Source organism: Aythya ferina (genome assembly GCF_964211825.1).
Source record: "Aythya ferina genome assembly, chromosome: 4".
NCBI classification, from domain to species: domain Eukaryota; kingdom Metazoa; phylum Chordata; class Aves; order Anseriformes; family Anatidae; genus Aythya; species Aythya ferina.
In genome coordinates, this window is record NC_140300.1 from 45,811,036 (window position 1) to 45,874,748 (window position 63,713).

General features: G+C 36.5%; 1 protein-coding gene across 3 annotated transcripts; it reads left to right on the top strand.

Moving 5' to 3' along the window:
- Nucleotides 1-3,315: 3,315 nt before the first annotated feature.
- On the top strand, nt 3,316-59,210 carry LOC311436275 (uncharacterized protein). 3 transcript variants are annotated; one of them, XM_084518298.1, is made up of 20 exons: nt 3,318-3,510; nt 3,621-3,721; nt 4,010-4,079; nt 4,835-4,965; nt 6,087-6,175; nt 8,861-8,960; nt 10,237-10,280; nt 11,449-11,526; nt 20,214-20,410; nt 23,369-23,433; nt 25,078-25,184; nt 27,200-27,311; nt 31,551-31,653; nt 43,207-43,246; nt 43,484-43,535; nt 46,539-46,650; nt 51,148-51,231; nt 52,748-52,871; nt 57,610-57,700; nt 58,851-59,210. In XM_084518298.1, the coding sequence occupies exons 1-20, from the start codon at nt 3,348-3,350 to the stop codon at nt 58,923-58,925; spliced, it is 1,938 nt and encodes a 645-aa protein (XP_084374424.1). In that variant the 5' UTR covers nt 3,318-3,347; the 3' UTR covers nt 58,926-59,210. The 3 variants fall into 3 exon arrangements, with proteins under 3 accessions (XP_084374426.1, XP_084374424.1, XP_084374425.1); XM_084518299.1 differs by having other exon boundaries at nt 3,319-3,510; nt 31,554-31,653; XM_084518300.1 differs by lacking the exons at nt 57,610-57,700; nt 58,851-59,210 and adding an exon at nt 51,841-51,881 and having other exon boundaries at nt 3,316-3,510.
- Nucleotides 59,211-63,713: the final 4,503 nt, after the last annotated feature.

The following is a 63,713-nucleotide window of genomic DNA, read 5'->3' on the forward strand; positions in this document are numbered from 1 at the left end:
AAACAGAAATTCTTATTGCACCCCAGTGTGTACCTGGTTCACTGGTGCCTTGAAAACTGTGCTAGTGGTTGTCCCTACAGAAAAATTATATATATATATATTGTTACACACATATATTTTAAATATACATATATATATGTATATTTACATATAAATACATATTCATATATATATACTGATGAAGGCTCAATGAAGGGCAGTGAGGATGGCCACAGGTGTTCAGCATGGGGAACAGTGAGTTAGCTCTGATTTAGATGAGCTAAGACTGGGGTCCCCAGAATGATAAGTGGCACAGGGTGATTTTTCAGACTGTTTTATCTTGAGAGAAACAGAGGGTAGTGAAATAAACTAGTAGGAGTCAATTTCAAAATAAAACCAAGAGGTTCTGTTGCAACAAATGGCAGACCAGTAGAACTTAAGCTTGTTCTTCGGGATACAAATTGTTTGCAGGAGCACAATTGAGGATTAATAAACAGATAAACAACAGCCCAGCTGAAACTAGAGAGTGCCAGTTACTCCGTAGAATCATCAGCTGCCCACAGTCACCTGCAGTAAACCTCAAGAAAATGCAGTTTTGTTCATCTGTGTTAAATATACAGAAGAAGAGAGTCTCCAGGACTATGCATGCCACCACAGCTGGATACAACTGTGTTCCCAATGTGAGGAACATGCCACCATATAACTGCTTCTGGATGACAAAACTAAGACACCCCATGTGATGGTAACATGGGATGAAGTAGTTTCATACTACCCTACATAACATGCACCCGCATGGACTTTATCTTGATTTTAAGAAAACCATCTGTCTAATCAAATGAAGAGAATCCAGGGAGTGTATAAATTACTCTCATCAAGAAAATGGTTGATTTTGTTGGAGCCTTAAGAACTCTTTTAAACAGCTAGTGAGTCTAAGCTGAGTAAAAAAAAATCTTTAACTGGGGAAAGGAACAGAACAGGGGCCTTTGTTCTTTCATCTCTCCAGTGAGCCATTTCAAATAATGGAAACAATCCTAAATCTTTTCCTCATATTTTTGACAGATCAATTGACAGGTGGGTTTTAGTATCTTATATATGCTGTATATTAATTCTCTCAAGCACATGTGCAAGTATTCATATGTAAATTTGATGAAATGGTAATCTTCTTGTATTCATTTGCGAGGGCGTTAAAATGTTTTTTGGCAAAGCACAATCCAGCCCATCACTGAGCCAGTTGCTGTCAAAATCCATGACAGAAAAAATATCTGAAACAAAATTGAAAGAATAGATACCAAGAGTGTTATACCAATGTATATACGTGTATGTGCGTGTGGATATTTATTTGTTAACACAGGTAAAATGTGCGAACAAAAAAAACAGTGTGAACAGAGGTTTATCTGGGAAGAAATGCTCCCCTTTGCCTCCCAGCACGGGTGATGCTGGCTGGACAGGACAGCTCTCACTGAGGCCTCGGGGCAGGGACCGGCTCTGCTTGCGGGCAGACACGGCCATCTACTGGCCGCAGGGCGCTCGGTGCCTTTCGGTCAGTAGGGTCAGCCTGTCCCCGTCCAGAAATCCGATTCTGTAGCATGAAAGCTTGGCCCAACCGATTTTGGCATGAGTTTTACTGACATTCTTGGGCTATAAATTATTATGTTTGTCAGTGACTGGCATTCCTTTTTGCATATCTTTAAGGACAGAAGTGAATTAGGACTGCAGCACGTTCACTCCTGGTTGATTATGGAGTCTCAACCAAGGTAAATTTCATTTAAATTTCACTGCAGGGTCTGAGACTGTTGCAACCTAGGGTGACCTTACCAAGGTTTTTGCCTCACTCCTTGCTACATTAAAATTGTGTGGGAATTTTACTGAATGTATTCCGTACTGAAATGCACATGGATGACACTTTAAAATTTAGCTACAGGGAGTGCTCGGCTTTATGGCTGTACTGATGACTGTGAATTTTGTGCCAGGGTGGTCTTTCTGGTTCTTGCTGCAAAGCTGGTGTTTTTATTTATTTATTTAGAGCTACAATAAATATACATTGGCATATTGATGTCAACTGTGTGAAAATATTTGTCACCTATATTAAGGATTCTTGAAATATTTAGGAGAAAGCTCTATGGAGTTAGCTATGTATACATAACAAGGGATTACTTTTTTTCCTGTTGTGATTACTTGGATATTTACTAGTTCAAGTTTTCAATGTAATAGTTAAATACTTTAATAATTTAATACTCAAGAACTGGTTCCTCTCTATGTGTAGTTCATCTCTGTGTGTCTCTCTGTGGCCTCTCCTTGTTTCTGTCTGTTTAATAATTGTTCACTTTTTTTTTTTTTTTTTTTTTAGGCACTGAGAAAATTGAAAATTAGAAGGTGGTGCTTCCTAATAACTAAGGTAATGAATTACAAAAATGAAGGAGTCTTTGGAGATCTAGACTAACTCCTCGCCCCTGTACTGTACTCCAGTTGGTTTGTTTTTCAACATCTTGTCTTTTTTTAAAATGTATCTGTGTAGATTTGTGCTACATAGTATGTGGCTTTTCTGCCTTTTTGCAACGGGAAAACACAGCACCTCCCTAAATAAAGAACAAAATCCTAAGATCACAGCATGATTATTTTCTATCTCAATTGTATCATCTCTCATTGCAATTAGAAATTAGCCTAACTGAATGCTTTATGGACAGTTTTCAAAAGTACTTATTTAAATACTTTTAACGTGGCTTTTTCCATCGGCAAAATCTACCTCCTCAGTCATTATATACTTGGAATCGTTAATGTCTCACCGCATGACACATTTTTTGGTGTTCCTCCAAAGACCCCAGATTTTCTTAGTGTTTCATTTGCGGGAGATGACTCACCACCACCCCGAACCAAAGCGTTATGTGTCAGGGCAGGCCTAGCAGTTATTACACCGGATTTGCACGCAAAAGTGCTGGATTTGGGCACAGTCCTTGCTGTATTGGAGAAATGATGTGGGCTCTCCCCGAGCAGGGAGCCTCTGAGGGTCCTGTGCCTTGAGATTTACCCACAGCCACCGGCTAGAAACTCAGCCCAAGGAACCTTTCCTATCAGGACTCACACAGAAAGCCTTATTTTTTAACCAACAGATGGGAACTAGGAAGTTTGAGGCCGTGACAGCCCTAATGTGTGTGGGGAGAGGGCTCCATAATCCCCCTGCAGGGGCCGCCTGGCGCTCCCACAACCCTGTCCCTGCTCTCCCCAGGGCTGCCCCCCACGGCCGCCCGGTCCCGCCCGGTGCCGGCTTCTCTCAGCCCGGCCCCTCGGGCCGGGGCGGGCCTCGGGGCGGGCCGGGGCCTGGCGGCCGGGCGGTGCCCGGAGCCCTCCCCGGAGCCGCCGCCGCCACCACCATGAGCTGCGCCGCGCTGCTGGCGCTCCGCGGGCCGCGGCTGCTGCGGGCCGCCCGGCCGCCACGATGGAGCAGGCGGCGCAGCGGCGGCTGCGAGCCCCCGGCGGGGGCCGCGGTGCGCATCGGCTGCGCCTCGGGCTTCTGGGGGGACACGGCGGCCGCAGGTAGGCGGCAGGGGGAGCCGGGGGGAACCGGGGGGAAGGAGCCGGGGCAAAGGAGCCGGGCCGGGGGGCTCCGCGCGGAGCTAACGGCGCCTTCCTCCCTGCCCCGGCAGTGCCGCAGCTGCTGTACGGCGGCAAGCTGGATTTCCTCGTCTTCGATTACCTCTCCGAGATCACCATGTCGCTGCTGACGGCCGCCAGAGCACGGTCCCCGGTGAGTAGCCGCCCTGAGTTGTTTGCCCAGCCTAAAACACTGCAATCCGCTGCTGGAAACAGACCAGGCGCCCGCTTCCCTGCTCCCCGTGCCTGCGAGCTGCTGTTGCTGCCCGGGGGACGCGTGTTGTCAGTGTCCTGCAGCATAAAAGGCTTTTAGGGCTCCCTTCCTGTAGCATTGACTAAATGCTTTGAAAGCTTGTTCTTCCCTGTTTTGTCCCTTGACCAATAAAAGGGGTTCGGGTTTGACTCACTTGTGACAAACAGCTACGGCTTTTAACTCTTTCAGGATTTGGGTTACACTCCGGATTTCGTCTCCACTGCCATAGCTCCGTATATAAAAGATATTCACAGGAAAGGTACGCTGCCCTTCACCTGAGTGTGTGTGTTAATGACCTTCAGCTCTTTGGATAGGTGTTTTTCACCCCGGTGTTTTGCTGTCTTCTGTGTGTAATGTTTGAAATGTTAGCAAAAATCCCAAATTTTAGGTCACGACTTCAATTTAAATGTTTGCCTGTAATTATATACATACATCATCTATATGTCTCTGCATAATTCTTAATGTATCTTTGATTTGTGAATGGAAGATCACTTCACAAATCTTGGTTTAAAAAAAAATAAATCTAAATCTCACTTTTAATGCAATATAAAAATTTGCATTCCTAAACAGCTTTGCAGTCTTGTTTATTTTCCTAAAACTTGCATTGTTTCTGTTTACATGTGTATATGTTCACAAGTTGCTGAGCTTGAGAGGAAGATGGGAATTACTTCTATGAAGCACCCAATACCTTGCTAACAGTCTGGAATTTATAGAGATAAATGAATATTTCTGATAAAACGGAGTTGTTTGGAAAGCACAGGTGCCTGGAGTGATTGGTCTCAAATGGCCTATCTATAGGAACTGTTGTAATGCTGTCAGTTTCTGTTACGTTTATGGTCAATTTCTCTCCCCTTACTTGAAGGGGAGAATATAGATGAGATGTATCCATATCAATTATTTTTCCATAGGCAATCCTTCCTTGGCGTAGCCTGATCCTCTCATTTCACAGACTTGATAGGGTTCGTAGTTTAATGTAATTCTAGTATTTTGGTTGATTACATCTCTTTTGTTTAGGTGTTCGTATCATCAGTAATGCTGGTGGAGTTAATCCCCTCGCTTGTGCAGCTGCCCTTCAGGAGGTGGCGAAGAAAGCGGATGTTGATATGAAAATAGCTGTTGTTGCTGGAGATGACCTAATGAGTGAGGTATTTTACTTTGTTAATCTATATGGAGTGAAAACTGTCCTATAGGTGCTTACTTCTTGCACATGTATACAGTATCTTTATACTGTTAAAAGCATTTAAAACTATTTCTTCACTTTGTTTATTTTTTAATGCATGAAAACAATTCTTGATACTTTTCAAATGTTTCATATGTGAAGGGGGTGAATTGTATAAGACTGCGGATCTGCTGTTATTTAGCTTCTTTAAGCAAACTAAATATGATTTAAGGTCTGCTCTCCCTTCAGGAAAAGATGGGATGTGCTAAGTTAAGTTATTGCTAAGTTAAATAACCCTGAATGCTAAATCTCTTGCATCCTAATGAAGTGTGGTTACACCTCGAATGTTTATTCCTTTTAGCTTTTTTTAGTAGTTCACAGACATTTCAAGTTGTTACTCTATTTACAGGTAGTTGTTCTTACCTTCATGGTCTGTAAGGTATCTTTAACTAGGAGGATGGAAGATTGATTTTTTTGTTGGTGAGATCTAGGATGAACCATGTCTTTTCTGGTCTGTCTTTATGCATTACAAGAAAGCTTTTTATTTATTTATTTATTTATTAAAAAAAAAAAAAGTCTGTTTCTGAAAAAAAAAAAAAAGTGTCAAACATGCAAAGATACTGTGAAAACAGTTTATATGTTGGTGATAGTTAAAAGGGGTTAGGTTTGTATTATAATTTAATCTATACCTGCAATGTGAAATTTATTAATTTGTGCAGGCCTTGCATGCTACTGAATGATGAAGGTTGAGTAAATTTATTTGCAAATTATACCCATACCTCCTTGGTAACTTGACATACTGAGTTTAATCACCTTGAGCTGTAGGATTAACCTTGTTTTTTGGCTGTGCCACCATTGCTGTTATGGCAGACGTTTCTGTTGGCAGGGTTTCACTTGCTCAGTCCTACAGGAATTAAAGATGATTTGAAAGCCTAAACTACCAATTCATTGTAGTTAATCATCTGTGAATGGAACAGCATTGAAGACCGACTTATTTTTCTGTGTGCTGGAAAAGGAAGATTATGAAATAGATCTATTTTCTGATATCAATAAAAGGTTTACAGTAGGTACTCTAAAATGTTTGTTTGTTTGTGTGTTTTCTAACAGAAAGAAAACCTGAAAGGAGCTGGTATCACAGATCTAGAGAGTGGCAAACAATTTCCAGAGAGCATTCATAGCATGAATGCGTATCTTGGGTGAGTTGTTTTTAACAAGTTGTTTTTAGTATGGAACAAGTTTCATGTAGTCAACATGTTAAAATTCTGTTTTGATTTGCAAGTAGTACTTAGGTACTTAAGGTTCACTGTTGTAGGATTCAAGCAATAAGGAAAACAAAAAATGCCTCTGTTGTAACCTGTAAATACATCTTTATTTTAAAAATTTGCCAGTTGTAACTAGCATTACATCACTTGTGAATTCTCAGGTTTTGATTCAAGCCAAAATAGTTTAATTATGACAATTTTTAAAATCCTTTTTTGAAAGTGGAGTCTGTAAATATTTTAATAGTACCAGTGCGTGGAGCTGTTGTTAACAATTGTCATCACTAGAGTAGTGTAGAGAGGTATTAAGGTGTTGTGATGACATGCTTTAAACGCTGTGGGAGGTCTGATTAGGCTGTGTTGAACTACATGTCTGAGTTCATACCACTGAAATTTCAAAAGCTGGCTTTCTGGGACATATTACCGTTCTGAAAGATCTCCTTGCTTCTTTTATGAAACTAAGTGCGTCTTAATGAATCTCTAAACACAGTTGTTGTAGCTCCCTATTTGAAAGCAGTTACATTTTCATTGTCACCATCAAATTCCTCAGGGAAACCAAGTATTTACAAAAGCCAAGCATATCTTCCAATTAATGATCCTGTGATCATGGTTTTGCTTGTCCATCTTCTGTGTTGTATATATTATTTGCCTGTATATTTCTGAAATCTGTGTGCACAGCCCTCCTATTTTACATTAAACATCATCAAAACAATGCTGTGTTCTTTCTAGTAGCATTACACTTCCAAAAAATGCATCAGTGCAAAACAGCAGGGTATGGCTGTACTTAACATTTTTTCTCTGTAAAATGAATTTTTTTTTTAATAGATGTATCATTAAATTTATATTTAGTGTTTTCTGTTGTAGTTGTTTCTAAATTTTCTTTTAAACTCTCTCTTAACCTTTGATTTGCAAGATTTGTAGATCATGAGTAATTAACTGTACATTAAGACTAAGAAATAATGGTTAAGATTTATAATTACAAGAGGGTGTTTCATGATTTATTCACAATAAAAAGTTACACTTTTAAGGAAGTGTAACTCGAAGCAGAGGGAATGAAAGCAGACTAATATGAGAAGGGTGCCTTTTAAAAATGTTTTATGTCTAGCTGTGCTTCACTGCTGGAAGCTGGAACAGCAGAGTTTTGAGCTTGCTTTTCTAATAAAAGTGATATTTCTGCATGGGCTCATTAGTCTTGGATGCCTTCAAATGTAAAGCTACTAACCAGCCTCTTAAAATGCAAGTTATGAAACTGTTAATTTTCTGTTGATGGCATCTGCAGTGGATGCTTTGTCACAAACCGAGTGAGAAATTTACGGAAATCTGTAAAAGGAGTCAACATCATGGTGCATTGGGTAAAATCACAAAGTTCTTTAGATAGTTGATTTTTTTTTTTCTTTAATTCCATAAATCTAGTGATTTATGGAATTACAGTTTTATCAAATTGCAGTTTGATTCTAGGTTCAGTGCATAATCTGCCTCTGAAAGCTTAACACTGAAGTATAGACCCTGAAGTATTTCTTTTGTCCCTTCTGAATTGAGATGAGTTCTGTGGATTGAATTTATTGTAAGAAGATGCAAACTGCTTAACTTCCTGCTTTTTAAAGGTAGCTACACAGCTCTAACAGCATCCTATGTATTTCTAAGCAGAAACCCCATTTGTGCTTCTTAGGTGTAACTTTTAGTTAACAGTATGCCCACAGGTGTGCATTCTTTCTGCATGCTCTGTATATGATTCTTTCTCTAGCTAGCATCCTTTAATTTATGTAGTATTGAGATATATGTGCTATATATATATGCTGTATATATTAACTGATATGTAATTTCTTTAAATTGTTAAGAACCTCTGTGCACTTTTTTTCTTGGCAAAAGCAGGACTAAGTTTATTGAAACTATAGAAAAATGCTGTTCTTAGTTTTGTTTTTAAAGGCATACAGTTTATGCAGTTTGAGTTTTGAAGCTGTCTAATTCGCAAAAAAATAGAGGAATTATTTGACCAGAGTGTGTGGATCCTTTTGCTTGAAGCTAGCCTGGTTAATTTTGTCTGGGCCAACTTCTACCTGGCCAGTCTGGAAAACCTGTTGCCTGAGTTTCTTCAGAAATAATGATTGCACAATGTTTTACTTGAAGTAAACTGATTTTGGCTGATACTGCAAATATAAACACTTAATAGAGGTTGACATGAAAGGTTTAAGTTTGGAGGGCAGAGTCACCAACCTTTGTTTGTGAATAACACATAATCACAGAATGGTTTAGGTTGTAAAGGACCTCGTAGAGCAGGTGGCCCTGCTATTGGTCATTATATACTCATCCACAAATGAAATACGATTATTTATTTCTCTGTAAAACACTTGGTATTTTCAATTTTTGATAATAAGTGACCCTCTATTGCACTACATTCAAGACATTTTCTATGAACATCAAGACAAGTCTTTCAATAATGTAATGAATTTGATTGGGTATTCTGATGCTTGCTTTTCAAAATTCTCATTTATGCAACGACTGAATAGTTAAAGTCGATTTCATTGATTTTTAAAGTGATTTTTATACTGTTTATGGCAGGGAACTGACTTTTAAATGATACATTAAAAAGTTAGAATAGTTATTGTTTTGTTTTCTTTTTAGAGCAAGACCAATAAGCAGGGCTCTTGACCTTGGAGCTGATATTGTTGTTACTGGCAGATGCGTTGACAGTGGGATTGTGTTAGGACCACTCATTCATTCTGTAAGTACAGGTTAAATATTCACTCGTGTTCATCATATTATAATTAGGTATCACTGTGAGCCTTTTTTTTAGTGTTTCAGAAATTGTCAATACTAAGCTAAAAAAGATGAACTCTTTAATTTTTGTTTCTTTTTTTTGTCTATATGAATGAACTTTGCCACCTTTCACTTCTATTAAATTTGTAGCAGCGATATTTATGACCTTAAGTGTCATTTAAATATAATGAAAATGGAAATAATTTCAGTCAATGAGGTTAAGGGAATTTTGCCATGTTTCATCACTATTTCACTTTTTTTTTCCTTCCCAACTTTAAAATTTGGTGCAAGGTTAAGAAACAAGTACTGTCTTTTCATTGCCACAAGGTGGCGGTAGTAGATCTTGCTTTGTGCTGTGTTGGTGGTTGGGTGGTCTAATGTGCTTGTCTTTTTCAATGGGCAAGCAATTTTATTTTAAGAAGTTGAGTTTCAGTGCAACATGTTTCAAATTCCAGGAGTTTCAACAAATAATATAAGCAGGATATGTGGTTTGAATAGGTTGTACATTTTGTGAATGACCACACACTGTGGAACATGAAAGCTATTTTTGGTGCATATTTCAAAAATACGTGAGAGTATGCATTACTGTCTAGTTAAAAATGTGCTTTCTAAAACTTAACACTCTTCTGACTTCATGTCTATAAAATATTCTGGTGTGTAATTAAACTAAATGAATTAAATGCTGTTATGTTATTTAGCATGTGTTCTTTACACCAGAGATTCCTCGTCAAATCTATTTAAAAGTTTAAGGCAGGTTTCTCTTACAGGCATTATTTATTTATTTATTGCTATATGTTGAACTTGGTAAAAATAACCTGTAGTTAAACAGAAAACAACACAAGGATGACTGGTAATAGTCCAGGAACTGATAATCCCCAAAAGTTGGAAAATCACAGTGCTTTGTTTACATGATTAAATAATAGCACGACTTTTAAACCTCCAGCATATGGAAGTTTTGAGTCAGACGTATATTACACTTTGAAACTTTTTTGAAGGGGGTGTGACTGTGAGAATTTATGTTTGTTTGCGTGTATTTAAAAAGAAGGAAAGTTGAAACATGTCAGAACTATTTTACTTATACACCGTTTAGCAGCTCAAATCCACCTACAGCTTTTGGTGATTAATTAGATTGTTCTTTAGATTTCTGCAGTTAAGTATGACCAATGTATTGTTACTCAAAGCAGTCTTCTGTTCTGTGTAAGACTTTTATATAAGTAATATATTTGTATTTTTTCTTCTAGTTTGGCTGGAATAGGGATGAATTTGATTTGCTAGCAGCAGGAAGGTAAATAATAGAAGAAATGGGTAAATAAATATTTCATCTCGTATAATGACAGGATGATAACTTTTTAATAATTTAGGGATTTGCATATTGTTACTGAACTAATTTATTTGGAAGTTATTTCACTAGAGCTTTTGGGTGCTGTTTTTGATGCTCACTTAATATTCTCTTCTTTGGAACTGAAAGAAAGTTCATTTTGGAATCAACCTAAAACGAGAGGAGACAGTGAATTATTTAACACTTTCTTTTTCTGTCCATTTTGTGTCAAGAAGTGAAATCTTAAGGTACAGACCAGTGATACCCAGCTTTTTTTGTTTGGCCATCAACGTGGATAGTTGAGCAACTCCTGTCTTCAAAGATGTACAGAAGGAGATTGGGTCATATGTCAGCATTCTTGTCTGGTTTTGCAGAAGCTGAGTATGAATAGCCCCATTTGCAAGCCCTAGTTGAAAATCAAAAGGTTGAAAAGTTGTTACTGAAAGCACTAGGTTAAATTTTGGCACCTAATTTAATTTTCTGCATCATATTACTGCACTGAAGTCCATAAAAATGAGTGACTACTTAAGTAAGCCAAGTACACTTAGTAGTAGTGTTTTTGGACCTTGTAATGCTTGAGGGGAAAAAATGTGGAAAGAAACTTGGGCTCCACTGAGCTGCACTAGAAATGTGTAACCAATTTAGAGGGATCGGGATTTTGCCCATAATTCTATTGCACATTTATGGAATATTTCAATAAAAGACTTGAAAATCATAATACCTTCTGTTCAATGATGTCCTTCGCATTGGAAGGAAGACACAACTCTTGATTGAAAACGGGCTTTGCATATTTAGTTAGATACAATGCAGACGGTACTGTGTTGAATTTAGATCAAAACTTCTTGAAATGACTAATGAAACTTGATTTTTGATGTTATGTACCAAACTCGTAGTTTTTTCATGTAAAAGTCCACTCCTTCAAATTCTTACTCATTTCAGAATCCCTACTTACATTTAATTCAAAGGGTTTTTTTTTTTTTTTTTTTTTACTCCATAGACATCTGTTTATAAATTAGAAAGTTCTTTTATTTAGCTTTATTTCCATTGTACTATTACTTTTACTGTTTTTAGGCTGGGTTTGTTATACTTGGTTTTACAGAATATTTGGTTGTTTGAATGCCTGCTGTTTTTCCAGCCTTGCAGGTCATCTTATTGAATGTGGTGCTCAATGTACTGGCGGAATATTCACTGACTGGCACACGGTACCAGACTGGTGGGTATCTGTGACATCAGCATGTATGTTTGTAATAGATCAAGTATAAGGTTTCCTACTGTTTTTGCATTTGTAAAATGGGTTTCTACTTTGTTCTTTATGGGGAGGCAATATGTACCCATTGTTGTTCTTCAAGTTTTATTCTCCCTATTTCAGTTTTCCTTTCTGGTCAGCTGGGGACTTCCTGTGTTACTTAAGCAGCTGATGATTTGAAACAATTTTTATCCCTTCGATATTTCTTTTATGTATTTTTTTTCTGTTTCCTTCTTTATCTTCTGCTTTTGTTTTTTTTTCTTTTGAAAGACTTGTTACTGTTCTAACATACGATTGCGTATAAGACAATACAGATATTTTAGGTCATGTTTTCTCAGATCAGAGTTGACTACTGCTGAGTTAAAAACTTTACACAGCTTGCTTTGGCAGGGATAATTGTATTATATAATCCTCTCTTTCTGTATGACCCTGTCTTCATAAACGTGTTGAGCTGTCAGTGTCTGCATATACATTACTGTCATTTCAAAAAGTGTTGCATATGTCTCATTCAGACATACTGAATTAGACCTTCATGTAGGTGGGTCTTTCTGCCTGCTGAGAATTGCCATGAGAAAGGACTAACGTAGTCTGCTTTGGACCAGATTGTTTTTTAACAGTAGTTTAATAGTAGTCACTGAGCCTGTTCGGCACATCATGACCGAGTCTGGTACCAATTTATTCTCATTTTCCGTGGGATAAGAGGGAAAAATCTTGACCTGTGCTTTGTCAGAGAAAGGCAATACTTGCTTGATTTGATCCAGAAAAAAGCTGAAGAACGGTAGGAGAGATGGAGGAGTGAAGGGTGTCTTTCATTTGTCCCTGTTCCTGCTCCCAAGTTCTCCGTAAGAAGGAGGCAACGTGTAGTCTAGGTGCATGAAGTAGCCACCACTCTATTGGGTCAGTTCCCTAGGGCTGCCAAGCTTTTTCTCCTCCTTCTATTGTCAGTTTCTGATTCAGATTGTGATACTGGAAGAGGCATTCTTAGTTCCTCAGTGCCACTGAAATGCAGGGAAGGCACATGCCTGTGGAAGGAAACGGGTTCAGGCACTTCTCAGGCCACTGCCCCTGAACAAATTGCACTCACTCTTCACTAGGGAGTTCAACAGGAAATCAAATGAGAGGGTCTGTAATGATGAGGTGTTGTGTTCAGTTTGGAAAGTAAGTGCTAACTTTATTCTTATTCTGATATATCCATTAATGGTTTTATTATGCAGTATCATTAAACTTCTTAGTCTCCTGCAACTGTGACTCCAACTTGCTGTATAAAAGAATGAAAGAAAAATAACTTTTCTCATATTAAAATACTTGGTAGCTCTGTGTTTTTAAGATTTTTTTTCCATGAAAAATGTCACTGGTTAAAAAAAGAGGATGTTTGAGTGTATTAAGCTATAAGCAACTAGAGTGGGAGTAGTTAATTTTACAGGCAAATATGCATATGCTGTATATGGATAGCTAGTGTACACCCCCCCATATATATGTGTATATATATGTACACACATATGCCAAAAAAAAAAAAAGAAAGCTGCATCTAAATAGTAATCATGTAGCTTAGAGATGTAGAACTGACTAGTGCTAACTTGAATTGCTGCTAGCAAATATACGAGGGTAGCACCTAATGCTGCACTGTCACCTTATCCCCATCTATGCATACTTGTAAATCATGCATAATTGTGTCTGTGGTAGTATAACAATTTCTTTGCCTTTGGTTTAAGTCTACTGAAGCATTAATTACAGCACCTTAAAACTAGTGACTGTTTTGGTCTGCAGCTTCAAAAGGTCTTAGGAATTTAATCGATGAAATTCTTAAAATACCAGCAGAGATGTAACATGTTCTTTATGATAAAACAGAAACTAGTTAAAAATAACCTGTAAGCTCTAAAATTATATATTTGGAGAGGCAGAGTAAAAGATAGACTAAAATGGACTTCTAGCATGTCTATTTTGGGAGGAGAGAAGGAAGACTTGTTACACAGCTTTTCCAGTAGTTGTTGGCTATAATTGGGTCCAAATACATGAAGAGGAAATATTATGAAAGCTGGCTTGCAGATAATTGGATTTTCCATTTGATAGTGTAGTTAGTAGTAGTCTGACTCTGTTAAAGAAACTTGATTGTATGGATATTTCTGTTTATTTGGACAATCTGAATGAGTTCTCAGTGTGTGCAAATCCATGTGATCATATGATAATTCATAGTTTCAATAATGATCAAAACCCGTAGTACCTGCTATCTCCAGCATTATTTACATAGCCACTAGGTCAACAGAGATCTGAAAGTTTGCAGAAGTTACTTTACTATGTTATATTAATAACTTCTGCTTAGTTTCAAGAGACTTAAAGATGTAGGTCTTCTAAAAGTAAAAGCTATATAATTTGAATTTCAGTAAATCATAAAATATGTTTGATTAGGTCCATACTAACCCAATGAAGTCATTAAATGAGGGAGGAGAAAGCCAGGTCAAACCTCTGTTGTCATTAATGTGCCTTTCACATACAAATTTCTTACCACCATGAATGCATTTATGCAGCCAAGAACACTTATCACTCAGCTCAGCAAACATTTACTGGACCTTTACACTAACTAGAATTTGAGAATACCCTCCACAGTATTTATACTGTTCTTTGGTGACTGAACACTAGAGGGCATCTCGGTCTTGTTTCCTCGTATTTTATTGCAGAAGGTAGGTTGGATTATGATGAGACTCAGGTCATTTTTTGATTGTCTTTGTTTTTGTGTTACGAAGACCAGTAGTCCATGTTGCTGTTCTTTGGCTGCTGAAAAGGATCTAAGTGTACTGCTAAGAAAGACTGATTAGGAGTTTTTCTAATTTTTAAATAAAAAAGGGAGAAATTATCAAGTTTTAGGCCTATAAAACTTGTCTATTGTTTATGTATAAGTAAAAAGAAATAACTATGTAAACAAGAACACTTTAATTTAGACTTCAGTAAAGCCATGCGTGTCAGAGCTTATGTTCCGTGTATACATTATCATAAATCTGAGGACTGAGGTACTGGGTTGAACCTTCTTCATTCACCCACTGTAGGCTTTTTAAAGGTTTTTAAGCGTTTGGTGCAGACTGTTTCTGGAAACTTAATCCCACTGCAAAAGGATGCTTTAATTAAGTTAAAGAATGTACATGTGGCTATATTGTGGCAATGGAATGATTAGCTATTAAAACTTAAGTTAATCCTACTTTGTTGTCTTGGTAAAGGAGATTTTTAGTGTAAAACAAGCCAAATGCCTATTCTGACTCATGACTCTCCAAGTTACTTTAGTTAATAGAAACTAGGCTTGATTTTTTTTTTTTTTTTTGCTGTCCAAGGCAGAATTTCTCTAGTTGTGCTGGGCTCTTTATTTTTTTGACTTAGAGGCAGGAATTGTGAAACTAAAAATTTTATTCCAGTTTTAATGAAAACAGAGCTAGAGGCGATAGATGCTATTCAGTTTTCCAGTGAGAGAGAGGCTGCTTGAGTGGATTCCCTGTGTGAATTCTCTAATTAGCAGACAATTCTTAAAAACAATTAAGAGTGCTCATTAGCCTTCTATCAACTGTTAAGTTACTGATTTTAGGTAAATGTTATCCAAAAAAGCACTTAATCCTTTTCTGTTTTTTTTTTTTGTGCAGTAATATACATTAGATGGAGAAAAGAAGTGATTAACACATCACCGCTCCTATTTAATATCCAGTGCACGGCCCCAAGTAGGGGATTCATGCAGAGAGTCAAAATGAACTGTGATGCCAGAAGTATGTTGATAATGCACAGCTCTGTATTTCATTTTCATTAACCCCAGACATTGCTGTCTCTTACTATTATTTAGTGCCAGTGGGTGACTAGTACGTTGTTTTGTTTTGTTTTGAAATGCAGGAGAGAATAAACTAATGCTGATCAGTAGAGTAATCATTTTGAGGAGATGGTAAACACTGACATTTTGCCCTAAGCCAAGAGTGTACAATGGTTGAGACTGCATAATCCTCTGGCCTGGGATGACCAAAAGGGTAAGTCAGTAGTTGTAGTCTCTTAAGGGCTGGATCCAGATTGCTGATTGGGACTTGCATGCTGGATTCTGTTCCAAGTCCCCAGTTAGGCAATGTGGAACGCGTTTTTCTCTGTAGTACCATCTATCTATTCCAGGCAGTTGAAAATGCCAGGCAATCTGTCTGGCCTGAAATTCTCTAGGCATTTGGAGTTCACGTAGTACGTATATTGTGGAATACCCTAGGTAGAGGAGATAGCAAAGTGTATTGATCACATCACCTGAAACTGGAATTGCAGCAGAGCTTGCAGAATGTGTTGGTACCAACAGGTAGAGATGCATGTCTTACCCATCCCTAAGTACATGCTGACCTTGCCTGACACATGTTAACAGTTTTGAATGGGTTATAAAAACATTGCTGGAAATGATAGCATTTCCTACTTTTTGCCCAGTAACATTATGCTCAAATAGGTGCCGGGGGAGTTGAGACATGTGGCTTAGAGCTTTCCTCAGCATGGTGTTGGTCAAATCGCATCCCAGGAAACTACATTAACTGTAAAGCTAAAAGTTCATATCACAGCTTGTTTGGCCCCTAGTCTACTTACGTGTCACGTGCGTAATTGTGGGTTCTTTGTTTTCTTTCTTGCGGTATCTTCCTCTGCAAGTAGAAGTTATACAGTACACTGTCCCATCCTTTGTTCCAGTAATCTGTCCAGTCTACCAGTAGTGACATACTTCAGGGGTTTGGTACCTTATAAAAAAAACTACGATGAAAGAAATACCCATCTTATCTCAGACAATCCTATTCCCCCTGAGCCACCCAGGACCTAGTACTAGTCTTTTTAATTTTTAATGCAAGCTGTGTAAGATACTGAGCAAAACAAGAGGGAAGGCTGTCTTCACAGCTGTCCAGAGATTGAACAGTGTATTGTCCACGAGTAGACTGAGAAGAGATCTGTGTAGATGGTTCCTGTTAATCACCTGTGACATGCCCATAAGGTGTAACATTTCTGAGAGCCAGAAATTAAAAAAAGCTGTATTTTTCATGGGAGGGGAAAAACGACCCAAGAATACATGTACATTGATGGCAGGGCAGAAAACTGACAGGAGACTTAGCTTCAGAGCCCTGATTCCTATTCAGGTTGGACAGCAGCTGGAGATGTAGGTAGATGAGAAGGTGGCTTCTACAGCAAAAACAGTTTTTGGACTGTGTTACTCCTGTAGTCAGCGAGGACCTACCTTAACTGTTAACCCCTCACCTAACACCAGTTTGGAAGGGGTTTCTGAGGATTAATGTTAGCTTGGATTTATTCAGTTCTGTGGTTTACTAGTGCATATAACTTAACTGTATACCAAATCCACAACTCAAAACACATATTTTAGATAAAAAAAAAAAAATAAAAATGCTGTCATCTCCTTTTACAAACTGATGTTATTTTACTACTTCTGTGTTTTAACCATTTAAAAGACCTGCTCAAAATATCTTAAGAGTAGTACTTTCATATTTATCTCTGTTACTGTATTCTGTTACTTACATGATCATACAACTTAATTAGAATTAATATTTGGAGTTTCCTGTCAGAATTATATTCCTTGATATTGCCCCATCCTACTCTGGGACTTTATCCCTTCCAGTACATATAAAGGACGCAGTCGAGAAAGCTGGGGAGGGACTCTTTGTCAGGGAGCATAGTGGTAGGATAAGGGGTAATGATTTTAAAATAAAGAGGGCAGATTTGGTTAGGTATTTGGAAGAAATTCTTTACTCTGAGGGTGGTGAGGCACTGGAACAGGTTGCCCAATAAAGCTGTGGATGCCCCATCCCTGGAGGTGTTCAAGGCGGGGTTGGATGGGGCTTTGGGCAACCTGGTCTAGTGGGAGGTGTCCCTCCCAGTGGTGGGGAGTAAGAACTAAATGATCTATAAGGTCCCTTCTAACTGAAATGGTTTTATGGTGCTATCACTAAACTGATGCAATCCTTTTGTCATCGAAGGGTGCTCTTTGGCCACTGCCACTTTGGATGTGATGACAATTTGGCTGTGGGTTGTATAGGTTTATGTTTGCATGCTACAGAGCAAGTGTTACATGGTCCATAATTATTCAGCGTAGTGGTAAATCGGTCAGAATTGCTTCTTTTAGTGGAAATAGTGATAAAGGTGATGGTGTGGTGGTAGTACGTGCAGCATGTGCTAGAATACCCCGTGCAGAAATTTGCAGCTAGGGAGCTCAAACTCCCTTTTAGATTAGTTTAGATAGCTGTCACTTGACATAGCCTAGTTTGTTTCCAAGCTAAAAACTAATTTTTAAGTAATGTCTTATGGCAATATACAAAATATTTTTTTTATTTTAAGAAGGTACACTTTAATGTAAATTGTTACTGGCATCTGTTATGAAGTAATACAGTATGCACATGTTTTTCCCAGTTGTGTTTTGTTTGCTAATGGGTCAGGTCTTTAGAGAGTAAAGGGTAAATCTGAAATTTAGTCAGTAGTTTAGAACCAATGTTAGAAAATCAAGTGTCTGCAGTTTACCTCGTTTTCCTTCAAAACAAAGTTCACTGGGGAGAAGGTACAGGAACGTGTCCCAAGAGTTGTCCATGCTGATGACTTAAAGTGGGTTGTAACAAGGACATCTGTCTTCAGTGCAGTAGGACTGACTGCAGTGGAAAATCACTTCCATCCAGATAGGTTACACTTCTGGGTAAGTGATACAAATAAGCTGCATTCAGCTTACTGGCAAGGCAGCTGATGCTATTGGTTTAAAAAAGACAAATAGGAAGTAGGATAAAAGCATGCAAGCGTAGCACTAAGCATTTTAAAACTCCTTAATTGTAGTCTTGTTCAGTTGCTGATCTTGCTGTGTAGCAATAGGAAAGTCACTTTGCTTCCCGAATTTCTCACTACCTGTAAAATTGGGATCGTTAAAAATGTTAGGTTATTATCAGTCTTGAAAGTTATTGTAGGGTAATTGAGATGGCTTTTTGGTTATAGTTTTTTCTTGTGTCGCTTTTAAATGACAAGTGTTACATACTTCTTGCTGTCAACGTTCATCCCTTTTCTTTCCCTCCAAAGGAACAAGCAAAAAACCCCAACACTAATTGTTCAGAATAAACAATTTATGCATTCAGTTCTTTCTATTCACAGGATTTGGTTGGTTGTGTTGTCTTTTTTTTATCCCCTCTGTTTTGTTTAAATAGTTTCAAGGACCAGACTAATGAAATACAATCCTTACTGATTCATGGTGGGCTTTTCTAGGTGTCCTCCAGCTACCATAATTTCAAAGTTTTGTATACTAGTGGCATTAAAGTTGCTGATCTGTGGTAACAGAGCTTCTCTCTTAACTCCATTATTTAAATAAAGGATTAAGTTTTAAGCTTCCCAATGATAAGGAATCTGTTCAAACTCCCATGAACTTTTGCTAATGTCGTTTAAGAGTTCACTGGTTTCTTTGCTTACTTCCTTTTAAAACTTTGTGCATGTATGTTATGCAAACTATGTTCATCTAACCTTTGTTAATAACCAATTTGGTTGTATGTTCAGCACATGGTTCCCTTTAGCACCCAGGAGTAATTAATTTCAGGGATGAACTGATTTTAAGTGTGTACGAATGACCTGAAGATCATTGACTTTGGGAATGGTGATGTTGAGTACCTTTTTATTAGCCCCTTTTCAGAACAGTTCTGCTTGTACAAGGGGCTGGATCTATCTCCCATCTATGTTTTTTTTCTCACTCATTTGCTTCATTTCCACAAATTTCCAGCATCTGAGAGAGGAGTGAGCCAGGTAGCCTTTTTAGGAGATCGTACTCTGCTTTAATTTTCTGGTGCTTCTTGATTTTCACTTGTTACTTCTGCTTAAAGAAATTATCTGTGGATAAAAACCTTTTAACTTGGAAAGCAGATACCTAGATAGCTTCCACAAAACCCTGAAAATCCTACCCTACTACTGTAACAACCAGCACGAACATCTTACTCTGAGTTATTTGATCATAGAGAGAATATGATTAGGAGGAGTGTTTTAATTTACAAACAGTTCTGTAATTTTCTGTCTTACTGCTGTTGTCTTTGTTATGCTTCATAATTGCCTTTTAATTCCTGCTCTTACTTTCATGTGTTCTTCTGTTTTCTGATTATAACTCTTGTACGTATAACTTATCATAAATAGGAAATTGTCTTAACATACATGATTTGTTTCCTACTTCTTATCTTAGACCTCCAGCACAGTTTGTTCTTCCCACTTTGATGTCCTTTATACAAATCCAAACTGCAGGATGCGTTTGCATGTCTTCGCTTTCAAAGCTGTATGTACTGCTATAGCAAACTAGGCTAGAATTAGCAATTATGTTTTTCATCAGGATTTACCTTCTTAATCATAGTTCTCTAATTCTTTCAGACTCTGCTCTATTTTTATTAATTCCATTAGTGTCCTTTTCTGCTCCTGTCTGTTTGCTGTTGGTATCTGATGTTGTGCACTCCTTCTCCAGGCAATAAAATGCATCCTCTCATTATTTTGGTTACCTTATTCAGTGTATTTTCTTGTGCATGTTTCTAAGGAAGGAACCAGCTATGTTCTAACTCTTGATCAATTTTATTTAATTATTCATTAACATAAAATTGTTACCTCTTTTATTTCTACCTTCCCTTCATATTTACGGTTTGTTTTCAATGTTTTTAATGTTGCAGGCATAACATAGGCTTTCCCATTGTAGAGTGCTCCTCTGAAGGAGACTTTATTATTTCCAAACCACCGGATACAGGGGGGCTAATCTCATTTGGCACTGTGGCTGAACAGTTGGTGTATGAAGTGGGCAATCCTCAGCGCTATCTTTTACCAGATGTCACATGTGACTTTTCTGAAGTTTCCATCACTGAAATTCCAGGTTAGTCTGCTTACATGCTAAGAAATCTGTGTCAATGAAATAGGCTATCAATCTAAAGCTGTTACTTCAATTTCCATGTTTTTTTCTGCATATTCCTTGTTGAGTTCTCAAAGCATGATGCTGTAATAAACTGATATTTTTTTCCAAGAAATTTTATTAGAAATTGTTTTAAGAATTTTAACTATAATTTGCCTGGACTTCTGTAATGCCTTTGACATGGTCCTACATGACATCCTGATTGCCAAGTTGTAGAGAGATGCGTATGAAGGGTGGGCCATTTAGTGGTTAAGGAATTGGCTTGAAGACTGCACCCAGAGTTGTGGTTGATGACTGTATATCAAGGTGGAGGTTGGGGACAAGTGGTGTCCCTCAGGGGTCTGTCTTGGTGCTGGTACTGTTAAAAATCTTTATCAATGACGTAGATGCTGTGATCGAGTACGCTCTCAGCAGGTTTGCAGATGACCCCAAGCTGAGTGGTGCAGTCAATACAACGGAAGGAAGTGATGCCATCTGAAGGGACCTGGAAAAGCTTGAGCAGTCAGCCCACGTGAACCTGATGAGGTTCAGGTCCTAGTACAAGATGCTGCACCTGGGTCAGGGCAGTCCCAGACATGAGAACAGACTGGGAGAAGGTCTCATTGAGAGCAGTCCTGCAGAGAAGGACTTGGGGGTTCTGGTGGACAATGATGAGGCAGACAATGATAGGAATTGCTTTACACTAAAAGAAGGGAGATTTAGATTAGAGGTTATGAGGAAATTCTTCACTCAGAGGGTGGTAAGGCACTGGAACAGGTTTCTCAGAGAATCTGTGGATGCCCCATCCCTGGAGGTGTTTAAGGCCAGGCTGGATGGGGCCCTGGACAACCTGATCTAGTGGAAAGTGTCCCTGCCCATGGTAGGGGGTTGGAACTGGGTGATCATTAAGGTCCTTTCCAACCCATGATCTTGCTGGTTGACTCATCAAAATCTTTTATCACTGTTCTTTTTGGTTTACTTTTAAGGAATGACTAATACCTACTAAGTTTTTAAACTGTTTTATGAGTAACATTGAGACAGCTCCACTATGACTTCACTATTTTGTGAACTTCAACAGCAGTTTATTTGCTCAAAAAGGTGTATTTTTCATACATTTTATCTCATATGTCATTTGGAATTTAACACTGGATAGCTGTATCTTTCAGAACATCATTTGATAGTGATGGTTTTCATAGACATATTTAATTGCATCATCTTAAGTGGTAGAAGCTTGCTTAGGTACACAATATCCACTAGAGATCCTCGAAACCTCAAACAGTCACATGAACAGCCAACAAACTAAAGATACATATGATGTCTGTTCTGGGTTTGATCTTGAAAGCATAGCATGAAAACAGAACAGTAAAAGCAACTTGAAAATTTCTAAGTTGGGTAAAAGAGCTTTTATCAAGCTGTTAAAATGTTTAGCTACAGTTACTTGACGTTTGCTTTTTACTCCACCTGTATTATAATATATATTCCTCATTCTCATGGAACTTAAGCTGTGGCAGTATGCTGATCCCCTCTGTAAAACTTTTTTTTTTTTTAAATAAAATAAAATAAAATAAAAAAATGTTTACTAAAAGTCCTGTAAAATAGAACAGTGGACCTTCTGCTCATGCAGCGTAACAGAATGGCTTTCTGATAAGGCCAGCTTGCTCCTCTTAGCCGCTCATCTTTTTTTTTAAAGGGGGGTGGGTGGGAAGAGAACCCTAACCTTCCTGTGAACTTTTAGCTTGCAAATGACCCGATATGACATGTTTGAACTTAAAATGAACTTTCACATGAACTTTCAGTTAGTCCTCCTAGAAATATAACAGATGGAAAATAGACAAATTTCTTAAATATTTGTAGTTTGAAGTGCTTTGACACGTACACCAGTAAAAACAGGGCATGCTATCTGTTTTTGCTGTTTACATTGCCGATTTTATTGTCCTGCTGAGTTAGTTGCAGTGTTTGCACTGAGAGGTGCTTCTGTTTTCTTTTGGTCCGTGGATGTCATGCATTTTGTTGTGTGGGTTTTATGTTTGTATTACTCCTTAATCAGGCATATGAAATTCTTCCAGATTTTCCCTCTGTCTGTAGGGATATTGTTCTGTATTGACAGAGTCGAGCTAACCTTATGTCAACCTCGTGGAGAGAGTGATGATGTTATTTATGAGTGATACATAAAATTTATGTCAGTCTGATTCACTTCTCAAATATGTTCTGGAGGAATTGCTGTTTTAATCTCTTCAGAGTACTTGTGTAAAGCTTTAAAATTGTAAATATTTGCGGTCACAGATTAGCTGCAGGTGAACTATAGAGTAATTCTGTTTGGCTCAGTGTTGATCATGTGCTGCTAATTTTCAAGAGATTGCACCTATTGATTTTTCTCCAGTTCAAGCTTGAACCTGATGACAAGGCAGTGTTTTTTCCACTTTATTCTTGGCATTAATATACCTAATACTGAACACGATAGTCGCCCTGGAGCAGGCATTCAGTCTGTTCTGTTTCTGTTATCAACAAGAAGGCTAATGTTAAATTATCCCACTGCTTTCTAAGGTATCGGTAAAGAAGCTGTCACAGGTTTCTCATCTTTCTAATTTTCTTTCTTTGCCAAGCAAGATACAGTAAATGTGTGCTGTGTGTGTGCAATAGGTGGTTGGTAAGTGGAAAATAACTATTTTCTACTGTAGTTTTAAGGCTATATTCTGTGTCAAGTATTTTTAAGTACACAAATAAACATTTCAAGCGTTTTGTTAAAAGGCTCACTGAAGTCATAAATTTAGTCACCAGTTTGCTTGTGTTTCTAAGTTGAGGACTGTTATGTAAAAGAATCTCTTCTGTGGCAGTACAGCTATCAATTACTATTTTTAAGTGCATTTTATTAAGACGTATCATAAAATAATGTCTTTGAAGTTATATTGAAGAAGCTTAAGTATTGATTTTTAACTGCTATAGGTTTTGAAGGTGGGGCAGTGAAAGTTCATGGAGCAAAAGGATCACCTCCTTCGACGTTTTATAAGGTATTAACTCTTTCTATGGAGTGTAGAGTGTTTTTTTGTTTGTTTGTTTGTTTTACTTAGGAGAAAATACTTGATATTTTTGTGCCCAAAATTGTTGCCACTTTTAAAATCTTCATGCTCAGCTGGAGGTGGGGGTGGGGAGTAACAGAGCTGAAGACCAAACAAATGTTATTTGATTCTTAAAATCATGTGTATTTGTGTAACAGGTACATGCAAAAACAGCCAGAGAGGGCTGAAATGGTTCTCATACAGTAACAATTAATCTGTTCGCCCACTGTCACTTTCATAATACTTAGTGGTATACCAATCTTACTCCATTTCATTATGAAATTTGAAAACTACCTAGCACATAAAAGTTAAATAATGGGGTTTATGTGAAGAGAGCAAATAATTATGAAAGAGGTAATTGGTTGTATAGTTTCCTGAAATATCTGTTGAAAGAAAGCTGCACTCATAAAACTTTGCACTTTTATTAGATTTGCTACTAGATTCTTTTTTTCCTAGTGGTCTCCATTCCCTGAATTGGATTGTAAGATAGTACACTTCTGGCGATGTACTGGTAGGGGGCTGGATCCTTTTCCTGTCTAATCTGACTTTTCCAGGAGCAAGGCAGAGTTCAGCAATTAACTGTTTATTATAGCCATATCAAAAGTGAGTTAACTTAAGTGGTGAATTGTGCAGATCTACTAATACTTAATTGAATAATATGATGTGTGCCTGGGTATAATTTAAAAAGAAAAAAAGCTTAATGCATTTCAAAATACTTGTGACACTTTTAAAATACATTTTATTTAAAAAATGATACCTTATCTTAAAAAATAGAATATTTCAAAGATAATATCACCAAAAAAGGTTTAGTTTTGACAAATTGTAAAGTCAGCATGAAAGAATTCCTTAAAGGTGCTGTAGCTGGAACATATTGACAAAGGATTTTTAGCATTACAGATAATTAAGCAGGTAATACTTTTCTTCCTTGGTTTAAGCATGCAGTTTGAAGCAAGACTGTTTTGCTTCTGCTAAGCAAACTTCAGCAACTGTCTTGTCCAGCAGCCTCATTCACCTGTACTTTTTGGTTTTGACTATATGTTTGTGTACTTTTGCACAAGTAAAGGAAATAATTGAGACACGATACTTTCAGCTAATGAACCATGAAATGGAATAAAATAAATAAGCAGAAAGTTTTTTTTATATATCAATAAAATAAGTCTTTATTATTTTATCATCATCTCTTATGTAGGTAATTTTAAATGTATGTGTTCAGGAATCATTTTGAATATATCTTATTACAATGTTCAATGTATTAAACATAAATATGAAAGATAGACTTGCTGTGAAATGTTTCCATTTTTTGAAACTGCTAATTGGCGTTTAGTGACAAGTGTACATAATGCTTTGCACACCTACTTTTGAAGCCTTCTATTTTTTCTAGTTTTTAGTTTTACAGTTCTGCAAACCTGAATCTTCCTCTAATAATACCATTTTGAATTTTAAATAATAGAATAAGTTTCCTGATAATGATTCTTATTATTCCACTTCTGAGAGTACAAGGAAAATAATTGTCAGAGACCATTTTTATCAATGTATCAATATATCAGTATATCAATATTGAATCCCATATTAATTCTGTAATCCCTCTATCGTTAGGTAAGTGCCACTTACCTTGATGGTTTCAGAGCTACTGCTGTCTGTCCTGTGGGAGGTCCAAAGGCAGTACAAAAAGGAAAACTTACTGCAGAAAGTATTCTCAAAAGGTCAGTATTTGAGGCTTGGAAGGGGTTTTGGCTTTTTAACTTCAGAGATAATGGAAATAGAACAGTGATATGATGCTAATCATTAACATCATAAAAAAAAAAAACCATAGAAAATTATAATTGTCCTGTTGGGAGGACATTTAAAGGTGTGAACAGTCTGACAACAGGTTTCCTAAACAACCTGTGACTATAACTTAACTATGTTTGATGGAGGGAGGAAAAAGTTGTCAAAAACTGTTCAAAAATAGACAGCTGGATAGCAGAGGGAAACCCGAATTAATATAGGAAAAGCTATGATTTAGACTAAAATTTACTAGATGCCAGAGAGAAACCTACATGAAGGTAAGTTTCATAATTTTTTCATAAGTTTAAGGTGTTTTGGATATAGAGGTCAAACTAATTGGTAGACTAAGGTTTTAATCTGCTTTGGCAACTTGTATTACAAGTTTTCACATCTTTTGTGTGCACCTATTCCCCTTTTTAATTTTGAAAGCAGGAGAAATTTGGCAGTGCATTTGTGCTTGTTAAGAAGTCTGTTAGTCTTCATTTTGTTTTTGAGGCTTCTTTATTACAGTAGCAAGACACATTAAAAGGCTAAAAACTACCCACAATATATTTTGGACTCTGGGATCTCTAATGGTTTTAGATAAATTATTCTACTTTATTATAAATATCGTTTTTGCAAATTTAGATACCTTAAATCAAGTATTTTTTCCACATTAATTGAAATAAAATGGCCTCATTTGCAGTACACTTCACCTCTTTAAAATGCATTTCTTTAATTGTTGTGTATTTAAGTCCCATATACTGCTTGAATTTTCAGGTGCCATGTTTAATATTTATATTTGTGATGATATTATCAGGATCTTCAAAATGTTCCATTGATGGAAAATATTTTTCTCATCCTAACAGAATTCCAGCATTTCAACTGATTAGATCTTTGAAACAGCTAGAAGGTTTCCAGATAAAGATTACTGGAAAAGTAGTTTGTGCTTCAAAATTTAACTTATTTTTCCAGTGATCCAACATACTAACACTTGCATACTTTTAACAGTTGGAGTATTTTAACGCTTTTTTTCTATTGTTTTCTACTGTGACTATTTTGGGTTTTGGACTTCATATGACTATTTTAAAAGACCATAATGGTCATTCACAGTTTATTTAGTGCTTACAAATTGGGCTGTCTTTTAAAAGTTGTTGATAATGCTCATATTAGAGCTAATATGAGTATAATATTTGTCAAAAAGTGTTAACTGCTATCTCTCTTAAAACAGTACGTATTTTTGTAGTGTATTAAAAAAGGTAATGGTCATCCCCATTACTAATCATGACCGGACAAACTTGGCATTTTTGACACAATATGCTTTTGGTGGAAGTGAACTCACAGAATGAGTTCTGGGGATTTCACAAGATGGCAGGCATGAATAATGAGGAAAAAATTATTTTAAAAACGTTATCTAATTCTTAGCATGTGAGTTGTATGTTCATTAATCCCAACTAATTACCTTTAAGGTTTGAATACAAATTCCTTCTTCAGTTAGATTTCCCTTTGTTGGTGCCTGTGATGTAATGAGGTAGTTTCATATGTTTATTGGTAGGTCGTAATACTTTATAGTAGGAATTAAGATAAGGGCTGAATTACCAGTGTGAAAACCAGGAAGACTGCATGTGCTGTAATGCCATTTTCAGCTGCTCCTGTTTTAAAGATTAAAAAAAAAAACAAAAAAACAAAACTGAAATTGATTTGTCTCTGCCTGTCATTTTAAAAATAATTTGAATAGAAAAATGGCTCAAATTGAAACCTAGGGTTAAATTGAGAGGTGTAACTTTGTAATTATCACTTGATTATACGATTGATGCTGCATGACTTGGTACAGTATTCAGATGCATTTTCTTAGTGAAAAGTGTTCATAGTCCAGTCTACATCAGAGCTAACCTCTGTGGACTGTATGGGGCTACTTCCAGATAATTACTTTGAGGCAGTTTACTAATTAAAAAACAATCATTTGTTGCAGGACTCGTCTTATTTTCAGTCAGCTTGGGTATGAAGATTACAGTGCAGTTAACATACAGGTTTTAGGGTCTGAAGATACATATGGACCTCATGCTAGAAGGAGTATAGATGGTGTAAGTATTCAGTGGAGTGTTCTTAAACTTTTACTGACCTCTTTTAATCTTTCCATATTGTTATCTTTTCCATAACTTTAAAGGAAGTCACTGTCATCTTGGGAATTTCACCCTACCATCTTGCAAAGAATTCAGTGTCATACTTAGTGTACAAAATTATACTGACAAAGACTTTACAGTTTTGGATCTTCCAGAAGCACTGATAAGAAATCTTACAAAAATGTTATTGTAGTCTGTTCTAATGCTATTCATCTAAAGAAATGTCTTATAAAAGTTCTTACAAAGTAGACTTAAAGTTGTGTCTAATGCAATTCAAAAGACTACATGATAAAGGTTGCTGAGTCTAGAAATGGCAGAACTTTTTTTGCCTGTGCAACTTTAAAACTGCCGGTGGGTCCTATCTGTGGAACAATCCTCAACTACATAATTCTGTGTCATGTTTTGTGACTTGTTATATTCATCTGTAAGAACATGAATGATGGCTGTAACTACTGCAGCTGTGATACCCAGTTCGTTTTCCTAATCTAGAATGTGAAAGTCATTTTTAAAGGAAGAAGACTGTAAATCTTGTCCCCACTTACATACACTTAAAATATTTAGACAGCTTTGCTTGTTCTAAAAAAGTAGGATTTAATTCTTTTTTATTAACCGCAGTCTTGCAAAACCATTAAGGTACTGGCATAACTCAGCTCTGAGTTGGATCTTAGGAATGCCAACATGTAAAATAGCTGAAAATTTGTATGTATAGAAAATATTGGAAAAGATAGAGACATTCTTATTATAGAAATTGTTTGTGTAAATGGAGCAAGTTATGTATGCAGCTGCTTATTTTAGTGCTTGGACTTCAGTTTCATTCTGCACAGCAGCAGGAGTTGCTTCCTGATGAGCCATCTGTATGATGTGGTCTCTTTCCTTTTAGGACTATAAACCCTGCTATACAGAATCAAAATTGTGGAACATAGGAACAGATTTTCCAGATATTGAACTTTTATGTGTTCTCTTTGTACTAGCTCCTTATGATTATGAATTCTATTACATTCAGTAATGTTACATTATGTAAAGTCTTCTGTATTACTTGTTGCATAGAGCGAATAATGACTTGGAAAAGAACAGTTTCTCTGTCCTTACTGTTCAGTTTGCCTTTCTTACAGTTCACTGAGCATGTCTGCTCCTAAGTCTTATATCTATTATAAAATTAGAGCAGAGCATTATCTACATTGTATGGAAAGCACATACATGCCAGCAATACGATGTGAGAGTTAAGGCTGAAATACAGGAAAATGCTCTATTGCTGTACCCCCTTCACCATGGTCCTTCAACAATTAGAAGAAACCAAGAGTTAGAAGAAATTAACCAGAAGAGTTTTCATTTGGAAAGAGTGTAAGAATGGGGGAGGAGTGGGCTTTGCTTTGCCATTTCAAATGAAGTTGTAGGCTCCTAAGGAAAACATCTGCCCTTTGGGGTTTGAGAATCATGTGTTCACTTTCTTATCTTGTATTTCCATACAAAATTAAATGCAGTTATTTGGATTGCAAATAACAGTGCTCAGAACCAGAGCCACGTTAGGCTAGGCAATGTATTAACAGCCAAGGAAACAGTCCCTGCTTTGAAGATTCTGCCATCTAAACTTAAGAGAGAGAAATATGTCTGTGAATACCAAGACAGGAATTGGGTACCAAACAGTATTTGGAGCTCAGTGTAAATGTCTGGTATGGCTGAATGAATTCCCACACAGGTATTTCAAGCTGGATGCAAAGGTATTCCTCTGTAACTGTGAAGTTCTGTATATCCCAGACCTAGGTAGACCACTATAGCGTAGTCTGAGCTAGTGTGTACAGCATCAACAATTGCTGACAACAGAAAGTAGCCTTGAGAAATTCAGAAATGCTTGCTGCCTTTCCTTTTTCTATTTCTTCCCCCTGTTTACATAGTTGTTCCTTGACAATCTAATAGCTTGCTTTGTCAGCAGGAGCAAGGGACCTGAATCAGCATGGACTAGCCCTGGTGGTGTATAATTTTTAATACCTCCTGCTCTGGTTTTCTGTTCTTGAGGAGGAAGGGGTCTATGACAATGTCACAGTATCAACAAGTTCATGATTTAGAGAATACTGGATGCGTTTTATGTGAAAGAGACATATTAACAGTACGTCAGATTTTAGTTCGTTATATAAAAACTGCTAAATATGAATATAAGTAAATTGTTTTACTCAACAGTACAACAGGAATGTTTCATTAATTAAAATGTTAGTTTTTAATAACCCTTTTACAACACATCTTTAAACTTGAAATATATCCTTGGTTTGCTATTTGTATGTATTTTTTTTAAACTTATGATACTGTAAGATAAATGACTATAAAATAGTCTGCATCTTCAGTTCTGATACTGGATTCACCACCTGAGAACGGGACTCAACTTACTATTTTCTTAGACTGTAGTATCATTCACTACCTTGCATCTGTGGACATGGAGGTAAACAGAACTTAGACTACTGAAGACATGGTACAGTTTAGAAGTAGGAAGCAGATGTGAATGTATAAGCATGCTTTCTGCAAGAGTATTTCCTATTACTTGTTAATAGTAGTAATTTAATGAATCTCTTGATAGTATGGGAATGTTTTTTTTAAAAAAAAAAAAAGTTGAATTTGTATCATAGCCATATTTTTCTGTGAAGGCCCTTCATTAACTGGGTTTTAGCTGGTCACCAGTTATGATAAACTGGTAAATTTCCCTACATTGGTATGAGCTGGCATCAGTGAGTTTGTTCATTAAGGGATTTTACCATATGTTTGAATTGGAATACAGAATTTAGTAGTCTGTTAATATAACCCCCCTCTTTGGGATAATCTTACGCTATCCAGAATGCTTGGTGTGGAGTACTCCAGCATTTATTATAAACACCGTTTCAGCAGCTGCCAATAGGAAATGCATCCGTGTTCTTACATTGTTGAAGTTACTTAAATTCCTGAAATTGATTTGATTTTCTAATGCTGACAAGTTCTTGAGTATCATTTTTTGTGAAAATGTAACAGTATACACACAGAAAATGATCCTAATGTACAAGATATCAGCATTTCAAAAGCTAAAATTAAGTTTGCTATTTAATTTTATATAACATTTTTAAAGAATGTAGCTTTGCAGAAATGTGGGCAATTCAGGTAAACGGCACTAGAGTTAGAAAATGTGTTAAAAGGCAGTTTTGGAGTTCAGATCCAGCTTGGAGTTTCTGTAGTTATTTTGAAGAGGAAAACATACACACACACACATACATACATACATACACGTGTGTGTGTTTTTGAGTTTAAAATGTTTATTAAGTCTTAAAATATGAAAAGAAAAAGGTTTTCTTATGCTACTGTTAAATTTAAGAGGACTCTAATGAATAAATTCATATTTTTTTTTTTTTTAGGAATAATGGTTTAGCATTTTTCACAATGCCAAGCTGTGTATATTGGCAATTGCTTTAAGTAATTTTGGAATTGTATATGATGGTATGAGCTATGTTTGTTTTAGGGAAAAAGCAGGAGATGCTTAGGGATAGACTTAGAATTTGAAACCTGCTTAGAATACTAGAGTTAGAAGATCACTCTAAGGCTTTTGCCAGTATATGGTTTCCAGTGGTGAATTTTTTCAGTGGCAAAAAGATTTTTACAGAAGAAAAATCATAAGAGAGAGTGCTTATCTACAGAAGGAATTGTATTGGCTGTAGAGTAGGGACAGTAGTGGTTGGGTTTACCTGGAAGGGCATCCAGTGTTTTTGTTGGGAAACTGCTGGTTTAAAAAAGTTCCGTTCTCCTGTTTAACTCCCAAGGATTAGATTTGACTTCTTTTTCCTGAGTAGATCTGTTTGCTTTTTGATGCTAAGAGAAGTAAACTTGGCAGGCTTACTTGACCCCCAAAGTATTCTCAACGTGCTTAAAAATAAGAGGACAGTTGGTTTGCTCATCCCACTGAGTGAAGCAAAGTATTTATTTTCTTATAAATTACTGTTTGTTATAGTGCTTGATTCTTTGGGATGGAGAAATTACTTCGTGTTGTAGCAGTCTGAAGTTTCCAGTAGTTGATTTCATGGTAGCAAAAGAAAAAGATAATAAAACATTAACCAAAAATTCTAGTGATGTTGGATAAGCACTGAATGTTCCCACTAGATGTAATTTGAATGCTGAGCTACAGTTACTTTTCAATTTGCCAAATATAATAGATGTTCTTCAAAGCAAATCTTACTTCTACTTTCTTTGAAGCAGGGTCCTCGAGAAGCTGTTATTTGGCTTGCTGTACATCATAAACGAAAAGAAGCTTTAGAAATCTTCTCCAAAGAGATTGCACCAGCTGGAACTGGCATGGGTAAATACTCAAATCTTTCTCTAGGAACTTAAAGTTACCTTTTCTTGTTCCTGAGCCTGACAAGCACCTAAAGACTTAATTCCATTCAGTTTCATTGTACTGATAGTAGTATAACCATAGTTCCTTTTCAGTGTATTTGTTTTTTACAGAAATGAGATGTACAGACATGTAACAAAAAATAAAAACAGTAAAATGGATAGTAAAAGATTGTAAAATAGTAAAAGGAAAACTTTTTTTCTATCATTTAGTTTTATTTTCCTACTCATGGTTGCACTGATACGTGACAATGCTTTTATTCTGTCTTATGTTATTAAAACTCAGTAATCCTATTTAGAACTCACCAAAAATAAATGTTAAGAATGGTAATCACCTGGCAAAAATCTATCACAATGACTTTTTATAACATTGCAGTACATTAGATGCTGTATAGTTTAAGGGTTTTAAAGGTACTCTTCAGCACAGTTATCTGATGTTACTGTAGTGTTTTTTTATAGATACTACTGTACTTCTAAGCTGTTTAATGTGTAGCTGCTTATGTAGAGACGTCAAACTTCCAGATCTAATTAAAAGTGTTTTAATATGATACTGCAGTGAGAATGCTAATGGGATGCATCTAATTCTTTATTCACACTGTGCATATTAGCTCCCCAGCTTAAATTCTGGTTCTGCACAATTATGTCTAACCTCAAATTAATGGCTTTAACATTTGACTTTGAATGAACGTGATGTCAGGCAACCATTGCAAGATGTTTTCCATGGGCTTGAGAGAGAAAGATAAAATACCAGGATTTAATTATAAGCCAGTCTTAGTTTTAAGTATATGTAGTTCAAGTATTTGCATGAAGTTGTGAATGATGAATGCTTCTTTCGTTTATTAGATGTCTGTTCCAAAAACTTTCACGTTTGTTTTTTGTAAATTTCATTGTGTTCTTGTAGCTTTCAAGAGAGGTTTACTATTTGATCACTTTAAGCAAACTCTTTTTTTTTTTTTTTTAATCTCCTCTCTGTTCTCTTTCCAAGTCGCACCTAAGTGTCACTACTATATCTCAGTTTTAAGTAGCACATTCACATGTTGTGATTTGACTGCTGCTTACACTATAGATACTTAGCCCATTTTTTAAAAATCCATTTTAAATTTGGGCAGCTTAGTTTTGAAGATGAGAGCTCAGATATGTTGCAGTTGCTTCTCTGTAACTTATGGAGAAATGCACTGAGGGTTTACATGAATCTTCAAAATTGAATTACTTCAGCTTAACCTGAATGTCAACTTCTATAGCACGTCGAGGATCCTGATTAATGGGGGCTACTTGTTGCCTTGCAATTAAAAAATTAGTCAATGCTTTATTTTTATTGGATTCAAAATTGTATGGAACAAAGCACATTGTGTTGCAGTTTTTAGAGCGGTATCAGGGCTGTAGATGATGTAGTATTCTTTTAAAAGCTATGTTTATGGAGGCAGGGTTGATGTATGGTCACATTCCTTTTTTTTCCTTCTCCCTTCTAAAGGATTGAATACAATTATGTAGAAGTAATCAGGAATATTTGTGGAGTTGATTTTAAAATATTTTGCATTTTTGAAGGTTGGTTAGCAGGTCAGCATTTACCACGGATACACACTGTTTCCACGCTGTTTTCTAATGAATGAAAAGTAGTATTTTCACAGTTAGACCAAGCTACCATTTCTAAAATTAGTTAAGGATTCATAATTGAAGTAGTTTCTCCTCTGTCGTTATTTATGTAGGCTATGTAACATTCCTGGAAGTAAAGATCTATTCTTTGTTTTATATATGCACAGACAATCCCTAGCAGGTATCTTTGTGAACAAAAGAAAGCTGGCTGGATTTTAAAACAAGTGCCTACTTCTAGGATCTTATGTTAATGCATATGTACTTGTCTCTCCAAATTCTTAATGTGTGCCTCCTCGTTTACAAGCAACTACTGTGCAAATAAGCCTTGTTTGATGTCAGAAGGTGCTAGGTTTGTTAAGGTTTCAGTTTTTCTTTTCTCTACTGTTGTCTAAATTGTCTAAAGAATGAAAAAGTCAAAAATCCGTGCTACCCAACTTGGATAGTATAGCATAGTATTGTAATTGAGTTACCATAGTATGTGAACATCTATTTTTAAGGTGGCTGGCAAGCTTTCAGTTCATGTTTTCAGAGCTCTTGGTGGAACAGATGTTTTTTCTGGTACTGTCAGGTTAGACAGCCTGAATGTGCGACTGTGGTGATGCTGGCTTTGTTTTGTAAATGGACAGCTTAAACTTTATGGAATATCTTGCAGCATTTATTAACTTAAAAGTCTCCTTTACTTCATAGGACTGCTGCTAATGAGCAGTAGTGGGAAGGAGCGTATTCCTGGAATTATCTGGTGCATCCGGCGATAAATAGCACTTTTGCTTGCCAGGTGCAAGAATCCAACAAAATTTTTGGCCTCCTTGAAGTAAACTACTAGTATCAGAGGGCATCAGAGCTGTTTACTAGAATGCTTCCAAATCCTTGATCACAAACCCATGAATAGTCAGTTTTCTAATTTGTAAAGATTAAGATGGCTTCATACAGTCAATGCTTTCAGTTGCTGTGATGTAGCAGATTTGCATACTGTTTGCACAGATAAAATATATGTGTAGAGAAGAGCCAGGTTTGGGATTTAAAATGTTTAGTGGGCTGCTTGTTGATGTGGAATACTCCTAAAGCAGTGGTTTTGAAGCATCTCCTTTTGTTTGTTTTTGCTAAATCTCTCGAAAGAGAATAATAAATGCAACACTGCCAGACATTTACTAGTAGTGTGCTAATCAATTAATTATCTTCTGATGCTTAGTTTCTGACAGTGGTGTAGGCTGCCAGAACATGCTGTGAAGAGCAGAACAAGGAATGCTTGCTGCTTAAGTGTCCTAAACCAGGCGAGTCCATTAACAAGACTTAAATTTGATCTTTTGTTGGAAAGATGTACAAGCGATGCTGAGAACAGAAGCCAGAACTCAGATTGATGTTCCCATAGGTGAATTGTCTAATAGCAGGACCTGATGTTCATAGCTTCCTCCCCCCTTTCTCCAAGCTTCTGTCCTCTGTTTCACTCAAGGGCAGGAGTGTCCATGGACAGAGGAGAACCCAGAATTCAAAACTCCTGTACCTTGAGTAAGGGCTCTGTGCACAAGCACCTGAGGCACTGTGTTACACAGTGTTGTTTCACTTTCTCTTACTGGACATTAAATGAAAATAGCTGTGGATGCTGCCTGTTGTGTGTGTGCAGCATGCCTATCAGATGTGGTTTTGCACATCCCACGTGGGTCTGTGTATGTATGTAGAATGAGTGACTTAATTCTACTGAAACGGTGACAGTTGAGGAGCTGCACACCAGTTGGGGCTTTAAACATGTATTTTTCTTATAAAGAAGTACATGCTTGCACTTTAAGCAACAAAGCTCTGGGTTTCAATGATTGCCTTCCAGCTTTTTCATGGGCCCCTGAGCTCTTCTGCCTCTTCAAGGAGGACAGGTAGTGATTTTAAGTGTGATTGACTTGGGGGGTGGGCAGGGACAAACACCTTCTTTTGTAGGCGTTTTCAGTGAAAAATAAAGAAACAGGAACAAATTAACCATCATAGCCAGCAATAAGGGGAAAGGGGGAATTGCTGAATCGCAGGGTGATGTCACTTGAACTAAAACAATTCAATTTTTTTGAACATTTTGAGTGACTTAAGGAAACAACATACATTTGGTCTGTACTAGACAAAAAGTATGGGGGGGGGAAATGAGCAACTAGAAAAGTCTGCCTCCTCTACTTGGACTGTATCTAGTGACTGTGCAGTATGGTTTATAACTTCATTCGTCTTTCACCTCAATAGCAGTTTGGTGTTTGTTACTCTGTGATGTGTGGACAGTTGTAGAGATAATTTTAGTATATACCACCTTTCTTCCAGGAATCTTTAGAAGGCTATGTAACATGACCAAAAAAGCTTTGTAGTGCAGTAACACTGCAAGGTGGTCTGTCTGCTGTACAGATGGTTTCCTGAGATAGTGGAAGGAAGCATGACCACAAAAGAACTTCAGTCAGGATCTTTGATTCTGTTTTCCCTGTAAAAAATGCTAGAGAGGACCTCCACTGGTATTTCAGGGGACCAGATTAGCTGAATACTCTTCATCTAGGAACGAAGAGTAGAGAGAAGAGCTTTAATAGGTCAGAATAAGGATGGGGAGTCCTGAGTTCCTTCTCCAGTCCATGAGATGTTTGGTTTTTTGTTTTGTTTTTTTTAATATCTTCAGAGGAAGGCAGTGTCAAACCCAGGCTCTTAAATTCAGTGGTGTTTGTCAGCGATATCTTTGTGATGGAATCCAGGAACGCTGTCAGTCCAGGTTGTTTCAGCCTGCTAGTCATTTCTTATGGTGCCTTGAGCTAGACCTGGTAGGTAGTTTTAGTTTGGTAATAATGCCATAATATGGGAGTTACAAATTGTAGTTAATAAAGGTATTAATTTCATTAGTGGCCAGTAATGAAAACCTAGTTTTGGTGGCTTTCACTTAGACTAAGTTTAAATTACATTGGTCAAAACTTTTTGAATTCTTTTTGCCCGATAAAATTTTCAAGGAATTTTCAGTTAACTTCTCCGTCCTTGCAGGGAACAAGAGCAAGATGAAAATAAATTCTTGCTGTGATTAAAAGGCATATTGCAACAATGTTGTTGAAGAATGATCTTCATAATGCTTCACAGCAGAGAGTTAAAACTGTGTGCTGTATCTTGTGTCTGACATGCTTTTTAGTTGTTGTAATGAATCTTAAGACTTTAATGTCCGTATTTATTTTATTTTGACTCATTTTTGTGACTTTGATTACTTTAAAATGTTTTTAGATATATTTTTATATAGTTGTGTATAGAAAGAGTAATAGAACTTAGTCCTCATAAAAGGAGATCTGTATAATTTTTGATCAGTTTGGGATTGCTGTTTATTATTTTTTCCCCTTTATGGTAGATTTCTATTTCAGAAAATCAGTAGAAAGACAACTGTCCCAAAGCAGTGTGCCGTTTTGAAATTCCCTGTTTCTTATGAACTCTCATTCTCAATGAGAATCAGAAAGGAAAAATAAAGGAATGTTTTTTTTATGTGTTGGAATGCTTGGAATATGGCTGAAGCATGTGTGGTTTTCTGCTCTGCAATATATACAAGGCGTTAGATCTGCAAGAGAGAAGTTTGGTAAGGTGGCATTAAAAAATAACAAGCTTACATAATAAAGAAAACAAGGATTTTTATAGCAATCTTATAACTTTTTTTTTTTTTTTTTACTAATGTGTTTTAAATTTCCATTGTTTTTATTGAAACTATTGAGGCACATGAGCGTACTTGCACCGTGCTTACTGTTCTAAAGTACAAATATCTAGTTCATATTATTCAAATTGCAGATGAGATTCTTAAGCCTAGAGAAGAATCTGAAGTAACTGTATATAGACATGCCATACATTAGAGTGATTTGTTGTTTATTTTCTGTTTGGGATGGAACGCTTTTACTGTAAACTTCTCTTGAGCCTGGTATTTAGTTTGCCGGTTTAAACATTTAATCAGTTCTCATTTGGATTATGCACATTGAAAAGGCTTGAAGTGATATTTACTATTAAAAGAAAACGATCTCGTCTTTTTTACAAGTAGCACCTGAAATTGCTAAACTTCCAATTGGTGAAATAATGCTTTCAGTTTACTAGGTTTTATTTCTCAGTACGTTGAAAATTGATGTTTCTTTAACAATAATAGCAATTTTGTTTGATTTTATAGTCTCCTGAAAAATAAGTTTGTCTTTAATGTTGAGCCTTAATAGCAGGGTTTTAGAGCTGTTTTCTTGTTCTATGTTTTATCCTTTGCAGTGAAGAATCTAAGATGCATAGGCACAGATTTTTAAGTCAGTAGTAGCCTCTGGGAGTTCAGCACGGTCCTGCATAGCCCAGTCTATAGAAATGCATCCTCACTTCATAATAGGCAGTTGGCAGAGACCAGGCTTGTACTGTTCAGTGAAAGTACTGGCAAAAATCACATATGGTCCAATCAGCCTTATGGTTAGCATTTAAACAGTTTCTTTTGTTACAATGTATTTTATATTGTATTTTTTTTATTTGTATAGATCATTGTGAATAAAGCCTGGTGTACAAGAGGCTTAAGAAAAGCCTTGATGAGGGAAACTGTCATTTATAGTTTAATAGTTCAGTAGCTAAGAAATGTTTTATTAATAGCTAAAATCATGTGCTGACCCTTATTTCACATTAAAATGACCGGAGTTTGACACTAAGATGACAGCTGGTTAATACAGCTTGAGATTTTAAAGTGCTTGAGTGTATGTAAATATTATGACTGATCTCATAAGTGTGTTGGAAGATACTTCAAGAAATGTCCTGGTCCTAGCGGTTTATTACAGGCCCTGTTTTTTTTTTGTTTGAGAATAACATTGCAGAAGATAGTGTATCTGCTGTATTCAGTGGACATAGAATAATTAGAATGTATAATTGACCACATTGCAGAAGTACGTATTTTGTACTTAACTATATTGTAGGAACAGTTGAGTTACAAATATATGCCACATACATAATTCCTTAGAATATGGAGTAAATGCATTTAATAAGCTTTCGGTTGAACTAATTGAATCACCAGAAAAATGAGGGACAAACAGTTTAAGGTCAAAAAACGTAAGTTGGTGAACACGAGACAAGATTGCTTTCTTTGAAGCTTCACTGAGTTCCAGAAAAAAGTGTCACCTTCTGCATTTAAACTACTTAAAGCTGTTAAACTTCCACTAGTGAGACCATTTTATTGCTTTTTACTCAAAACATTTTACAAAAAATGTCATGCAGTATAGCATCTTTCTTTCATATACTGTGTAATGTTCTTTTCTGTTGAAAAATACACAGAATTGTGCAGAATTGTATTTTTGACAAGAGTAAAGGATAAAAAGAAATAAGAAACAAAAATTAGGTGTGGCCTTTAAGGTAGGATTTGAATAGGACAGAGCTACTAAAGAGGGCAAAATAATAAGGCTGTCCTGCCATCAGAAAACCCAGTGGGGAATTATGAGAGCTGTAATTAATGAAGCTTGTTTTGCTGCAGATTTCTCTCTCTAATTGCAAGTTGCAACATAAATTTTTCCTGCCGTGGGTGTCTTACAGGCGTCATATCTCTGGCATGCATTTAGAATATCTTAGAACGTGGCTGTTATACATGTTGAAATAGGTGTTCCTTTGGGCCTGTGTTAAGCGTTCATTATTGCCATGGCTGGTTTTCAGTGGATCCACTCCCTCAAATGCTTGCATGAAAACTAGAGGTGGTGTAGGGGAAGAGAGAAGAACATGTGACAAACAATGAGGAAGGTGGCCACAGATGGTTGTAATTCTCATAAGTCATGGCATTTGTTTTGTGATACCAGTGTTCATGAAATTAGTTGGAAACTTGCTGCCTTCAAACACATGAGCTTTAAAAGTATTGGTATTTGCAAGGCATTCCTTCTGTAAGTTCTGTTGGGTGAGAAAGTAAACACAGTGGCAGATGAGGAGTGAAAACATGTACAGGGGATCAGAAATGGTGGAATTATTGTATTAGGAAGTATATCTTAAGTGGACTTCACCTCATGTTCCCTACATGCACATCCGTCAGCATACTGCTGCTGAATCACATAGGGGTGGAGAAGGAGCGTTAGTATACTTTGACATACTCGAGGTTCTTCAGATTTGGAAGAAACTGTCCATTGGGCCCAAAATTTAGCTTGCAGGTATGCTGGAGAATCATGAACACAAAAGAAAAATGTTGATAAATATAAAATATATATGGGTACACAGGGAGGATGACTTTTTTCCTACTGTAGTTGGGCTGAAAATTCATAAAATTGAACATGGGCTAAGAAGAAGGTGTCAAAGTGAAAATACATGGTAATACTGTAAAGATTTACACAGATCAACAGAAGAGCAGGATCTGTTGAATAATAATTGATTCTCCAAACCTTTTTAAGCACTGATACCCAAAGGAAGGGTACTAAACTAGTATTTAGTCACCTAGAAAGAAGTAAATTTAGTGGACATAGTGCCAGACACTTCTCCAATCATGCCATATATTTAGGAGTTAATGAAATGAGTGGAATTAAGTGGCATGATCTCCAATACTGACTCACTGCTTTTAAATGTCCAGTCACCTGAGGAATTGGCAGTGTCAGGTTAGGTGCTCAGCCATGTGAGCGAAAATGCTCCTGGGTGTGGCAAGCTACCTGATCAGACTCTTGAGGCAAAATAAATATCGTATTCAGTATGACAGTTATACTAGGCAAATTCTATACCTACAGATGAACATGAACAGAATATAGATGGATTAAAAAAGTCTCCAACTGTTTTGTGAACTGAAAGGCATTCAGCTCCTTTTTGATGTGAATTTTGTGCTGTTCTGAGGCGCACAGAAGCTGACAGACAGATTGTGATGGTGAGTTGTTAGTCAGCTTCAAGTGAAAGGTCTTGTTCAAGTGGATGACTGGAGGCAGATAGGATGACACCATGCTTAGTGATACCTTATCTGCCACCAGATATTTGCCTTGAGGGACTAATGAATGGGGTTCCGATAACAGAAGGTGCTCATGTAAAGTTTCTGGGAAAGGAGATCAACGACTTCAATTTAGCTGAAGATCTTATCTACTTGATGGTGCAGCCTGATGGATGTTCTCTACAAGTATGACAAATTAGTCATACCTCATTTTATTTGAGATAGACCTTTCTCCAGAAAGGAAGGAGGGGAGAGCATCTGCACAGATGCTTAAGTAACCAACCAAGCAAGTATGAAGTACAGCACAAGTAGATCTTTTTTTTTTTTTTTTTTTTTTTTTCCTTTTCCAACTGGAAAGTGTCTTGTGACAACAGTTGATCTGAGGAATTTGTAAGTAACTCAGGAGAAAAATGTCTGGCCACAGCAGTAAACCTGCTCTTACAGAGTTGTGCTTAAACTTCCATTACCTTCTTTCAGTCTTATTTGAGAAACGTGATAGGGATCAAAACCCTGAGATGCAGGTGAGGTTTTGAGCTCTAGTGCGATCTGTTTACAGAAATAACAAATCACCAGTCACAGGCCATGATCAATTTAAGATTTGTTTCCTCATCTTTCGTCTGAAGAGAAGTGGAAGAGGTGTTGCATATATACACATACACCCCTATGTAGGGAAAAAAAATAAAATTATATATGCTCCCAACTTAGTTACACTAACATGAACAATGAATTGAATAATTGTAAGAGAAATGAATAATGTTGTTGTAGCTTTGCTCTGAAATTGCATTTATGTGCAGAGGTAGCTGTAATGTGTTTACAGAGGAATCTGCTGTAACAGAAGCTTTTGTGCTGCCGAAGTTTGCAAGACTAATAATAGCAAGTAGTAGAGCAAGGTTATTGTAGCCTCAAGGTGTGAGTAGTCGATGTTTTTAGGTGGATCGCTTCCTTATTAGTTATTAGAGAACTGTTTCATTGTAGAAGCCGAGTTCCATTGTATGAGAGCAGGCAAGTGAATAATTTTCTTTGAAAGCTTTCACAAAGCTGAAATATGTTTTGGAGCAAAATCTGGTACCCTTAATGAGCAGTTCAGCTGCCTAGCAGGAAGTGAGCCATGTGACTGTCCACAGATAATTTAAATTAACTTTCTGAACCTATGTTCAACATGACCTTACCATATTCCGCCTCCTCCCTCGACAACCTAAATAAACAAATTAGGAGCATAAGTCCATCAGTAAATTAACCCAGTTAGTTTTTAATGTTGAATGGCTATTTTCTGCTTGAAAGAGCATAAAGGTAATATGTGTAGGGCTGAATCTTCCCTGTGTCATTTAACATTATGTAACTGTAACGTAAGGGGTTAGTTCTTATTCTGACTACTGCTGTGTTCTTTGCAGCAGAACTTTAGGTAGAGAGGTGTTATTTGTGGCTTTTTTTTTTTTGAAAGAGACTGTGCTAAAAAAAAATCCTAATTTTTTTTTGAGGGAGAGAGGGGAGTTGATACTGACCCCCAATCCCTTCAGATTGTTCTCATGTATCACCTCCTAAAGCTTGCTGTGTGTTTTTTTTTTTTTTTTTTTTTTGTGTGTGTGTTTTGTTTTGCTTTTATTTCCAGCCTCTAGCTAAAGATAGTTTACAAGATAACCATATTTCACTAACTCTAGTTGTAATGTGCAAGTACTGCAGTAGCACACTGGCCAAGCTTGCAGAGCTACTATGGACTAGCTTCAGGCAAGAGATCTCTTCTGAAACTTTAAGACTTACATACTGTAATCAACCATCCCCGAATCAGTCGTTCAGATCGTTCAAGTCATGCACTGACTTTAATTTTAGTTGTATCAAAATATGTCTCTGATTGTAGAACAGTGAAATCAAGGTAAGAACTATGTGATTGCATGTCTTTCCGTAGACTTCAATAAAGGATCTTATTAAACACTATTTCAGGGAAATCACTCATCTGGTGAATGTGGATATGGCTAGATTCTCTATTCTGGACCTATGCTGTATTGCACCAACCAGGGCTGCCACTGTAATATGTCTGTGTTACCACAGCACTGAAACCAAGCTAAGGCAGCTTGCTGAGAGGTGGAGGTTATTGGTGCAAACTTAGTACCCCAACAGTGCAATTATGTGGCATTTCGTCTCTTTGGAGCCCAGGTGGAGAGAATTCACACCTGAAAGAAGCATGAAGCAAAGTGAACCTGTGTTAGCCAGGATTAAGCTGGGTAAATGCACCATGTGGGTGTTAATTCGTAGATTTACCATACTCACTTCCCCTGCAGTTCTGTATGGATTTCTGATGTATCATGTATGCATATTGTTCATGCCAGACAGAAGGGCCAGAAGCTATACTAGGGAGAGCAGAACTGTTTCTTTCAGAAATAGTGATGTGTTAGGTGGATTTAATGGCAGTAAAGTCTGGCAACCTGATGTTGAGAATAGATGAGTTTGACCAACATACGATCCTAGATTTGCAGTAAATCAGTAATAATGTCTGAAGCTCCAAAATTGCCTATGTGTTAAAGAGAGAATGGGATTTAGAGTACAGAATACTGTAAAACCAGCTACATTAGCCAGTGAAAATGCTTGAGAGATGCATCTAAAATAGTAAATCTAATAAAACTGTACTAAGCAAGTACTAAGCAAGATTGGATCAGAGTTGTTTCTCCGCTTTCTTTAAAAGTGAACAAAAAACCATCACCACCTCCTCCAACCCCCAGACTGTTGTTCTTCTACCAAATGCAGACTATCTGACTGACATTGGCATTAAAAAAAAAAAAAAAAAGGAAAAATCTTCAGGTGGTTCTTCCAAAATAGTTTGATTTGATCTTTTGAAACATGTATTTTTATTTTAAGTCACAGTAGTTTTTACACATCTTGCCTTTTTCACTGCTGTATAAAATGTTTGGTTGTATTAATTTGATACCATTTGTAACATGACAGATGTTGTCTAGTATTTATTAAATCTGCATTATAGGAATAATTCAAATTATGTTAAGCTATAAGCTTCGATATTCTGAAAATGTTTCTAACAGTTATTTTTGTGAATTTGTTTTCAATTTCCAGCACCCGGCCTCACTGGAATAGTTGGAGGGCGCCCTAGAGTGTAAGTGATTTTTTTAATTTTAAATCAAAGTCTTGCTTTCTTAATAATGAAATTTAAGGAATTTCTGCATTTCTTGGACTTTTCAAAATAGTTTAGAAAATGATGGCTAATCATGGCTAAATAGCTTCTAAGTTTCCAAGTGTTTGCCAGGTATATGAATAACTGAAAGGTAAATGATCTGATATTTTCATTGATTTCTGATAAGATGCATCTATGATTCTTGTTTTGTGTGTCCAGGTCTCCAGTTTTGAAGCCATTTTTCTTCCATTATCCAAAAAGTGATGTCCAGGTAAGACTTACTACTTTTTAAAGCCTGCTCTGTTTCTTTTGAAGCCATTTGAAAAAAAAAAAAAAAAAAAAAAAAAAAAGCCAACTTCAGCATTTTTTTCAGCAACTTTGAGTCCTAAAACTGCAAAATAAAATGGTAACTTTGGAAAATATCTTTCCAGATCTTCTTCCAGAGTGTTATTCACTCTTTTAGAACAGTTGAACTTGCCAACCTTGCATTGTAATTGATGCAATTCTACTCTTTGTATATGCTACTGGAAGTAGCTGTTAAACTCAATGATCTTCCTTTGATTAACACAGATTTTATCAACAGAGTTGGTTGAACCTTTTCCTTCTGACTACCCTGTCTATGAAAACGGAAGTAGACTTCTACTTGTATTGGAGAAAGTGTAAAATTTCTCCAATGACCCTATTCAGTTCATAAGAATATTTTTTTTTCAACCTGAAACACTGGTTTTGATGACAGCAATCCTAGGTGAGAAAGTACAGTGTAAGAGGAAACATTAAGCTAGAGCCCTACTTCTTTTCCATTATGCTTGTACCTATGTGTAGTTTGAAGTCTTCAAGATAAAGCAGAGGCAGAAACTGGCTTTACTGAAAATATAAAATGTTTGGATTTGTAAACGTCAGTCCCTCTTTTTCTGAATTTCATCCAACAATTCAGTAAATTAAGTATTTTAATGGGAGACTGCAGGCAAAAATGCGTTATATGCCCTTCCTTTTCTGAGGCTTTTAACTGACTTTCAGTTATTGTGTACATCTTTATGCTAAGGCATCCTAATAATTGATGCAAGAGCTTTCTCACTCTTTCACTTAATTGAAAGACTGACCAAAGGACAGAATGTTGTTCTGTGTTAGACAGCAACAGACCCACAAAGATCATCTAGTCCAACAGCCTGACCACTTCAGGGCTAACCAGACGTTGAAGCATGTTATTGAGGGCATTATCCCAACGCCTCTCAAACAGTGACAGGAACAGGACATCAACCACCTCTCTAGGAAGTCTGTTCCAGTGTTTGGCCACCCTCATGGTAAAGAAGTTTTTCCTAATACCTGGCCCCAACCTTCCTGGTGCAGCTTTGTGAAGTTCAAGCACTTGTCATTTTTATGGCAGTTTATGTTTTGCTTTATATGAATGGCTTGTCTTTGCCAAGTTTAATATGTAATTATCTTAATGGAAGTTTAGCCTGCTGTTTTGTTTATCAAACTAAATGTAAAATTATTAATTAGCACTGTGTTCCAGACTTAGTAAAATGCCTGCTGAGATTAAATAGTAACCTAATTCAGCAGGGGAAGAAAGTGGTGTCTCTTACTCTTATTCCATACAGAAAATCAAATTCCTTGCTCTAAGTAACTAATCTGATGAACACACTGATATGCTAGTAAAAAAAATTTGTGACGTACTGCTGTTGAAGTGCAGCAAAGGTTATGTAAAAGCATGGTGTAAGTAATTCAAGTCCTTGGTTCAAAGTTTTAGCTGGGTATTAACAGCAAAAGTCTAGCTAGAGATTACAGAGCAAATAAGGTATGAATTAACTGCTTTTCTAGATTGGAATTTCTGTTGAAATAACCTAGTATCTGACCTAAAACCAAAAATGCCACGTAAGGAGATTTTCAGATATGTTAATGTTGTCACAGTGGGTTCTTTTGTTTTGTGTTTGATAACACTGTTCTGGATTTCAGGTTGGATTCAATATTACATTTGTTGTGTGTTGTTTTCAGGGCAATTGCATAAGAGCAGTGATTTTACCATAGGTCACTAGTGGTTTTACAGTGAAAGCACTAGTTATTTTCCAAGTGTGCTTTTTTCTTGTTTAAAATGTAACCTAGAACTTTCACCGGGAAGAAGAATCCTAGCAAGCCTACTGAAGGCAAGAACTTTTCTGAAATACTGATTTTTATCTTCTCCTTGGATGAGCACTGGAGGCCTTTGTTGCTATTAGCTGTGTTCTTTCATGAGATTTTTCTCAGACTGCTGAGCAAAATGATCTTGCATTTGCTGAGGACTGAGAACAAATGGTAGAAACTGCTGCAAACAAGTTGGTATGCACTGGTTTGCTGTAGCGGTATAACCTGGCTGTATGTCTGAGTACTTACCACTGGGCATCCTCCAATGCAGATGAAATAGATGCAGTTAATTTTTCTACGTGGTTGTGCTGTATCATGTAACCAAAGGAACCTTTGCTTGCAATGTGTGTGAATTGCCCAATCACCTAACAAAATACACTTCAGGCTGTATTTTTTCAGACTACTTGGTGTTGAGGAAGAAGAGTTCCTCTTGTGTTCTGTTCATGCAAGATGAACAGCACAGTGTCTTTTAGTTCATAGTTTCATCTCAACATAAAAATAAAACACCCAGTATTAATTTGTTTCTGATGCTACCTATTCACCTATATTTCTGACTGATAGAGGTCATACCTGCTTGATGATGCAGGGTTGAGAAATCTCCCTTGTTAGGAAATGAAGGAGAAAAGTTATTTCTTTAGTGTGGGGGTGTAGGAATAGATTTTGAGGGGGGAAAAATGTTGGAACATGGCAGTCACAGAAATAAAATGTACAAAGCTAAATTACCCAAAACTTTATAAATATTGTATCAGATGGACTTACCAGAGCTAGAGGTGAATGCCATAACTATTCAGCCATTGTATGTGTTCCCTTACAGAATCACTTTAGTTTTTTCCTTACAACAGAGCATACAGAACAGTCACTTTACCATTTTAAAGTACATTTCTTAATCTTTCTTTGATCTACTACAGCAATATGTTAAATTTATTCTATTATGAAAGCACATGATTTTTACGATTTCTTCCTTGTGCAAAGATATTTTTAAGATTAGAATGGATCATTCTTGTTTTTACTTTTTAAAAAGCAGGAGTAAAACCTTAATCTACAAAGCTGTTACTAAAACTGTGCTAGATAATATTTCATTAGAAAAATGCTTTATTTGTGTGTTGCATTGGATTTCTGTGTAATTCGACAATTTGGAAATGGGTATTTTTTCCAGATCAGCTTGTTTTTAAATGGTCAGCATGTTGAGACATTTGAGGAAGATCTCACATTTACATCAGATGAACCTGTTCCCTATAATCCACCCAAGATTGACAGTGAATTGAAAGGTATGTTCATCTTCTCTTTGTCAATGTATCATTTGCAGTCTTTGTCCTATAAAATCAGGTACTAAATTTTGTCCATGAAATATATTTTACCTTATAATATGCATTTTAATTCGTTTTGCAAAACACTTAAGAAAAGTAGTTTAGGAAGGATGAAGATTAGCATCAAGCAATATAAAATGTATTTGAGGCTATAACAGGGCTAACAACTAATTAACAAGTAAATTGTTAATTAAAAACAAACAAAAAAACACCAAAGCCATAGACCCAAGAAAACACGTGAATGCTACTTGAAATTGAAACATTGCTTCAGAGTACACAGCAAGTTAATTTTGTTAATCCAGGACATAGTTGATCTTCTCTTAGATCAATATACTTGTGTTCAGAATGGAGGGCAGACATACAGAACCTTGTAATTTGGGTAAATAAATTCAGCTATATTACATAAGTCAGGTGTTATAAAAATGAACGAGAATGGGACTATCTGGAAATAATAACTTTAAAAGAAAACGTATTAGGATAATGATCCCTTATGATCGGTCCTATTTGTCTTTTCTAATCAATTTCTCTAAAGAAGGAAAGGAAAAAACTTGAAGGGTAAACCGGTGAGCTGAAATGAGCAGGTGAGAATGTCTGCAACAAAAAGGATGTGTTCACTCTGAGTTGTTCATAGAAGCTAGGTATTAGGTGGTTTAAGAATTGCAGACACTTAGACATTTAAGATTTTCCATATCCTTTCTAATGTCAGAGCTAGATACTGTATTTCCTAACATTATAGCAGACTTCTTAATAAAGATTCTGGCTGGACAAAAAGGGAACTGTTACTCCTGCTCATCAGAGAAATTACATAATTAATTTAAAGCTCTGAATAGACAGTTTCAAACCTAAATCAGTTGACTTAAAATAAAGATTTATTTTTCTAAATACTTAAATATATTAATGTTGAAAGTAATTTAGGTATTTAACTATGTGTATACTCAAAAATATATATTTTCTAAAAGAATTAGATTGTAGCAGTTTGGTGCATTCATATAATTTATTCTCTGTTCCAGATGAGTAGTATTTCTCAAAACTGTTATAGGATTGATAACTGTGACTTAGTTGGGGGTGTTCTGTATCATGTAGAGAATTTTTCAAATACATTTGTGGCTATTTATTGCAATTTGAAAGTCACTGATACTGAATGCCTGCCTGCAGCCTGTGAATTCTTTTTCTCCTGATGCATGATCTTTTCACGCATCACTTCATTGAAGTTTTTTGTGTACCCACAAACAATTGTAGATCTTCAGTATGTTTTCAGCTCTTGATTCTTTCTGTTGCAAATCAAAGTTTGTATCGAAATCTCTAAATGGGAGTCCAGTGAGGGCAGAGTAACATCAGACTGGGTGAGTTAAGGAGTAGGAAGTCACTGCTGTGTTTAACAGAAGGTTAACAAAGTTCCTGATTTTTTTTTTTTTTTTTTTTTTTTTCTTCTTTATCTCAAGGCGACTGCATTGCTAAATACTGGAGAAACAAAAAGTTCTTAGACTCCTTGTTTTTCTCAAATGCCTTCTTACCATTCAAGTTACCTCTCTGAGGTGCCTGACATCAGCATTTAAGTACTGAATTCTTCAAGCTTTATTCAGGCAAAACTCCTGTTTTGAGGGTCAGCAGAGCTCTGATTCCCCTGAGAAAGACCTCTAAACTTTTGCCCTTAGTTGTAAATAGAAATGTTTTCTGCCTGTGACAAAGTACCTGCTTATGTGGCTTAACGCATGGACAACATGCATGAGAAATAGACAGATGGGTTAGACTGTGAGAGAAGTAACTTCTGCTAAAACATTTTGTCAGCATTTAGTAAGGGGGGAAGTATTTTCCTTGGTTTTGTTGTTATCTCAAGTGTGAGGGACTGTTAGTTGTCTTTGAACAGATAAGAGAAATATGCGAAAATGGATTTCAAAAATGCTGCTAGATGTGGTTGTGGGAGGGCGGAATTTGAAATTACCGTTTGCCCTAGCTTCGAAGAGAATTCTTCTGTAGATTTAAGATGTTTATTAAATGAAAACAGTTTCCTGATAAACAGATCATGGAGGATAAATCAATTAGGATAATAATAAATGAGAACATCAGAACACTATCTTGAACTAGTTGTGTTTTAAATGGAGACTGTCAAAGACTGTGTGAAATGTTGATGACTTCTACATCTTACATAGTTTGAACGCCATTCACATTTCAGCCTTTGAAGAAACACTTTTTGTTTGAATTACAGATTGAATACAATTATTTAGAATATATATCTGTGGTGTACAGAGTATGGTAGGCTTGTTCAAAATAAGGAATGAGCCTTAAGTGGACTCTTTCAGATCCTCTTTTGATGTAGATGTTTAATCATAAATAATATTCCTCAGTTAAATAAATACACCCTTTAGTATTACCTGGCAAGCTTCATTGCACACTTCTGCTTGCTTTTTTCATGGAAGTGAGTATGGAAAATATTGAGCTCTTAACAAACCTCTTACTCATTTATTGTATATTGTTACCATTTCAATGATTCTTTGCTGGTAATACATGAAACTTATGCTAGACTAAGCTATAATCACTTTCAGCTCATGTGAGCATTCAGTAATTCTCTGTAGACAGAGTGGAATTGAAGGTGGTGACTGTTTGCCTGAGGCTGGTTTTACATCGTTACCTGCCACAGTTCACAAAGTGCACATTTACCCATGCCTTAATAGTAGGTACACTTTAAATTGAACTTACTGCTGTGTTAAACTTAAGTATAATTCAAACATTCATCAGTATCTTGAGGATGAATTTAAATTAACAGGTGTTGTTACACTGGTGAATATTTCTCAATGTGCCTCTGGCCAGTACTCCATATGTGGCACACCTACAGCATAACATCTTAGTATTGAGTCTTTTACTCTCTAAAATTAAACAAACAAAAAACAGCAGTTGTTTGCTATTCTCAGCAGAAGCAGTAATGATACAGACAAGGAAGACTGACGGATTTTCAAATTGCATTGACAGACAATTACAGACAACTGAAGGTTATCCAGCATATTTGATTTTCAAGACCATTGTTTCACTTCCTTGAAGTTTGAGTTTTTAACGCATTAGACTGAAAATGTGATAACTGTGTGCCCTGGGCTAAATTTTCCTTTTTTAAACAAACAAACAAACAAACAAAAAACAACAGATAAAAGACAGTTTTAGATGTTTGTCAGTTTCTTCTTGTGGCTGCTACCAACAGTTGTTTCACCAGAAACTGTGACAGAAAGCAGGAAGGATGCCACTTCTGTTGCATGAATATTCACTCTAATGGGAATTCTACGTGCAAGAGTGTAGAATGTATTACAGATATTGGCACAGGGGTGTCAGGAGAGCTGATACGTCCAGACGAAGTTGGATCAGAAGCAAAGCAAGTTGGAAATGCCTGGATTCTCTCTGCTTTTATATATCTATAGATCTATAAATCTATAGATTTATATCTATAGATCTATATCTATAGATATATATAATATTAAAACCTACGCTTCAAGTTTCAGTATTTGAGCTGCTATCAGTGAATAACTGAAACTTGGTAGCAAGGTAAGCACTTCACCTCTCTCCTTTTGAGAACAGAGGTGGTGGCAGCCTACTAGTTACTAATCAAGAATTGCAAGGGGTCTGTAAGTGTGTAACTAAACCATCAAACCTTGTTTAAGGTTTCATCAGGATTGAATTTCTGGATTTGGGCATGAGTAGGATTGCTTTTATTTTCATATAAATGGATAAAAATAACACTTTGTGTTCAGTAAAGTACAATGATACTCAATCTTCATGAAGACTTGAAAATGTAATGTTCCAGACAAGTTTAAAAAATAAAAATTCAAGACTGCCTTCCTAGCGTATGCATTTATGACCATGAAATACCTTTTCTTATATAACACTAAGATATTTACAAAATCAGCTATCTGAGAAATAAATTTTCATCTATGCAACTGAATAATCCCCCTTCATAGCAGCACGTATGAAAGTGAGAGAGACACGTCTTGAAATGGTCTTTTAAGTTAGGACAGTTTTCTACACACAACTAATTATCAAGACATCAGTAGCTGCATGTGTTTTCCATCTGTACTGGAAGCAGAGAGATTTGTGTGTTAAAGGGACAACAGTTGTCAGCTAGTCAAGAAATAAGTAGCCGCTAAGCCACCTTCATGGATACCACACTGTTAAAATGGAGATGAATTTTCATATTCAAGAGTGGTGGAAGGGGGGGATGCATGGCACAATGTTCAGCTGTATAAAGGTAAAAGGGATTTAGAAGAAAGGTCAAAAATGATCAATTTTTGTAATTTTCACCCTAGCTTCACAACTTGTCCTATAGGTGTTCCAGTAGGAAGAAAGCTTTTAATTTTTTTTCTCAAGAAAATACTACAAACAATGCAGAATGCCAACACTTTAAAGGCAATTACTTCAAAATGTACCATTATTTGTAGCTATCATTAATATGCCTTTTTTTTTATATATATTGTATAGATCTGCCAAGTGGTCCCCATACTTATCGCTTAGAAGATCTTGCCTATACTAGAAGTGGAGACAAAGGCAACTCTGCAAACATAGGTATTTTGCTTTATCTTTCTTTCTAAAGTGATGTAAGACTTTCAAATAAGAGTTAGGCATCAAGTGATCTTAATTTTTGGGAAATCTCTTACAGAACTTGATTATTTTATTGCCTCGGTACTCAAAGAAAATGTAATCCATATAAAACAAGGATCTTAATGATGAAATATCTGTAGGTCTATGTTCAGTAACTGTTTGAAATCTGGGGTATTAAATAATATCTTTATCATACTTCAAAGCTTCGTTTAGGGTTGCAAAGATCAAGCATCCCAAAGTTAGGAGATGCCTTTTTTTTTTAAGGTTTCCTTTACATGTTAGTTGCTGCTACTTCCTGTATCTGTTATGTAATGTAATCTCTTGGTTGTCTGAACATGTGTAATATCTCTACATGTGAAGTTTATAACATGTATATGGCTAAAACATCAATAGTGTTAGGAAATAGCAAAGTTGTTCTTGCATGTAAGAGAATGTTTAATTAAGTTGTTAATCCAAATGGTGTATTTCAGTATGAAGTCTTTACATTTGATTGTGGTGCTTCTTGCATTATTTAATAATTCCTTCTATTCCTTACTTCTGCATGCAACAATTGGCTCTCTTACTTGTTGGAAGATGAGAGCGTGTGGTGTTCAAAGCTCAGTATGAATTAAAAGGTGCGTTTGGGATTTGATTTGCTATCAGCTGTCACGCTAAAAACTGATAGTTTGTTCATTTATATTTAAGGAATACAGTTCTCTTGTCCTTGTTTTTGAAACCTTTTTTGGTTGAAGAATAAATGATTTTTTTGTTTTTGTTTTTTGTTCAATTTGTAGTTGACCATTATTGCAGTATATCATCTGCAAATCATAAACGATGCATACATTGCTAATAGACTTGCCCAGATACAAAGAAACTAATCCTTTATTAAAGAACAACAGCAAACTTGACCTATGAGATGAAATTAACTTTGAAGTTCTCAGATAAAAAGATCTGTGACGCAAATCTGCTTTCATGACCATGCTGTGGAACCTCGGCTTCAACATACAGTTATCTGAAGCTTATCAAAGCATACTTACAGCAATAAAAACTTAATTATAATTTCTTGCACTTAATCAGTAGTGGGGCAAGAACCAAAGCTTCAGTCACCAAGCTCACAGCTGATCAGATTATGCCTTGTTACGGTTAATTGCAATTACTTTTCGAAATCACACAAGCCATTTAGGGGAAGAGAACTGCATGTGGGTTGTTCATTGGTATCTTGTTGGTTTTTCTTCAGGTGTTTTCCAGTGGCTGGGACCACTTGCATCCAGAAAAATAATGGTTACTATCATGTAGTCTTGGAGCCTTCTTCCATATCATGCTCCTCACAATCTCTGCTGACAGAGGGAAAGCTGTTGTGCTACTTTATTCAGGAGCTCATTAAAGAGGATCCATATATACAGTTTCAATTGAGAGGATGACTTCAAGTCAGTTTTGAAAGGATAATTTCAATTTGGTTTCAATAGCTCATATTCTAACTCATGCTAATCATACCTAACAGGTGTCATAGCACGGCATCCCCTCTACTATCCATACCTAAAGAAAACTTTAACTGCTCAAGCCCTGGAGAACTACTTCCAGCACCTTTTAGAGCGAGAAAAACCCAAAGAAGAACTAGTAACAAGGTGAGTAGCTAGCTGTGCAGTTCAGTTGTAAAATAAATACATGATGGTATCAGAAATTATTTTAAAGGATATTAACTTAAGTTTTGCAAACCTGTGTATATTTAACATTTAAGTGTCTTCCTTTGCATTTTTTTTAAATAACCACCTGAGGGGTAGTCATGGGAAAAGAAAATGAATGTATGAATTCAGTTCCCTCCTAAAGTTGGACAAAGGGAGTAAAACAGTTCATTTCACATTTCGCATCCTAATCTTCTGCCAGTAGACAGCATACGTAACATTTTTGTTTTCATGCTACTGTGGGATGATGCTCAGATCTTTTCTGGGGACTGGCAAGTAAAACATACTTATGTTCTTGTAGAATGAGGTAATAGTGCTTATCCATATATGTCCAGTAAAAGTCAACAGGTTTTAACTTTGGTGTCTCATTAAAAACAAACAAGAACTTTGTTCTAATAAACTCTCCAGTCTTCTAAAACCTGTTTTGATATAGAGTCAATTACTCTGCAACAATAGACATTCTGCCAAAATCATGTATTTCTGTAGGTGCTGGGAAACTATTAAGTGTCTTTTTGCTTGTTCAGAGAGCTTGAGTCAGAAGGGTGCATCTCAAAGTTCAGAGTGTGGTGCTATTTTAATTCTTGATTTTGTTAGTTGTGCTGTTCTTTCTCTTGATAAGCAGATCAATGCACTTGATGCACTTGCCCACTGTTTCATAAGTGCTAACAAATCTATGGATCTAGTGAATTCTAATATCAAGAAAGAATTGAATTTCCTCTGAAACAGAGTGGAGATAGGAGAAAAAAAGTTAGGCCTCCTAATTATACATACAGAAATTGATACATTATGGTTCCTTAATGCTGTTTATGTTCATACATAGAAGTTGAAATTTGCTGTGTCTGTGTAAAGCCAATTGATTTTGATTAATTAATTAATTAACCTGTTCCTGGTTTTGGCTTCCTTTAATGATGTGATAATGGAGTTCTGTGAGTGAATTGAAAAACTGCTGGGGTGCTGAGGGGGGGAATAGATCCTTATGTGAAAATGTTTAGAACTATGATTATGCTCACGTGCTTCAGACTCTGTAGTTGCTTTTGAGTTATTTATTTTTAGTTTTTACTGTCATAAAAAGGCCTATCCTATTCTTTCATTTTTCTTCATTTCAAGTGTGAGTGTCTTAAAAATATGTATTATTTTTGATATTAAAAACATACCAGCCGCAGTTCTGCCTCAGTACAGACCAGACATTGTCAGCCAGTTACCTTTCATTCTTTTTCCTTAAGGCTATTTAAATAGATATACCAAACCAGAGTAAAAGAGGAGATTATTTTTGATAGAGATCACTGAAAGCTTGGAAGTTTCCAAGTTTTCAGGTAACAAGGTAACAAAACATAATCATTCAGGGATAAAGACAAGTCTATGCAATTGCCTTCCCCCTCACCCCATGGAGACTAACTGTTGTACCTCTCAGCAGTTAATCAGAGTTTTTCTGGTGCATAGCAGTGACGTGCAAGCTCAGCATGGAAAGTTAGACTAATCTAAGTGAAGCTAAGGAACAGAGTTGAATGCAGACAGAAATTGGCTCTAAATTCAGAAAAGGATGACAGTCTTGAATTCTGTGTATGCACATACAAGTCTTCTGACAGGTACTGCCTTTAAAAATAACATCAATGCTACAGTAAGGTGCAGGGTAGCCACAAGATCATGTGAAAGACATTTTTTTTTTAATGCATGTGAAAGACTTTTTCTTTAGGCATTTTGCCCAGTCTCTTTCTAAGACTAGGTTATGTGTGGTGTTGCATATATGAGTCTTCAGAAATGGAGAGGTGGTCATTCTAAAGAAGTACTAGAGAGTGACTATGATTGGAGAAGGGAAAGTTCTTCAATAGATAAAACTTGACTAGCTTATTTTTATAGCATTTTCCATACTGATAACTTGCTCATCTCTTATCAGCACTGGAATTATACACAGCTTTCATCCTCAATTCTGCAGTTACATATTTCCATTATATAGGGCTGTATCTCTATTAAAACTTCTCACAGATACACTTCTTTTTGAGGATTTTTGAAGAAACGGAATAAGAAACTTTTCATTTCTGGTCTCAGGTCAGTTATTTAAGAAAGATTGTCCATTTATCATGGCAGAACTTGCTGCTTTTGTCTTCTCTCTCTGAAGTATGGTTATCTTCTCTGTCTTTTGAAAACATTCTAGTGCTCAGAAAAACAATATGACAGCTGATTGCTTTCTATGGGATATTTTTACTAGGAGCTGAGAAACAAAATACTTTTCTGTGGATACAGATGCTTTTAAATAGATTTTTGTATATGTGTTTATTATGCGGGGAAAAAAACACCTCATGTAGCTCTCTACAGTATATTTCATCTGCAAGCATCTTTTTTAGTCTATGTATTCAGCTTCTGCTTCTTTCATACAGGAGGAATGATGTCTTTTTATCAATACAAATGCAATAAACAATTTTTATAACATTATAATTTCTGTGTATTTTCACAGGAAATTCACAGGGAAACATAACTTCTTTGAATAAGTATGGACAGCACTTTAGGGGAAGTAGTTAAGCAGTCCCCCCTGTTGAGAATAAGTGTAGGAGTTTAGCTACAACGGTGAATTTTCATTATTTTATTGGTTTCTGTCACAGCCTTATTCTTCGAAAAGTTTGTTTTCTGTGCTCTTAAGAAGCAGCTCTTAAACATTATGCAATCGTGCAATTCAATCAAAAGCTTTCCTTTTAGATCTCACTCAGTTTAACTTAAATTGTTTAATGATGTTGGGTAAATGCATGGCAATGTGATTGGTGTATTGTTGCTGCTTAAGACTATTATGATGGTTGTTTCTTTGTAGGTTTTTCAGGGTAAAACTTTTCAGTCTATTGTTTTGGTAGACCTCTAGTTCTCATAGCATATTGTCATTTGTAATTTGCATAGGGTTTTTTAACCAAAAAATTTGCAAGGTTATCTGATCCTTGCTGTGTGATTGATTATGTTATTAAATTTAATCAGTTCCATAGATGACTTATTGTTGAAATTGCTTTATTTTTCATCCGCCTGTTTGGTAGAGCACTGTTGGATTAATAATAAAAAATAATTTTTAAAAATAAAATAAAATCCTGCTTTCCCAGTGAATATGCCTTTTACGCATGATAATGTTGCCTGGCAACCAGATTTAAAGGAAGGTCAACAGAATGAGAGCAGCAAATTTCTTGCTAATAACAGCTAATAATGTTAATAATAAATAAGAATGAAAGAGTAGAAAGAACAATGACAAATCACTTCCTGGGAGTTGTGTGCAGATATACTGATTGGTGCTTGCAAGAGCATAATGAGAATGAAGTGTTTGCCAGGCTGTTCAACAGAATCATAGGTTGACCACATTTGCTTCCATGAAAGGTTTAGGGCATCTCCCCAGGACACAAGGGCATGCTGAGTAGTGAGTATCAGCAACAGCAATAATTTTCACAGGTCTAAAAAAGGGATTGGAGAAAAACCTCAGAATGACAGACTCTGCTGTACAATAGAGCTTCAAGAAATTACATCTCTTTTGGAGCACAGATTTTGAAGAATCTTTTGCAAACAGATGATTATCAGATAGATGACTAAAGAAATATGGGCAGCGTTGGAGGAAATATGATTTAAACTGTAGCAGTCAAACGTTCAGAGACACAGTAAGAGTCAGATAAGGTCTTTTTTCAGTCACTCATCTTGCTGATGTTCTGATGAAATCTTTTACTAAGGGAGAAAAAGGGAAAGCCATCAAGTCCTTAGATAAATAAAATATTGCAGGAAGGCAAAAACCAAGAAGCACTGGAAGAGTACAAGGAAGTAGACAAAACACTGAAAAACTATGAAGGGACAGGAAAATAGAAATATTATATAGACCTATTTATGGAATTTGAAATAGCTTTGTTAGGAAACAACAAAGCCATTTGACAAACTTCTACAAAAGTTTCTGAATTGGAACTGCACTAGCCAAAAGCAAGGATGGAAAAACGCTTACAGTGGCGGTGGAACAGAAAAATGGGTCAGTTACACTAAAATAAAATAATTTTATCTTAACAAAGCACATGGCTCCAGCAGAGTGTTGAAGTGTAGCTTTACTTGTTGTTTGTTATAAAATTCTCTATTGTTAGTTGTACAAGTTTGAGTTAGTGACTCATAGTTATTTCTCAGTAATGGAGAGCATGACTTCCAAATCAGCTGGCAGTCATTGTCAGCAAAACTGAGTTCTGGGAACTACGTGATTGTATTTTTCAGCATTGGAAGTAGGAAATATTAAAAATACTTCCTTCTGTCCATTTTTGTTAATTCACACTGACTGGATTTGAACCTCTTGCCTATGGAACTTTCTATATGGAGAAGAAAGAGGGAAGGAGCAGGAAACTACCTTACTAGAAATCATTGAGTTTTGAAGTTGAATAATAAGAGACTGATTGCTTTATGATCCTCTTTTAAAACTGTCAGATACAGTTGATTTGGGGTAAGGGTGAGGAACAAGAAGTCAGGGAAAACCATGGTTAACCATCAGTTAACTTTTAGACTTGATTCATCAGTGAGGATGCTACCATGAGCATCCAAACTTTTGCATGTTGTCTTTTTTTTTTTTTGGTGTTTTTTTTTTGGGGGGGGGTGTTTTTTTGTTGTTGTTGTTGTTGTTGTTGTTGTTTTTTTTTTCCTCCAAAATCTCCTGGAGAGAAAAGAAAAGAAAAAAGTAAACTTTATTTTACAGGTACGAGTTGCCAGGAGTCCATGGATTAAATTTTGTTCTGAAGAATTCCCTTGGTGGTGGTGGCATAGCATCCCTGAGAAGTGACCCACAGGCATGTATTGATTTAATGCAGTTCTATCTTCTGTGACTAGGTATCACAGTCTCTTCCAGCTTCATGAGCTGGAACTGTAAGCTTTTGTTTTTGACTCTGTAGTTCCTATTCATTTCCTATTAGTGTACATTATCTACATCATTGTTTTAAGGTTTGAAAACAGCATAGTGAAGTAGAGAGTTGATGTAGAATATCTGGTGAAAAAGGTACGTACAAGATAACTGATCTGAAGATTCTCTTAATAGTTTGTCCTTACCTGTGGTTTTAGATGGACCAAGTAAATTAGCTTTTCAAAAGGCTGTTTTGGAGAATACAAATTTACTGCACAATTCTGATGGTGTTTCCTAGTACACACAGAAACCATCAGCTATGCACTGACTCCTCTAGCTTAAACCATAATTAATATAGTTAAATTATTATTAATATAAATCTGAAAGAGATACAGATATATAGATATGTATCTGAAATAGATACATAGATCTTTTGTGTTGACCATATTATGCGGATTATTATGCAAATTATTTTTTTGCAAGTGTACATTTTGATTATTAAATATTTGAGACATCTAAACCTGATGATGAGATCTCTTAACATGGCAGTCCTATAGCTACAGTAAAGCATAGTTCTGCCACTACAGGCTGAGAAATGCTCAAGTGTACAAATAATCTCAGGATAGTCAATAGGTTTGTTCACAAAGTGAGATGATGCTAGGTATGAATTGGACAGCAGAGCTGAATAATAATCAATAAATTGATTTTAGCAGTAGGTAACAAATTGAAAGAACTATTCAGTCTTAAGGATTAAATGCTTGAAGACTCAACTGTGTAGTATTTCTTACTTATTTGCCTCACTTGTGAATTAATGTAATAAAATGAAAAGGTAAACGTAGCATATGGAAAAAAGTATAATTTGAGTGAATATATAATCCAAGTCTCGATGAAGAACTCACCCAAAATCTGTATAAAGGTATATAGAGGTAAATACACATTAAACATACAAAACATTCTGAGTTCTTACACTGATGAAAGGACTCTTACACTGATAGGAAAAAAAATAAATCCCATATGAAACAGTTTTGATTTACGAAGGTTATATATTTAGATAGAATGATGATGTGTTGCTTATCTTTTTTTTTTTTTTTTTCTTACAGGGCAAAGCACTCGGGCAGATGCTGCTGGATTTCCAGATTAAAAATGTTCCTGATTTAAAATCACTGATAGAATAACAGGTGTTTGATACATATATATTTTTTTTTTTAACACTGAGCAGTATAAAAATACTATAAGCAAGAACTGGCTTCTTAAGTCAGACTTATAAAAGTCACAGAGGATAAAGTAGTGACAGTTCTCTCTGAGGCTTAGCTTAAATGGCACAGATTAGCAACTGTTTTGAGTAATAGCAGACTAATAACTTTGTCTGTGACTGATAACATTTCCTGTCTAGATAATACATTGGATGAAGAATTAATTTATTTCCTGTAAAATAGAATTAAACAAATTGCAACATTTAATTATGAGACAAGATAATCTTTGTTCCAAGATGAAAATTGCCTCCTGTTCCGTTCATCTCTTTTCCTTCTCTAAATCTTTATTTAAAAACTAAATGGACTGATATAGTTGAACTCCTGTCAACTGTATTTGACCTGCACATAGAGCGAAGTTAGGTAAGCTGATGTGCGTCGCTAAGAAGTTAGCACTGGAGAACAGCTTTCCCTATAGAATCACAGAACCACTAAGGTTGGAAAAGACCTCCAAGATCACCTGGTCCAACTGTCCCCCTACCACTGATGTTACCCACTAAACCATGTCCCTAAGCACAAGGGCAGTATAGGGCAGTAAAGAAATGTAATGGTAACAATTACATATTGACTGATAGTAAATACTGACCTTTGCTGGTGATTCACTGAACTGCCAGCACTTTGTCCCATTAATGACAGATTTCTTTACTATTCCCAACATCTCAGTGATGAATCCATCAGTTGAAAAGCACTAACCAGTAACAAATTGTGATCCTTGGTAAGGGAATCAATTGGAAAATGCAGACAGGAGAACAGTGTGAGCTATGCTATCTGCTCGCTCTCTCTTGCGATGAGGTAGTCCTAGCAGGGAGAAGGGGGGACCAGGCAGTGCAGGTGTGCCTTGTTTTCTTTCAGGCCTGCTAAGTCTTTATTTTGTGTACCAGAGTCCTGTCTGGATTAAGTCTATTTGGCTGTCATTTGCATTGCATTTCCCACAGAATGGTCTGCAAGCCTTCTACAGAAAGGTTTGTCTCCTGCTGTGAAGGAGTCCTGTGCTGAATGAAGTGCACTCTTGTTTCTGTTCTGACTGCCGGTTACCACCATTTCCTTTTTTGCATCCAACCTTCTCCATAGCAGCAAAATACTACTACCATGCTCAAACTAGGGTACTCCTAGACCATTTCACTTAAATAAGCAAGCAGAAACTCTAAGATCCTCGTCATGCTGCTTATGGCAATATCTGGATGCAACTTCTCTCCTAATAGCTGTCTGTATTTCCTCCACAAAAGCCATATGAATATTACTCTGTATGTTCAGATGTATTTTATTCAGAAGTTAATCTTTCCCTTTATTTTGGGGAGACTGTATTACTTGTTTAGTGCTGACAAAATGAGGTGTTATTAATAATATCGTGGAAAAAATATGAAGATAAGTATTTTGTAAACTTCACCAAAACTCTTCAGTTTTAGTAAATCTCAGTCTGTGCTATTATTATTCATTTCCTTGCTTTTTGATTTTAATGAGGACTGCACAAGGAATTGTTCCCACCTTTTTCTGTGGTCTTGTTCATTTGACTTGAAGGTATAAGTGAAAGCGTTATCCATCTAAACATGTTACTCTGTTAGCCAGTTGAAAGTTCTACCTGTGTAATCATCACGGTTCAGTCTATTTGTCACGAAAAATGAGTCAGTACTTCATTGCAGAAAAGTATCCAACTTTATAATTTTAAAGGGAAAAGGGTGTGCTGTTTTTATCACGTTTACATTCATTGTTCATACAGAAAACTTGTTAATAATTTGGAAGCCTGTTAGTTTAGCAAAACATAAAAATGTATTGAGAGGAAACTGAAAAAAAATAAAGTGATAAACCTCAATAGCAAACCTACAAGGATAAAAAAGGCTACAGTAAATATACATGTATGTAGTTTACTGTATATGCTGCTTAAGTGACTCTGTAAATGTGTATGCAACTATTTTAGAATTAAAGTATACATTTATAAGTATTAATTTGTTCAAGTCATTTAAGTTGTTTCTTCTTCTGGAAGACAATGGTACTTAGTTCAGAGGTTCTTAATGTTCTGTTTGGGGGTTCTTTCACTTATTTGCAGTTTCATGCTTTGCCTTGTTGGTTCCCTTCTTCCTTCAGAGTTTATCTCTTGTGTCCCTGGTCTTTGTTAAATACAAAAACTGAAAAGAGCAATACGATGTTGTTGTAGAGGGTTGGTCATTTACAGCTCTACAATAGAGTCTGTAATTTGTTTAAAAGAACTGTACGGTGTTCAAGTGGATTGGATATGGGAATACAAAGGGGTTTTTTATCTGTGGAATTGCCCTTTTGGATGCTGTGAAACCATCCTTCACAAACATGTTTTCTGTCCATTATTTCTTTCAGTGCACCAGCTTAAATGGAGTGGCATTTCCTTTCAGATACTTTTCTTGCAAAACATATCCTCCAGAAATCCCTATCCAAAGTTTTTATCCCCCTTAGTATGTTCTGAATTCACGATCCTGTACTTGTTCCAGCAATCCCGGCTGACCTGAAAGCTTGTTAAAGCTGCATTTGCTTGTTAATCTACAGTAGAAACTGAGCAATTGAAAACAAAGTTTGATTAAAACAAATTGTACTGGAAGGTGAGCATGCATGCAGCCAGCATTGGCTTAACTTCAATCAGTTAACAAATGCATTTCACTTGCTTGTTAAACCGGGGCTGTTCCTCTTATAGGCAAGTACTCACCTTCCCTTCCAATTGCCTTTCTTTCCTGCTTTTTCCCTGTTGTGTTAGCTGTGAGGGCAGGATGGAAATAATAATGACTAAAATTCTAAAAACAAGGATCCTTCTAATGGCTTTCAGTGTAATGGAAGCTGGCTCACACCTCTTACCTGGGAATTTGTTGTGCTGCGGCTCAAATGCAATACAAAACAAAGGCTGCATTTTCTTTTTCACCTCTGAAAGCTTCATTACTGTATCTTACCTAAATCTCAAGAATAAATCATGGGGTCTATCATGAACTTACTCTATAGCAGCTAGCAGTCCAAACAAGTACTTTGTTTCCTGTGTTATATTTAATATTTCAAATGATTTTGCCAGCTTTCAGGCAATTTAATCTGTCTAATGAAGGTATAAAAGTTACAGCACAAAAGCAATCCAAGAGGATGGGAAAGAAGTCAGCCATTGGAGTCCCAGTTTGAAGCAAAAAAGTATATTTTCAATTTAGCCATCTCCAGTGAAACAATTCTTACATTATTATTTTTTTTTTTTTTTACCTTTGAACAGAGGAAAAAAATAATGGCAAGTATACATTTAAATTTTGTTTTGCATGGTGGCAGTTTGAGAGGGGTGTTGCAACCCTTGGAATTTGACTACAGAAAATGGCATGTAGGTTTTCCTTTCAATATTCTGAATGGTTTAATTCAGCAATGAGTTCATTATTGTATTAAGCATAATTCAGAAATGAGTTTGTACTAAGTGTTTTGCATAGTCAGACAGTTTCAGGGTAGTGATGAAGCATTACTGGGATGGCGTTTGCTTGCTGCCACTGTGTGTGTTTAGCTGGAGGAGTGAAGCTCTTTCACAGATCTGTCGGCTGTGTAGTGCTCATTGCAGGTGGGGTTCTGAACCTGTAGGTAAGTGGTTTGGGGGGCAGGGAGAGACAAAGCTCATTAGTGCTTTGGGTATGAGGAAACTATCACTGAAGAAATGTCACACGGATCACCTTATTTCTTTGAAACCGTCCCTTGGAGTAAAACTTCAAGTCTCCTCCTCATTGTGATTCCTCTTCTTCGGTTTCATCCTGGCTTCCTCTCTGGATTTACTTGAAATGGGCCCTGGTGATTTTGGGGATTAAAGCTCACTAATGTTAAGAAAGCAAACAAAGGATGCCTCCAAGTAAAAGATCCAGTTAGGAAATAGCTGTTTCTGTCAGGGAGTTAGCTGAATTCCTCTCCCTTCTGTTGTGTAGGTCATGTTTTTTATCTCTTATTTTTCTCCAAAACTTTAAAAATGTACTCAAATGCAAAGAAAAAACTCTGTGCCTGTTTTTATTTACTTGTGGGCATGAGCAAAAGCCTCAGACCTTCCAAATATGTTTTAAAATCCAGACATTTAAAGATCTTAAGTAGTTGCATGGCTGGTGGCTAATACACAGGGTTCCTACCACCACCATGAACCACATCTATGAGGTATTTCCTCCTTTGTGAGGGGTGTGAGATGCAGTAGGGGGCTTGAAAGAGACCTAAGCCTCTGTTGCATAAAAATTTGGCTGAGACTCTCCAGAGAAAATCCCAAATGCCTGATCCCATTGATTACAGGCCAGAGCCCCAGCACTTGTTACCAGTTGCTAAACAAGGTTACTGTGGACCTCTCTCTGCAGCTGAACCATGCACAGAATAACCTGGAGTTTCCCAGGAAGCTCCTTTTCTGCTGGGATCAGGAGGAAAGGGGGAGGGTGATACCAGTGCTCGTTTCCTGTTGATGAGCAGCGGAGGAACCCACACCCATGACACATTTTCTTCACTGGGGAGTGGTGGAAAAATTGCTCTGGGTCAATGATAAGCTTCATCGGTCCTGTCCCCAGGATCCTCCCTGGGCCTGGCCTCAGGTGGTAGGAGGCTCTCACCTGCCGGGTCCTGCCTGTCCCCTCTGCCTTTTATTTGTGCCGGGGATGTCGAAACGTTTATTTATTTATTTATTTGTTTTGCTGGAGTGATTGAAAGGAGTGGAGTGATTGAAGGAGTCGTACTGCTGGAGAGCCTTATAAGCAGCGTCTTGGCCTGAAG

Coding starts and splice junctions, on each gene's coding strand:
- LOC311436275 (XM_084518298.1), top strand. CDS start 3,348: ATGAGCTGCGCCGCGCTGCTGGCGCTCCGCGGGCCGCGGCTGCTGCGG. Junction 4,966..6,086: donor GAGATGACCTAATGAGTGAG/GTATTTTACTTT, acceptor GTTTTCTAACAG/AAAGAAAACCTGAAAGGAGC. Junction 10,281..11,448: donor GATTTGCTAGCAGCAGGAAG/GTAAATAATAGA, acceptor CTGTTTTTCCAG/CCTTGCAGGTCATCTTATTG.